A 72,089-nucleotide genomic window follows, 5' to 3' on the forward strand; every position below is an offset into this window, starting at 1 on the left:
TTCAAAGGGCTATTTTTGTAAGGGTAAAGTAAAAATGGACAATATGTAAAAATATCAAGTGGAATGCTCTGTGCATTGTCTTTCATGAATAATTGTGAGTCTAATTAATTGAGAAATAAGATGGAATCTGGACACATATTTGAAAACACCGCTAGGAGAGAGGGAAACTGGACATATTATCAGCTAGCATTTGAAGCTTGATTCGGCAGTCCTCTCTCATTCAATGATTTTGACTTGTCTTCTTTGGCCAAAATTATATCATTGGTCAGTGTTTATCATTATGAACCTGAAGACTAGAAAGCTTCCGTTTAAGCCAGGGTTAATTAATGACTATATATTCAGACTTGGGCAAGCCATTCAGTCTCTCTCAATCTCAATGGACTCATTTATAAAATGGTAATCATTGTACCTATTTGTCTTATCTCACAGGGTTATTTTGAAAAATAAATAGGATAATGTATGTGAAAGCCGTTTGCAAATGACCACATATGCTGCTAGAAAATTGTCATTGTGTGACTATTTATTGAGCCCTAGAGCAACCATCTGGGTGATTGGCTTTATTCACACCCACCCTTTCTGAGACTGCTACCTTTTGTTCCATTGAGAAAGGATTCACAGCATTTGATTGACCAGATCTATTACACTCCTAAGGGTCATACTGACACATCTCTTAACCTGAGGTTAGGCTGGAAACGGACATGAATGGAAAGACTGGTTACTGAATGAGATGCCCATGGCAGCTCCAAGTCTTCTCACCATCAAGAAGGCTGTCAGCTCCAAATGACAGCTGATGGTGCTACAGTCCCAGTGCTGCAGCTGTCCCTGAGCAGAGAGACTTTTGTTCCTATTATGCAGCTGTCAAGGTGGTGGCAGGCAGCATCATCTGACGACACAAACCAGTGTCAGAACTTCCCAAACAGATTTGTAAGTTTCTCAACCACCATTTCATCTCATTGCAAATGCCACAGGCCTCAGTGAGTCCTCTTTCAATGTGTCACACTCTTAAAGTCATTTTGTGATGATCTTCTCTGCCACGGCTTCTTCTGAAGGAAGCCTTGTAGTCTTTTGGAACAGGGATGAGTCCCTGTCCTATTCCAAGAACAAATTAATCAAATATGACTGGAAGGAAAGTCCTCTGCTTTGTTTGCTGGTGACATAAGACATAGTACACCCAGACAGTTCTATAAATCTAAAATAATGAAAAAAAAAAGGCAACAATTAATATCAAAGAGACGTTTGTAAAATATGATAGAATTTCAGTGGTAGAAAGGAATTTATTTATACTATTTATTAAATAATTTGATTTTTGACAAATATTTGTTGGTGACTATCAAGGCCGACATGCAGCTTTCTGTCTGTCTTGGTGCATAATGAACAGGCTGGAAATAATGCCGGCTCCCTTGATACTAGTGTCCTCCATGAGAAGGCACACATAAATTTAAAAAATACATGTTTAAAGATAAATAATGAGTATTCACTTTTTGAGGGTGCCGTGGTCCTCTCAAACCAAGTTTATAATAAAATGCATAAGAAATGTCTCTACGTAGAGTAAATTAAACATCTAATTTTGGCTAAATAGAGATTTATGTTCTAATTCTAGAAGCAGAATCTAGAGCTATGATTCTTTTAAGTTTCTTGCTCTCATAACCATGAAATCAATAGTTTTGTTTTGCTATAAGAGCATAAGAAGCAGCACACTGTATTCAAGAGTTCCAGAGTTTTTTCGATTATTGTGAATTCCAAAAAATGACCAAAAATAATCAAAGATTCTAAGATATTATTAGACCTCTAGAAAGAGCATGGGGCAGAGAGATCCAAGGGTGAGCACAGCTGGGATTTAGAGTGACTGGTATGTGTGTAGGGGGAAAGGGTAGCAGGGATTGGCAGTAATGGCATCAGGCCCTTACATATCCTCGCAGACTTGGCTTCAGGATCTGGCCAAATACATCTACCTCTTAACATGCCCAGCCTCCCCTTCACTCTTCAAATGACTGAAGTGTTTTCTGGATTCACAGGTGGAATCAAGATACAAGCTGTGGTGGGACAATCAATTTGGGCAACTCCTGTTGTAGTCTTCCTTCTGGAAAATAGGGCAGCAATTTAAGGCCAGATGATGCTTGGAAATATCCAGGAATAGAAAGCTGCATGTAGCAACTCAAGCAGAATCACCAGGACTCAATTTCTTTCTCTTGTCATCTCTTGGTTTGATTTCTTCTGGTGTGACTTTATGTTGAAGAAGATGCTTGGAATATACTTCAAAGATAAATCAGGTTAACAAATAAAATAAAGGAGGAGAAAGAGAGAGGGAGGAGCAGGGGAGACAGATAGAGAGCTAGAGAGAGAGAGAGAGAGAGAGAGAGTCAGAATACTAGGTAACCTGGATACAAGAAACAGAGTCAATACCATTAATACCACTGAAAAGATGTTATACGGCCAGAATAAAATCATACATACCAAACTCATTGGTACTGTTAGTGTCAGCATATCATAGACACTTAGTTAATATTGGTAGCTGAATCTAAATTTAATGAATGCCTGTTCGGCTATTAAAATACCTTTCTTCCTCATCCAGTATCATTTACATTGTAAATATAATAAGAAAAACTATATAAGAAAAAAATAACAAGAGACAACCACTGGACCTCCAGAATCAGCTAAGAAAGAAAGTCATGTGAAATATAGCCAAGGTAGCTTCTAGCTCCCTGTTCTCCTAACATAAATTAGAATTACTTATAGCTCATTTTTATCAGTATGTGTTCTACATATTTTATGCTGAAAGCTTTTAAGTGGAGTAGAATAACAATTATCAACTTTGTCATCATATATTCCTGATTTTAATCCTCGGTCACTACCTATTTATTGTCTGCACAAATGTTAACAAATTGCTAACTCCTCTGAACAGATAAAATGAGGCCAATATTGTGTACTTCATCAGGTCATTGAGAAGTCCAATTCTGAGAATATTAGTACAGTGACTAGCATGCAGTACTTTCTACGTAAATGGATGTCATATAAGTATAAATGACAAGAAGGTGTGAAGCCTGTCTCTCTACTTTTCTCACTTAATTATCAATGAATTTTCATGCAATTTAAGGATTTTTAATAGTCTATAACTTCTTTAACATTTGCCAATTTGTTAATAATGCTATTTTTTAAAAATCTGGATTCCATGAATTATAATACAATTCAGAAAGTTACAGCATAAGGTTGATAAAAATGTTTTCATTGGTGGGGCTTAAATGTTTATTTTAATGAAGAGACACATTAAGGTGAATTGATTCCTGATTCCTGTCTTTGTGCTTATTGTTATCTACTTATTCTCCAATTCCAATAACATTGATTCATCAAATATTGGGAGGCTTCTGAGGATAGTGGTCATGAGAAATGGTAAATTTCTGAAATTAGCCTTCCCCCATCATTGCTACTTAATTTCTCTGTAATCTTTGGCAATTTGAACATGCAACTCTAATAAGTAAACTTCCCCTGTCCTTCTCTCCACCCCACCACCCCCCCGCCGCCCAGCTTAAGTTAGACCCCATATCTCTGTACTCTTTATTTCCTCTTCTATAAATAACTTCACAGTAACATTGTGGTATTTTCTTTCCATCTTACTAGTAGACAGTAAATTCTTCAAGGGGATTAGTTACATATGGATTGGCATAGAGGAGGTACTTGGTGAATAATAATTGAATGAATGAGTGTGTCTTACACTAAAAATAGTAATGCCCACAGCAGTTCCTGTAGGTAGAGCAGTATTGTTATAGAGGTAACAATAATAAAAAAGTAACTGAAACAATTAATTAAAATTAATGCTAAACTCTTAAGATTTGCTAGGCACTATTCCAAGGGCTTCATAGTCATTCAATTATTTTCTCATTGCAAGAGACTATGAGGTATTTACTACATTTTCCCACTTGCATAGATAAGAAATCTGAGGCAAAGGAAACTTTATAACCCTCTTGGGATCACATAGTTAATGAATGTTGAAATGAGGATCAAAATATAAGTAACATCAGTTTTCCAAGGATCCTAAAATTTGAAAGGGTCTAGTTAGTGTTAGGTGTGTGTATTTAAATTTCATGGCTTAAATTTTCTCCTAAGGAGAGGTTGGACTCCATCATCTCCAAGATACTGTCCAATGGTCATTCTTGTGATTCTGTCCTTTCTTTCTTATTGGTGAGTCTGTTGTCCTTCTTGGCCACCTCAGCCTAACTCCTGTCTTCTCCTTAAATGGGATCACACTTGCTCTGGTGGTCTTTGATCCCAAGAGCTCAGATTCCCGTGATAGTGTGTCTGTGCTGCTGTTTAACCTTCTCCTATACATTGTTCATTCTCTCTCTAGTGGGGAAATCAACTGTAGTCAGGGGAGTAATTAGCTGGCTGATTACGGCCGATCTATTAATTGGAAAGTGCTGTAGGCCCTATTTAGAGTGATCTGACTAATAAAACTACAGTATCTTTAATCAAGGATTCAGTGATGTTTCTAGCTAGTGGAAATGGGATATATTTTACTAGTGAAAATATTCCTCCCCCTTCACCATGATGTTTAGTGAATGCAGCTCCACATTCAAACTGCTATGCCCTAAGCCTGTCATTGCTTGTATGTTCACCTGATTGTGTCTGTCACTAGACTATTAGTGTTATAAGAGCAGGTACTTGGTGGATTTTATCCGTGAGTCTCTAGAATCTGTCTCACTGCCTCACACAGGATAGGAGCTCAATAAATGTAGGTAGACTGTTCTAAGCTTCAGTGTTTGTCCTTTGTACAAAGAGGATATTAATAGATACTTTGTTGGGTTATCAGGCATTATCTCAAAGAATGCATATAATGATAGCGGTTGTTGTCAAGACATAAGAAGAAGATAGTAAAGATTAAGTGCCTTAGATATTCTGATTAAGCTGTGGGAATAAATTCTTATGGTTGTGAATGACTAACAATAAATTAATGAATAAGTGAATGAATGGATTGTTGAATAAATTACAGAATCATTTAACTCAGAGGTAACCTTTAAGTCCAATTTATTTGATTACTACACATATTAACTATAGCCCAGTATGTCTTCTTTCTTAATGAAACTCACCACTTACTGTCATTTGCAAATTGATGTCACCAGCAAATTACTATTCTGCTTTGAGAGAACATTGTAGCTTCCCCCCCCTCATGGTGATTACTAACATTTCTAGATAAAAAGAAATATCTTGGGGACACTATCATGTGTAGTCATTTGTTAAGTTGTTTTACATTTCTTTATGAATAGAGAAGAAACTAGTATGCTGGGTACTGTTAATTGGTTGCTTTACCTTCATTTCAACCTCCTTCTAGTTGGAGAAGCTAAAAGGTTAAAAATGGCATTTCACAAACTACCTTTAACCAGGGTTCTGGATATAAAATAAAGTTCTATGAACTGAATACGCTTGTATGGACCCAGATACCAGATATAAAAGAAAGACCATATTTCAACGTCATTTGATTTTTTCTGATGCCAAGAAAACCCACAGACATGAGAAGTTTCCTTCAGCCTCACTCCAGGGTTCATTCTCTTTTTACCCGGCTAATGGGGGACATTGTGGAGACCCCGGTGACAGGATTGTCTTTTTGACTCCTGAGTAGAAAGTATGGGCATGAGTCCAGTAATTGTGTCTAAAGTAGGGCTCACCGATGGGTGCCTTCTGCATTGACGTGGGAATCATTCCTAGACACTAAGCCTGTAAACTACTGCTTTAGGCCTGGTATCCTTTATTAAATCACTTCCTGCTTAAAAAGACCTGGAGTGATTTTTTAAATGTATTTCACGGAACCCTAACCAAAAGGTAAAGTGTAATATTGAACATGAGTGTAAAAAACACCTGCTAGGCTGGGCGTGGTGGTTCATGCCTGTAATTCCAGCACTTAGGGAAGCCCAGGTGGGCGGATCACTTGATGTCAGGAGTTCAAGGCCAGCCTGGCTAGCATGGTGAAACCCCATCTCTATTAAAAATACAAAAAAAAAAAAAATAGCTGGATATGGTAGCTCATGCCTGTAGTCCCAGCCACTTGGGAAGCTGAGGCATGAGATATGAGAATTGCTTGAACTTGGGAGGTAGAGGTTGCAGTGAGTTGAGATCGCGCCACTGCACTCCAGCCTGGTGACAGCGAGACCCTGTCTCAAAACAACAACAACAACCAACAAACCAAACAAAAAAAAATGCTGAACCTGGAGGTAGCAGGTCCAACTGCATTTTCACCCCTTCACTAGCATCCCATCAGTCCCCAGAACAGCCCTCTATATACAAGAACTGCTCACAGCTTGTTTTAAAACATTCCCAATGTGTAGAATATATGGATGATACATACTCTCGTAGACCTAGAACATTTATACCTGGATACAAGCATCTTTCCTATCAAGGCTTGTTAGGCCAAGGCATTCACATGCTTGCTCTAGAAGAGTCTTCACTCATTAAAGAGTTCACACATACAAGGACCATAAGATCCACAAGCAATATCTCTCTATGGGCATCAAAATAATTCAGATGGCTGCACATTCTTTCATCTAGTTGAAAAACCAGCACTTACTTAAACATACCCTTATTTTTTCATTCTGATATTTAATAATATAGTCAGAAAAACAATCAATGTTTTCAGTATATTATCATCTTCACTCTTAATTTTTTTCCTTTGTGATACATTTCTATAAAAGTTGCTCAGGTTAAAATATGACTTGTTAAAATTGAAATCACTTTTCTTACTCTCTGTTCTCTAACTTAACAATGACTCTGTGGTGAAGAGAGAAATACATTAATCTGTAAATTGCATGATTCTATTGCAAATCTTCTCCACAATCCTCTTCTCTTCTCTCCTCATTGTAGCCTTGTTCCCTGGCAACAAATCCCAGAGTAGGGGATGGTAGAAGAAAAAGCACCTTTTTTTCCCCCAAAAAATAACAGCCGAATTCAGTGAAGGTAAGATCTCTAGTTACCGGGAGAATGTCTTGTAAATTTTTAATTCATTATTTCATCATAAATTGTTATAGAAAATTAATGGCTATCTATTTTCCATTATTTCAATATAGTTACTGTTTTTTCTCTAAATTTCTATATGAAGATTGTCTATTTTTTGTCTTTCTTATAAAGTCAGATTTTAAAAAATCTTGATTTTTAAACTCTCTGCCTATAGAACTGCTGCTTAGACCAAATTGGTTGGTTAGGTCATGGAAGCAGTACATGGACCAGGGCTGTGGTGACAGTTACTGTTTTGAGACATCAAACATGAATATATACATAAGTTACAAAATTTGTCCAGTGTTATACAAATACATACTTAAAGAATCATGGATCCTCAGTCCTTGACTTTTCCCCATGACATTCTTTAGAGAAGGCAAATATAAACACACACATGCACACACCCACACACGCAACACAAGTTATTTATTTTAAAAAAATCAAGTTTCCCCAAGGCTATATCCAAATACAGTATTAGGTATTTAACATCAGTCCAGGAAGCCTGGAGACATAACATGGATTTGGGGCAGAAAGAAACGGGATTGGGGGGCATACTGGGTGTTTGGTTAAGCTTGTTTAAGAACTTATTTTCAAACTTCTTCTAATATATTTTTTAAGATAATCTTAAAAGCCAACATTAAAATATCAAAGAAGTACCCCTTCTGCAGAACGTGCTAGAGAGAACCACTTTTGTAGCAAACCTTCTCCTAACAAAATATAGTTTATGACTGAATATGTGGAATTCATATGTTCACAGACTGTTTTTCCTTTCCCAAAATAACACCAGAAGCAACTATTCTGAAGATCCTTTTAACAGGCAATGAATATGCTTCATGAAGGCACTTTGATCACCAGAGAGTCCTGTCTGAGTTGAATTTCTTGGAACACAAAGGCACTGATTCTGCCCTCAAGTCGGTCAGGATGCATGAAGAAAACACAGATGACATGGCACTCTGGTGACTGTGACAGACACAAAGTACCAAGAAACTGAGTGTGGAGACAGCACTCAGAGAGAGGACAAACTCTGTCCAGGAGGGGCAGAACCAGGTTCTCAGGAGCATTGACATCTGAGTTTGTACTTTGTGTGAAGAAGGAGAGAAGTTAGTTATCTGATTGGAGGGTGTGGAAAAAGGGTTTCCCTGGATAAGGGTGATGTATGTGGAAAGGTGAGCAGTGATGAGCTCTTGCAGATTCTTAGGGACAAGTGAAGAAAAGTCTAGTTCGAATAGGAACAGAGTAAGTACTGGTGAGGGGCTTTTTCATGTTTTTATTATATGTTGTTTTCTATACATCTTTATTTCCATTTATTTGAGATTTTAGCTACTTAAAAAGCCTATTCCTAATTTCAATAGATTTTCTAATCTTTCTGGTAATGCAGCTTTGGCATTTGATAGCTCAAACATAATCAGAAATTTATTTGGTTCTGAACACTGTTGATTTTAAACTCCAATTTGCATTTTTATTTAATTATATATGATGGCTATGCCTTCCTTTTTATATTGCTGCATTGCTATCCAAGCCAATATTCACCCCTTTCCTGAATACTTTGAAATCCAAGTGCAACCTCTAACAGAAATAAAAAGTTTGGACAAAGCAATTTCAATGCACCGCTCCAGGTAGGAGGATGGAGGGGAGGCAGAGAAAAATCTGGAAGAGAGACTTGAAATACTATTTTCTCAGACCTAGGAATTTCAGGGTTTGAAAGCAGAAGCATTTAAAGACTGCCTTTGTTAAAAAGAGAAGCTCTAGGGGAAATGATTCCATTCTGGGTATCTTATAATCTCATTTTAAGCGAGTGATAGTTGCAAGTTCTCTTTGGCACTAATTGCCTTTCTCTGAACAGCTCTCCCGTCTCTAACCCTGACAGTCTGTCTCCGGTCAAGTTAATATCTATATCTGTATTCTACAGCTCTGACAAAAAGCTTGTCTGTGATCAGTGGTTAAGTTTTCCTTTGAGAGGAGTGACTATCTCACCACAGCATCTGCATTTGGAATCATTATTTCTTCAGAAAGGTGAATCTCTGATTGCTGGATATTGGATTGCACTCATGGGAGATTCCGTGCCTTCCCTTTTGGTAGATTTAATAATATTTTGTGCAAGAAGAGAAGTAAATAAGAAACTGTTATGAAAATGATGAGAAGCAACGTATGGTATGAGCTGGCATCAAATGTGAATTTGTAAGCAATCTGATAAATACGAGTTTTCACTTCTGCCCCTAATCTGTCAGAAAGTCATAGGTTTGAATCTCAACTTGATTTTTAATTAGGCAAATTAGCCTTCTGGTTTTTATGCCCTGTTCTTCTTTCCCTCTTCCCATCTTTAATTTTAGATGATGTGACTGTTTTGCCTACTGGGCTGTGAGTATTTTGAGAAGATGGATAGTGCCCTAATGATTTTGTGTCCTGTCACCCAGCTCAATGCTTATCCAAGTGTGTCCATGTGATATATGTTTCATAAATGAACAAATCTATTCTATCATGTTCCTCCCATTCACTTTCTAATACATGAGAAAGATTGATCCAATTCCTCAATTTTACTGAGTGCTGTCTTCTCCCCCCATCTCCACTCCACCACTCTCAGGAAATACTGCTTTGTGCATGCATTCACAGATCTTCAAAAAGAGAACAGTTCTACATTACACCCAATATTGCTAATCAGCTCTATAGGTAGATAAATATGGCATCCTTATTTGAATTAGTAAAACAATTTGTAGGTAGGGAAGTTTGTTTATTCTTTTGAATTTGAAACAATAGCACAATTTGTAGTTAGTCCTTAATACAGGTATGGGGTGTCAATTATTACTAATGGGATTAATTTTCAACACTTTGGCGTTTGGTCCCCACAATGACATAACTTTCATTAGTATGGAAAGTAGATAATTTGCTTATACTTCATGGTGTTTATTGTCAATTTTAATTTTTATTTCCAGCATGGTTCTCAATACTTCATCTTAATTGCTGCTGATGAAGCAAATGACAGAGAGGCTAACTTGACTTTGTGTCACCAACAGGCTCTCTCAAAATTTTAAAACCCACTCACAGGGTTAGACAGATCATTGAGGCAGGAAATTAACAAAGATATTCAGGACCTAAATTCAACACTTGACTAAATGGACCTAACAGAAATCTACAGAATATTCCACCCATTAACAACAAATACATATATTATTCTCATCAGCACATGACACATACTCTAAGATCAACCACTTGCTTGGCCATAAGGAAATTCTCAACAAACTTCAAAAAATGAAATTATACCAGTCACACTCTTGGACCACAGTGCAATAAACTAGAAATGAATACCACGAAGATCTCTCAAAACCATACAATTACATGAATGTTAAACAACCTGCTCCCGAATGACTTTTGAGTAAAGAATGAAATAAAGGCAGATATCAAAAAAATCTTTGAAACTAATGAGAACAAAGAAAATTTACCAGAACCTCTGGGACACAGCTAAAAGAATGTTGAAAGGGAAGTTTATAGTGCTAAACACCTACACTGAGAAGATAGAAAGATCTACAATTAAAAATCTAACATCACACCTAGAGGAACTAGAACAAGAGCAAACCAACCCCAAAGCTATCAGAAGAAAGGAAATAAGCAAAATCAGACCTGAACTGAATGAAATTGACCAGCAAAAAAATACACGCAAAAGCTCTATAAAACCAAAAGTTGGTAAAAAAAAATAAATAAGATTGATAGACTGCTAGCTAAATTAAGAAGAGTAAGAAAAAAGAGAGACTATCCAAATAACCACAAACAGAGATGACAAAGGTGACATTATGATCAATCCCATAGAAATACAAAATATTAATAATACCTTCAGAGACTATAGTAAACACCTCCATGCACACAAACTAGAAAACAAAAGAAATGGATACATTCCTGGAAACATATAGCCATTCAAGATTAAAGCAGGAAAAAATTGAAAGCCTGAAAAAAATCAGTTTGAAAAGTGAATCAATAATAAAAAAAAACTCACCAACCAGAAAAAGCCTTGTATCACAGCTGAATTTCAGCAGTTGAATAAAGAAGAGCAGATTCCAATCCTACCAAAATTATACCCCAAAAAATTGTAGGAATAGGGACTCCTCCCTAACTCATTAACTCCAGCATCATTCTGATACCAAAACCTGTAAGAGACAAAATGAAAAAAAAAAAAAAGAAAATTTCAGGTAAATATCCCTGGTGAACATAGACACAAAAATTCTCAAAAAAAAATTAGCAAATTCAATTCAGCAGCACATCAAAAGGCCAATCCACCACAATCAGGTAGGATTTATTCCTGCAATGCAAGGTTGGTCCAACATATGCAGATCAATAAATGTGATTCATCACATAAACAAAGCTAAAAGACAAAAACCACATGATTATTTCATTAGATGCAGAAATGACTTTTGATAAAATTCAATATTCTTTTATGTAAAAGACCTTAAAAAACTAGGAATCAAAGGAACATACCTCAAAATTAGAAGAGTCATGTATGAAAAACCCACTGCCAACATTAGGTGGTTTAACTTAGAAGAGTCATCTATGAAAAACCCACTGCAATTCCAGTGAAAACAAAACAGATATAAGTGGGACCTAATAAAAATAGGGAGCTTCTGCACAGCAAAAGAGACTTTCAACAGGATAAACAGACAACCTATGGAATGGGAGAAAATATTTGCAAAGTATGCATCTGACAGAAGTCTAATATTCAGTATCTATAAGGAACTTAAACAAATCAACAAGCAAAAAAGTAAACAACCCCAAGGGCAAAGGACATGAACAGATACTTCAGAACTACATAAGAAACTACAAAGGACAATGAACATGAACATGTATTTTAAAAGACATACCTGAGTCTAATAAGCATATGAAAAAATATTCAAAATCACTAATCATTAGACAAATCTAAATCCAAACCACAGTGAGATACCATCTCAAAACAGTCAAAATGGGTGTAATTAAAAAGTCAAAAATAACAATTGTTGGCAAGGTTGAGGAGAAAAAGGAATGTTTATAAACTGCTGGTGGGAATGTAAATTAGTTCAGCCAATGTAGAAAGCAGTTTGGAGATTTTTCAAATAATTTAGAACAGAACTAGTATTTAACCTTACAATCCCATTACTCAGTATATACCCAAAGGAATGTAAATCATTCCATTGAAAAGATGTATGTACTCTCATGTTCATTGCAACACTATTCACAATAGAAAAGACACAGAATCAAATTAGATGTCCATTAGTGGTAGACTGGATTAAAAAAATACCTTACATATACACTATGGAATACTATGCAGCCACATAAAAGAACCATCATGCCATTTGCAGCAATGTGGATGGAGCTCAAGGCCTATGTGAATTAATGAACAAGAAACCAACTATACCACATATTCTCACTTGCAAGCAGGAACGAAATATTGAGTACACATGCACACAAAAATAGAAAGGGAAACCCAGGGCCTACTTGAGTACGGAGGGTAGCAGGAAGGTGAGGGTCAAAAAACTACTAATCAGGTACTATGCTCAGTACCTGGAAGTATTTGTACACCAAAGCTCAGCAACACACAATTTACTCATGTAACAAACCTGCACATGTATTCCCTGAATCTAAAATAACCAATTGTTTATAACAATAGTTATAATAAAATAAAAGTTGAAAAAGAAAAACATATATTTAATTAGAGGTCATGGAATGAATCCATTATTAGTAAAAATACTACAAACCACTGCTCAGTGAAATCAGAGATGGCACAAACAGAAGAAAATTTCATGCTCACGGATATGAAGAATTGACATCATTAAAATGGCTATGCTACCCAAAGCAATTTATCGATTCAATGCTATTTCCATTAAATTACCAATGTCATTCTTCACAGAACTAGATAAAACTATTTTAAAATTCATATGAAACAAAACAGAGCCCAAATAGCCAAGACAACTATAAGCAAAAAGAGCAAAGCTGGAAACATCATGTTACCCTACTTCAAACTATACTACAGGGTTATAGTAACTAAAACAGCATGGTACTGGCACAAAAACAGACACATAGACCAGTGAGACAGAATAGAGAACCCATAAATAAGACCACATATCTACAACTATCTGATCTTCAACAAACCTGACAAAAACAAGCAATGGGAAAATGATTCCCTATTCAGTAAATGGTGCTGGAATAACTAGATAGCCATATGCAGAAAATTGAAACTACATCCCTTCCTTTCACCATATACAAAAATTAACTCAAGATGGATTAAAGACTTACATGTAAAACCCCAAACTGTAAACACTCTGGAAGACAACCTAGACAGTACCATTTGGGACATAGTCACAGGCAAAGATTTCATGATGAAAATGCCGAAAGCAATTGCAACAAAAGTAAAAACTGACAAATAGGATCCAATTAAACTAAAGAGCTTCTGCACAGCAAAAGAAGATATCCAAAGAGTAAACCGACATCCTGTAGAAAATTTTTGCAAACTATGCATCTAATAAAGGTCTAATATTGAGCATCTATAAGGAACTTAAACAATTTTTCAAGAAAAAAAGCAAACAACCCCAGTAAAAAGTGGGCAAATGACATGAACAGACACTTTTCCAAAGAAGACATGCATGTGACCAAGAAACATATGAACGAAAGTTCAACATCACTGAACATTAGAGAATTGCAAATCAAAATCACAATGAGATACTGTCTCAAACCTGTCAGAACGACTATTACTAAAAGTCAAAAAAAAAAAAAAAACAGATGCTGGCAAGGTTGTGGAGAAAACGGAATGCTTATACACTCTTGGTGGGAGTGTAAATTAGTCCAACCATTGTGGAAGACAGTGTGGCGATTCCTCAAAGACCTAAAGACAGAAATACCATTAGACCCAGCAATTCCATTAATGGGTATATACCCAAAGAAATACAATTCATTCTATTATAAAGACACATGCATGCACGTGTTCAGTGCAGCACTATCCACAGAGCAAAGACATGGAATTAAACTAAATGCCCATCATTGTCAGATGGGATAAAGAAAATATAGTACATATACACCATGGAATGCTATGCATCAATAAAAAATAAGGAGACTGTGTGTTTTCCTGGGACATGGATGGAGCTGGAGGCCATGGTCTTTAGGAAACTAATGCAGAAACAGAAAATCAAATACCAAATACCGCATGTTCTCGCTTATAAGTGGGAGATAAATAATAACACATAGACACATAGAGGGGAACAACACACACTGGGGCTTATGAAGAGGGTAGAAGGTGGGAGAAGAGAGATCAGGGAAAATAATTAATTAGTACTAGGCTTAATAATTGAGTAATAAAATAATCTGTACAAGAAACTCCCATGACAAGTGTTTACCTATGTGACAAACTTGCACATGTACCCTGAACCTAAGATAATAGTAAAAAGAAATACACAATTCTTTCATTTAATTATCAAGAATAGTACCTATCAAATGTTAGAAGACCTGCTACAGCAAAGATTTCAAGATCAATAGAATACAGCTTTGGCTTTAGAGGAAATTACAGGCTAGTGAGGAAGACATATATTTAAAACAATCATTAGTGGCCAACTGTCTGATTCAGGGACTGCACAAAGAGGGTTCATGAATTATGCTCAGGGGGTAGGAAATTCAATAAGGCTTCGCAGAGAAAGACCTGCTGAGACTTTAGGATCAAGACATGGTTCTTGGGTGCACTAAACTCCCATAATTCACCACTATACAATTCAATCACATAAAAAAACCACTTGTACCACAAAAGCTATTGAAATTTAAAAATATTAAACATATAAAGTTAATGTAAGACAAAAAAGATACTGTTCTCAAGCTGAACAAGGAGTACAAGACATTACAGAATGAAAAAATACATTTCTGCAACTCTTAGCATTAAAAAAAAAGCATGCGTGTTCTTGGAAGTCTAAGTAAGTGAAGTGACTAGAGTGTAGGTATACACAGACAAGTGAGTTTAATTGTAGAGTTTCATAGAATAGAGATCACAGAGGAATTTGAATGACATGCAGCAGAGTTTCAATTACATAAGGATCCAGCACAGCTGTGCCTATTTCTCTGCTTTCATGTTGGAAAATGAATCCCATATCTTTCTAAGTATAGGTAATAGAAATATGAAAGTTTCTGAATATGGGTTTCTGGTCAATAAAGATTTTCATTCCAGGGTGTTTAATTAGTTTTACAACATCCCCACGCCTGACTTGACTTGCACTTAGCTGACTATCGGATAACCATAGCAAGGACATATGCAGCTAGAATCCATTGAACACTTTATTAATCACTGAGGCAACTGAGTCTGGTGTCATGAACATGGGCTTTAGGACCTACTCTGCTGCTAGTTAAAAGTAAAAAGATAAATAATTCACTCCATGTGGAGTTTGTAAAATTAAAAGAAAGAATCAGATTTGTATTGGCGGCATGGTTAAAAACGTCATTTCCCAATGCTTAAGTGGGAGATTTGTCACAACCAACCTGATATGAGGGTTTGCTTGGAAGAAGTTATGGCAAGATGGAAGCAGGCACTCACAAGGCAACCATGAGCAGGACCTGAGATGGAGCTGCTACCTTCGATGGAGCTTGAGGGCCCTCCTTTGCCAAAATCCCCTCTACTTCCTGTGAAACACTCATGCTCAGGACAAGTGCCAACCATCATTTATCATTGCCACTGCATTGTTGATTTTCTTCATTTAGAGTTATAAGAAAAGTGAAATACTTGCTGAACTTAACCTTCCATTAAGTGTTGGGGGTGAAAAAGGGTAGTTCTGGCTATGCTGTATATTTCAAGAAAATATAACTGTAGCATATATATGTATTTTTAACTGAGAAACATTTCTCTGATTTCAACATGCAAATAAAGTGCTCATGGGCCCATGGAATTAACATGAGATAAAATTCTGAGCCCACCTTGATTTATTCCTTTCCATACTAACTCAGTATAGGAAATTATTGCAATAGAAACTCTCTGGACATCAGCCTCTTCTTTGTGCCCCAGGTTCAAGGTAACTTACCTATCTCCTGTCTGGCCTCTGGAGCACTATGAACACTGCTGTCTCACAAAAAGAGGTCTCATCCTGTGTTCTGAGCAGAAAGGGTCAAGTAGCTACCAGGCCTGGCCTCCAGCAAGTTGCTTAAATTTTGTCTTTGGTGTTTTTGTCTTTAAAATACAAAGAAAATCCTACTTGTTCCATTCTATGAGATGACTTTTAAATACCTAGAAGGACAATACACAAACAGTAGATTCTATATTTTCCCATATTACATTATTTATACTGTAGCTAAAGCAATATACTTTAGTTCACTTGAGGGTCTTAATAATAAACTATTTGCTACTATATATGGGTGGCATTTTATTAGTAAGCTCAGAACTGCCAAGTAGTCTAAATAGATTTTTTTGTTTGTTTAACTCACCAAAAACAAACACATGATTGTTTAATCCCTACCCAAACACAGTTTTACAGATAAGGAAACTGAGACCCAGGAATCATAGTTAATTTGTAATTCCATATTCATTCTATTGCAAATCCTGTGTTTTTGTTTTGTCAAATGGGTTCCTGACAAACAACTGCTAAACAGTGTGTCAGGATTTGAACCAAATATGAATTCTAACCCCATGGTGTTAGCCATAAGGCTAGACTCCAGTTTTACAATTCTTTGTGCCTAGATTGGCTGTTGAATACCAGGATCTAATATGTGAGTAAAGAATGCTTTAATTAGTGTATGGATAAAATATATCCATAAAACATATAAAATATATACATACTATTTACAAACATATGTACAAACACATATTCATGAACACTCTATGATTTTCTTTGGCAAATATTCTAGAATTTAGCACAGCTAAAAAACATTTCAGATATATCATGTATTGTGTTGGCAATACCATCTTAATAGCTCTCCTTTGTTTGTGTAATTTTGAACACAAAGAAATATTTTCAACTCACTTCAGGCCTATAGCAAAAATAATCTCACATTAATAAACTGCCACAGCCATCATTTACTTTGACAACATAAAAATCATACACGTCATGAGATAATTTATATATATCGTCTCCATTAATAGTCAGTTTTCCTATGTGATTACCTCATGAAGCATGCCTGTTCATCTTTATTTTATAGAAAGGAAACTGAGGTTCAGGAAAGTTGGCTCATTTATCTAAGGTGTCACAGCTAATAACTTTCAGAACTATATCTTCATCCCAGGTATCTGACTCCGAAAAATATTCTGCCTCCAACTTCAGTACACACATTCCCTGCATCGATGTTGATCCATCTCTTTGGGATGGCAAATGTCCATCATATGACACAGATTTGTTGTTTGAAATGTCCAAGTGTGATTTGGAGACCAGTCTATAAATAAACAATCTTGGTCAAACTGTCCCAAAGCAAGATATGACTATAGAAATAGAGATTTTCCACTGTGGCTTCAAAATTGTTTTCTGTACGCTATCTACTCTCTCTACCCACTTTCCAGCTCACATGCTCTCAGAATATCAGACTAGATAAAGGTTGTAATAATAAATCCTGATATTTCTGTCTCATCTTGGCTAAAGCAATGAAGCAAACTGACATTAAATTTTCCTTCTGTCTGCCTTCTTTCTCCACTTGGCCCTTCACCTGAAAATTCCCAGCTCAATTTAACTGAAGGTTGTACTGAGAGACCAAAGACTAAGACATTTGTAGCTTAATGCATGACATAAATGATGGCAGAACTTTGATGAATTGGACAAATGGAACACTCCATTCTTTGAAGGAATACCTGTCTAAACTGTCAAGGCAAAGGTGGGGGTGGTAGCTCTAGCTTCTACACTGCTTGCTAAAATCTTCAGCACCTGTGTGTAGTGATGAACGCTGAGAGCGCCCTGAGATTAACCAAAGGAAGTACTTCCGAACCATAAGAGTCAAGTGGCACCTGGCCACACAGCTGTGCAGTCTTACTTACAATGTCCTTCAATCAATGCTTTCCTGAAACTCAGCTTCCCCCTCTGCTAAGTTAAGACTAAAATATCTATCTCTGAGCATCACTGGGATAAGGTTTTCTAGCTGTTTTGAAATGGTCAATTTAATAAATGGAACATAGGTGATCGTTAAATGTTAGAGAACATTATTGCTGTATTAAGTAATACATACATGCAATGTAAAATAGTATATAATCGTAGTAACTACAAAGTGCCAGTTCAGGTTGAATTAGGGAAGACAAGGTAACAGAGAAGTCTGATGTGGTGGGGAGCAGTATACCAATAAAATCAGTCCGCAAGGAAAGAACAAAAAGAAGAATTGTATAGTAGTTGAGAACTAGGATTCTTGTCAGCCAGATCCTCTTTCTGCCATGTAACACTTGAATGACCATGGTCGAGTTAGTTAACCTTTAAGGGTCAGTTTCCCTATCTTTGAACTAGGCACAATCCTGATTTTATCTAATAGACTTTCTGCAACTATATATATATATGTATACACACACACACACACGTATAAATTAATACAGATTTTAATATATTAATATGTTTATATAGTCTTTAAATATGTGTGCATATATTTAATAGACAATATGTATTATGAAGCACATATTTAAATCTTTGTATATTAAAACATTTATGTAAATCACTGACATATCTGACACACATTGAACCCTCAGCCAACATTACTTATTTCCCATTAATTATTCATTAAGGACTACATAATAACTGATACATGATCAAAATATTTAACCTAATTCTGTCCACTGGCTAAACCTCTAAATTCATTTGTGTTTTTCTCTAACCCAGGATAATTTACTTCATACGTCATGGCTAACTTCCCCTACAATGAGGATTCTAGGAGAACCTGGTAGAAAACGACAAAGCTTCTTATAACCTATCCTTAACAATCTCAGAACATCACATTTCTTAAATTCTATTGGCCTAGCAAGACACTAAGGCCAACCTGAGTTCAAGAGAGCAGAAACTGTATACTACCTCTCCATGGGAGTGGTAGCAAAGAATTTATAGCTATCTTTAACCTATTGCAAGGAGCAAACCCACAGTGAAAAGCAGCATTACCCTACTTGGGCTGCCGTAAGAAAATACCATAGGCTGGGTGGATAAAACAACAGGAATTTATTTTCTTGCAGTTCTGGAGGCTGGAAGTCGAGAGATCAGAGTGTCAGCAGGGTCCTGTTCTGGTGAAGGCACTCTTTCTGGCCTACAGGCTTCTGACTGTGTCCTCACGTGGCCTTCCTTTGTGAAAGCTCATTCTTTCTTCTTATTAGGCTACCAATCCTATCAGATTAGGACCACATCCTTATGATCTCATTTAACCATCTTAAAAGCCCTTTCTCCAAAGATGGTCACACTGGGGGTTTGGGCTTCAACATCTGAATTTTCAGTGGGCACAATGCAATCAACAGCAACATCAGAGAAATGAACAAGATAGACGTAACATTTCTTGAGCAATTGCATCCAGTCATGCCTGAAGCTATGTCTACCACCAGAATTCCTTAATGATGAGAACCAGCAAATTATATTTTGTTTTATGTAAGCCAATTTTGATGAGATCTTCTGTTATTTGTAACAGAAAGTGTCCTGGTTGATACAACAGGCAACTTTTTAGTGCCACCTTACAGGTCGCCAAGGGCAAGAATGGGATTTGTTAGAAGAATAAATTAGAGTCCTCAAACAGAAGCACACACAGGAAATAGTGACATCAATGATTAAGCGGGATCGAGGACATAAAGCTACAGTGACTTAATTCCAAAAGGTAATCTGTTTCTAGCTTGAAGCTACTTTTAAAACAAAGGATATGAACTTTTTAATTTACTGTAGAAAATCTTAAAGGCACATACCTGAGAATCAAAAGCAAAAAAAACACCAAAATTGAATCAAAACGACTTCTAGAATGTAACACAGATGCCACTTAGAGATTTTTGAGTTTGATTAGAAATGAGTTTATTCACAAGACTGATTATATTCAGTTTCTTCTCTTTATGGAAGAGAAAACCAATGGCCAAATATTCAAAGCAATGTTTGCATCCTGGAGTACAAAAACACGAGCTTTTACAGTAAAGATCTTGACTCATATTTAACTTAAGCGTAATATTTTCTGCTTTTCGGAAAGCAACAACTCTCCATTTATTATAACCCTGTCCTCACTCTGATTATTCACTTTGAAGGAAGGACAATCAGGGTGAGTCAGTAGCCCTGAAGGCAAAGAAGAGGGTTTTCAAGCACAGGTAGGGAAATAAGGGAGTATCTCCAAACAACAAAGGTGACCTGAGGTTTACTAAGGTAAGATGCCGAGAATAGATGCCTATTAATCCCTGTCGCACGGGTCACAGGCACCTCTGTCAACCAAATGTGTGGCTGTGTACCTAACGGTGTGTGTTCGGCCAGGATATTAAGGCAGAGAGAGCAATACGTCTCCCTGCCACCCTTCCTGCCCCTGCTGAATACATTAGGTCAGCATCCTACCGACTGCAGAGAAGAAAATGACATGTGCATAGAACAACATGGAAAGGAAATAAACATCCTTGAGCAGAGACAGATGAGAAAGATTATTTTATATGGTATGTTAAAGAAGGGAGAGAAAATTCAGCAGGTTTATGCTCTTGGGACCTTAATAAACTGACTAAAAATAGAATAATTATCCTAATAATTCTTATATGATAGTTTTCTCTTTGAAGGATACTCCTTAGCCACTTCTTTCATAAAAAGAAATCACTTCTTTTTATATAAGCACTAATCGTGTTATATATTTGTTAACCTCTGTTTCCCCCCTTCATTTCCTCTCTCCCTCTCTCTCTCTCTCTCTATATATATATGTGTGTGTGTATATATATATACTTCTCACATAAAACACATGTAAACTAAGTATGGATGAAATTAAGAAATAAACGTCTGATTACATATTGTTATAAGTGACTTCATCCTCCTTTATTTCTGCCTTGTATTGTTTCTCTCTGTTAAAGCCCCGATTCAAAATTTGCCAAAAATTCTGCAGTTTAAATGTCATGGGCTATGAATAAAAGGAATGGATGAGATAAAAATGTTTGGAAAGGTGGGGGAAAAGTTTGCACATTTTAATAAAAATTCAAATTTGTGCTCGCTTTGGCAGCGCATTTACTAAAATTGGAACGACACTGAGAAGATTAGCATGGCCCCTGCACAAGAATGACACACAAATTTGTGAAGCGTTACATATTTTTCCAATTTGTAATAAAGATACTTTTTAAAATTTAAAAAAAAACCCTCGAATTTGTTAGAATGTTTGGGGAATTGGGACTCTGGAGAATTGGATTTTCTGTCTATGAACTCCCTTATTTCAGTTCTCATCAGAATGATTGCAAATACCTAAGTCCCTAGTCTTCCTTCATCAACTAACATGATTGCATCTTTGCTTAATGAGTCTGAGTTCTCTGAGATCTTGGGCTCATCAGTGTTCACTATGTGGAATTCAATGTTGATATAAATGTTTTAGGAGGCAGAGTTTGTTTACTTCTGAGTTTAGAATGCAAATACCAATGAACTTTTATGGTTTGGGTAGAATCTCAATATACTTATATATAAAGTATCAGAAAATATTAGAGAAATTCAATAGTAACATGATGTCTGTGGTTATCTACTGCTTACTATATATCAGGCATTGTGGTAAGTTTTTCATGTGCATTATCTCATTTATCTCCGAAAACCACACTAGAAGATTGATGCTAGGAATCTCTTTTACAGAAGACGAACTGCTGGGCTAGAGCAGAGCTTCTCAAATATTAGTATTCTTTCAAACCACCTGGGGGATCTAATTAAAATGCCAATTCTGAATCAAATACCTTGTTTCAGACCTGAGATTCTGCATTTCCAACAGTTTCCTAGGCAATGTCAATGATAAACACTATGAGAAAGATGATTTTATATGGTATGTTAAAGAAGGGAGAGAAAATTCATCAGGTTTATGCTCTTGGGACCTTAATAAACTAGGAGAAATGGGGACTTTGAAACTATCCAGCCCCCTAGTTAGTTGAGAAACTAGACTTGCACTTGTGAGTTCAGATGACTACCCTTGACCACCGTCAGGTTTAGCAAACACACACGAGGCTGCTGGGATTCCTTCTCGGTCTATGGCAGACACTAACATTGTACTCCAGCATTCTCTCCTTCCCAGCCAGAAAAGTGAATTCACAATTCTTCTCAATAAAAAAAAAAAAAAATTCCAAAAATTCACTGGTAATAAACCAATCAGGATAGGACTGTGACATGAAGCTTCTTTTCATGATGCTACAGTTTCTACTTTGGCCAAAAGGCTTACATGTCAGTCTTCCTTGAAAAAAGAGTAAATCCATTGTTTCTAAAAGTATTATTTAAAATGAGTTCCCTGAGAAGCATAGATTCTTATAGTGATATATAAAAATAAAAGGAGAAAATAATATCTATAATCTCACTACTCAGAGACAAGGACTTTGCAGACATTTATTCAATCATTTTCTTGTCCATGAGGTATTTTTTGCATAGCTTTGATTGTACAGTATGTAGACTTTTGTGTTCTGATGAAATATATTATTTGTATTTTTAGAAATGAGTACGTACTACTCTATAAAGCAGATACACCATGAATTAAGTGAAAATTGTCTATGTGAGCTTCCACCCCTGACTTTGCTATTAATTTGCTAGTTTTACTCTTAATATAAAACTGGGAATCATATATTTCTGCCAGGCTTTTCTTCTGTACGTCAATTTTATGTTAATTTATTGATTAGAACATTCTAAAGTAATTCTGACTCTCTTTTTTTTTTTTTCAATTTTGTATGTGCTTCAAAAGAGTAGGATGGCCTCTTTTAGGTATGCATTTGGCGTATTTTACATTTTTTCACTGATTCAGTTGCATACATGATCTATACTTCCTGCTATCTGATACACATTTGGTAGGTTTTTGTTTTTTACCCAAATGCATATTGTATCTCAGAGACCGCGCTGTTACACAAAAAATTCAGTTTGAAGAGAGCCCTAGGTAAAAAAGAAAGTAAAATAATTGAAATAATTATCCTTTCAAACCTTTCATTTAAAAAAAAATTATCTCAACATGAATTCTTTTCTTGATTTGTACTTCACCATCTTTTCCCGCTGCCCACGACTTGATTAAAACACAAGAATGTAATTATCTGTTAATTTGGAGTCTGAACTGATTAAAATAGAAAGAACTTGCACAGGTCAGAGGTTATCATGGTGCATAATTAATTGTCCAACATCATCTTAATCAACATCTCTTCAGTTTGAGCATCCTGCATTTCTTGGACAGTAAGGGGGAGGAGAGATGTGTGATTTAATCAACTATGCCTGAGTTGTCAGAAATGGATTTGGGAGGCGTCATCCCCCAGTTATTAAAGAAAGAACTGAAGTGTTTCATCCTTCAGAGACAGGTCATGCATTACCAAGTTTGTAAGATACAAAGCGCATTATTGAATACAAGGCTTCCTGCACGTGGCTAGCTTCAACTCGATTAATACATTGAAGTATTAGATCTGAGAAGGAAAGGTGTGCACATCTGAATGTAATCTAACATTATATGGATTATTAGCCACAAAAAGCCATTGACTTTTATCAGTGTTTGATTTTTGTGCTATTACCAATGTGCGTCGAAATATAGAATCTGTCCTTTTTAAAAAATCACAATAATGTCACATTTTCATAAACATGCCATAGGTCAAATCAAATAACAATAGAGAATGTAAGTTTCAGGCAAAGTCTGGCCTTATACATTCAAATAAGAGAGAATCCTATTCATGCTCTAGAATGCTGCATGGACTATCCATAGATTTTCAGCATAGGCTCACAGAATTAACATGCCTTTTTCTCTTGTTTAATTAGCATAACAATACGTTAAGGTCGAGATTATTGTTCCCATCTTACATAGGTGGAAACTGAGATTTAGAGCAACTAACTCTCTTTGTTACTGACTTGCTGGTAGGAAGTGGCCCAAGTTGTAACCTGTGTCCTTTGGTTTCTGCCAATCCTGGATATGGCGTGAAGTCGGCTATAATAGACAAGCATTTGTATGTTGCTTGATCACACTTGTACATTGCTTTGGTTATTTTATCAGCTTCTTCTCTTTTTTTTTTCTTTCTTTTTCTCCCCCAATTTGCCATAGATGTCTGCATCATAGAGTCTTTGAACAGCAATGTCACTAGAAATTTGGGGTTATTTTTCCTGAGGCAGAATTATTGCTGGTTTTCCTTTTTTGCCAATCTGTCTTTCCAAGTGAGTGTGAGTATCTGTGGTGAAGTTTATGTATTTTCTTTAGGATTCTATAGAACTTAGGTAAACATCCAGCTCATAAAATGCATAAAGTGCGTGTGTAAAATGAATTAGTAAAATCAACAAATGTTTGAGTGGATTGATGAACAAACTATGCATAGATGGATGGAAATATGAATAGTTGGTTGAAAAGACGGATGGATGAGAGAAAACTCGGTAAGGTCCCAAAGGGAAATTGAGAAGTAGAACATGTTGGGTTAACCCTGTGATTCAGCGGTGGGTAAAAAAGAGCTGCAAGTTGCTATAAAATGTTGAAGACTTTCCAGAAGCCTCTCTACTCTGTTGTCAGTTGTTTTATCACCACTATTATAACAGAGGAAGCCTTATGGATGATCATTTTATTCCAACATTGTAATTATTAAAATAATAGTTTTTTAGTGTTTTGTCTTTTTATTGATGCATAATATTTGTACATATTTATGGTGTACATGTGATATTTTGTTACATGCGTAGAATGTCAAAAGCAAGTAAGCTGAATGCTGGATACTCCTAAAGTTCAGGCAAGGTCGGAAATACACAGAGAAAGTCAAGGGCATAAAAACAGATAGACCATGAAATGGGTTTGTGGGAGAGAACAAGACAGTGGCAAAGTCCAGAGAAACAACTGGGAGAAATTTCACTGACCTTTAGTATGGTTATTTAACTAGCAGAAAACTCCAGACAGATTTCATAGAGAGCTGGGGTCTCTGTCTCTCTTGTAGACCACCACATTAGCATTTCTGAGTTACATGGCTACCCCAAGTAACGTGCAAGTTTTTGTGAATTCATTACCTCGTAAGCAAGTGAATTATATTTAACAATTATCAAGTGCTTTTTACAAAGAGTAAGGCCTTCAACATCCTGCCCACCACTGTAGGTTTGTAGCCCTGCCCTGCATCCCTGCTCATGTCCATCTCCTTAGCTTTCAGTTAACCAGGATACTTTCTGATTCTCCAGAGTGGACTCCCCACCCACCATTATATATGCTTGTATTTTACCACTTCTTTAGAGCATTCCCTACATTTATTGATACTGATTTGCTCTGAAGTCTATAAACCACAACGAAGACAAGAATAGTTAATTCATCAAACATTTACTGAGTACCTCCAGTGTGGCACAGAAGATTCAGCAGTGAAGAAGAGAGAAGAGGTGTTTGAGCTCCTGGAGCCAGCATTTTACCAACTGTTGGGACTGAACATGTTCTAAAAAGCAAAACATGAACTTGATAAATTCAGAAAATGAGCAATTATAGAAAGAGAATACAATTATGGGAATGGTGATATATTAGAATTTACCAAATTTTGTTTATCCGTTTATCAGTTGATGGACATATGGGTTGTTTCAACCTTTTTATTATTATGAGTAATGCTGCTATCAATATTTGTATATGAGGCTTTGTAAAGACATATGTTTTCAATTTTCTTGGATAAATTCCTAGTAATGGAATTGCTGACTCATATGGTAACTCTAGATGTAACAGTTTGAAAAGCTGACAGACTGTTTACATGGAGGCTACAACATTTAACATTCTCACCAGGAGTATTTAAAGGTTTCCATTTTTCCTTATACTTATCAACACATGATAGTTTCTCTCTTTATAATTTTATCTATCTTAGTAGATGCAAAGTGGTATCTCCTTGTGATTTTGATTTTGATGTTACTTTTAATGGCAAAAACCGCTTGTAATTTTCCACTAACCTAGTAACATTGAGTGTCTGGTGCACCCCTTGACATTAGATGGTGAGGTGAGCCCTTTGAGGAGTAGCTGAGATGAAAATGATAGAGGAACTAAGGAAAGAACATTCCTTACAAAGAGAACATTTTCTTCCCATTCAAAAGCCTTAACAAGTCTAGCTTTGCAGGTCTGGGTAAGACATTCGGATTATGTTTTAAATATGATACAAAGTATGTCCCTTAAAGTTCATCTTGTCAACAGAGTGGAGAATGGGTTGTTGTGGCTGAAGGAGAAAAGTGGGGTTTGTAGTATCTTCTCATTAGTGTAACTCTAATGGTTAGGATAATGCATGGTCCAAAGCTCAGTAAATGTTTGTTAAATGAAATAAATGAATGAATTATTCTCAGAAAGCTTATTATCCACCATTTCAGGTCATTCACATTTATAAAATTGAAATATTTTTACTTCCTTCCTCAGTGTTTTTGACAAAGAAATAAATCAGATTATATCCAGAATCATAGACTGGTTTGGAGAAAATTTCTCTCACTTTTCTCATTCAGAATACCAGTCTTCTTAAAAATCTAAGAGCATCATTTTCTCCCTGCAATAAAATTTCTCTCACTCATTTTAAAAGTGTTTTCCAATATAACACTGCAAAATTAACTGTCACTGTGAGCACAATTTGGCTAAATCTAACAAGACTTGCAGTATTGTTTTTCTCCTATATTTCTATAATAAAATGCTCTGAATACAGATTAACATTATTTCCCCAGTATTTGTTATTGTTTTACCTGCTTCAAAACACAAACTGAAAGTTCTTTGATAAATGGTCATAAAACTCATTGCGTTTTACTGTATTCTCAGCAACTTCTGTTTTCTTAGGCAAAATGTGATTTTGTAATTTTCTGCAGAAATACAGCCCAGCACTACTCAGCTAATGCCTAGATGTCTAAGTTGCTTACTGAATGACTCTCTCTGATTCCCTGCCTTATGTTCCTATATAACTGCCATCACATAACAGAGCCATTTTTAGGTGTTACTTGCTTTCAGCCCTGGGCACACTGAAGATTTAGAGTGAGAAGATCCTGCTAGGTTTGGAAATCAGATGTCAATCCAGAATCTGGTACTTTTGGAGGTCTCCAAAGATGTAAGAAGCTCCAACTCATAGAGACTAGAGAGGAACTCAAGAGCTAAAAAGTGAGCAAGGGTACAAAGTCAGGCAACCTGAAATGAGGTTTGTTTACTTTTTAAATAAACAATCACATTTTTATTGACATATAATTGACATAACACACAATTTACACCTTAAAAGTGTATAATTCAGCAATTGTTAGTAAATTTACAGAGTTGTACAACCATCATCATTATGTAATTTTAGAAAATTTGTATCACTTCATAAAGGCATATACTTGTACTCCGTCCTCCTTGCCCCCTCATTGCTAATCTATTTTCTCCCTGTGTATTTGCTTATTCTGGAATCTTTATATAAATGGGGTCATATAATATGTGGCCTTTTGTGGTTGGCTTCTTTCTCTAAGCATAATGTTTTCAAGGTTCTTTCATTTTGTAGTATATATCGGTACTTCATTCCATTTTATTGCTAAATAATATTCTATTGCATGGATATACTAAATTTTGTTTATCTATTTATCAGTTGATGGACATATGGGTTGCTTTAATCTTTTTATTATTATGAGTAATTCTGCTATCAATATTTGTATACGAAGCTTTCTGAAGATACATGTTTTCAATTTTCTTGGGTAAATTCCTAGAAATGGAACTGCTGACTTACATGGTAACTCTGGATGTAACATTTTGAAAAGTTGACAAAGTGTTTACAGGGAGGCTGTAACATTTAACATTCTCACCAGGAGTGTTTAAGGGTTCCAATTTTTCCATACCTTCATCAACACATGATAATTTCTCTGTAATTTTATTTATCCTAGTAGATGCAAAGTGGTACCTCATTGTGATTTTGATTTCCGTGATGATGTTGAATACCTTTGCATATATTTATGAGCAATTTTTATATCTTCTTTGAAGAATTATCTATTCAAGTTATTTGGCCTTTGAAAATTAAATTTTCTATATGTTTGTTGAGTTATAAGTGTTCTTTCTATATTCTGGATACAAGTGCTTTATCAGATGTATGATTTGAAAATATCTTCCCCCATTCTGTGGCTGATTTTCACTTTCTTGATGATTTTCTTTGAAGTATAATTTTTTTTTCTAATTTTTGTGAAAATCCTATTTATGTTTTTCTTCATTGTTCTTGCTTTTTGTATCATATCCAGGAAACATTGCTCAACCCCAAATCATGGATATTTATTCCTATTTCTTTCTATGAGTTTTATAGATTTTGCTCTTTTTTTTTTAAATTATACTTTAAGTTCTAGGGTACATGTGGATAACGTGCAGGTTTCTTACATATGTATACCTGTGCCATGTTGGCGTGCTGCACCCATCAACTCATCAGCACCCATCAACTCGTCATTTACATCAGGTAGAACTCTAGGGGTATGATTCTTGCTTAGGGATTTTGCTCTTACATTTATGTCAATAATAAATAATATGTAATATGTCAATGATCCATTTTGGTCCATATCACAATTCCTGTTATATGTAGCATGGAGTACGAGTCCAGAATAATTATTTTGCCCATAGGTATCCTATTGTACCAGTATGATTTGCTGAAAAGATTATTCTTCTCCCATTGGCACACTTCCTGAAAATCAACTGACCACCAATGTAAGAGTATATTTCTTGACCCTCAATTCCATTCTTTCCATAAGTCTTAATGACAATACCACACTGTACCAATAAGAGTAGTTTTATAATAGCTTTTTGAAATCAAGAATTGTAAATGCTTCCATTTTTTTTAAGACTATTTTGGCCATGCTAAAATATATATGGATTTGGGACCAGATTGTGAGTTGTTTTTGGTTGTTTGATTTTTCCAAAAAATCTATCTAGTACTTGATAAGGGTTATTTTAGATCTGTAGCTCAATTTAGGGAGGGTTGCCATCTTAACTATGTTATATCTTCATATCTATGAACATAAGAATATAAAATGTATTTTCATGAATTTATGACTTCTTTAATTTCCTTCAACAGGAAGGAAATTGTTTTTTATTTATTTTTCACTCTAATCTTTATTATGTCTTTCCATTTGGGCTTTATGAGCTTAGTTAGGTCTTCTGTTCTAGTTTCTTAAGGCATAAACTTAAGTTATTGATTTGAGATATTTCTTCTTCATTAACATAGGTATTTATAGGCATTAAGCATTTTCTTAGATGCATGCCATACACTTTGTTATGCTATGTCTTTATTTTCATTCATTATAAAGATTATTGTTTGACCTATTGCTTATCACATTAATATTATTACCAATATTAATGTTAATAATTAATATAATAATATTGATTTTATTATATTAATTTTAATTGTTATTAAAGTAAAATTATTGCTTGTAATTTGATTGTAATATTTTTAATTAATCAAATAAGTGATTATTATAAATATATTAAATATTTGATATTTATAATATAATTTTATTATGTTATGGTATAAAATATATTAATATATTTTTAAAACATATAGATGTTATTTATAAATACATTATATATTTATAAATGTTAAAAATAAATTTAAAAATATATAAAGTTCTTCCAGTAAAAATACTGCCTTAAGACTTGTCAACCCAAAATAATCAAGAGGGTCTGAATCAAATTTAAAGAAAATTTATTCAAGTGTGAAGTTTGAGGACGGACCACCCAGAAAAATAAACTCCAAAGGAATGGAGTAAGTGTTTTGAAGTAAGACAGTGAAGGATGTATTTATATAGTGAGGGACAGAGAACTTTTTAGAATTTTTAGAATTTTTAGAAATTTTTAGGAAAACGTCATTTAGAAAATAACATTTTTTCATACAAAATTGGTGCATAATTACACAAATTTGATGAGCTATTTTTTGTTTTGCTTTTGGGGAAGGGTATATTTACTATTTTTAATAGGTGGTGTAATAGTCATGGCTTTTCTGTCATCTGGGGAAGTTAATTTTTAACAAGGTTCATTACTTAAGAAGGCAAGAGGTTTTTGTTCCTGACGTTTAATTCTCTGTAGTTGCTGTACAGAAAAAGAAAAACAAGAAAGTTTATCATCTGAGAAACAGAAATTGTAACCATATGTGACTCAGGATGCTGTTGTCTCTCTCTCAAGGCTTAAAGTACTTTTAGTGTTCTAACAGCTTTTAAGTTTTATTTATTTTCAAAAACTAGAAAATCTACAACCTTTTACAGATGCATACTTCTCTAATCCCACTTTGTACCCCTCATCTTTGTGGTCCCCAGTCCTTACTGGACCCTAACTTCAGCTGGATTGAGCGATTTTTCATCTGCTGAACACATCATCACGCACTCTACTGCCATTGAGTTCCCAGCTATTTTCTTATCTGGAATTTCTTTTTCTCTACATAGCTATACTTTTTCCAATCTGCCCTGCAGTCGTCTGTGTGAATCTTTTGTCTTTTGATTTCTCAAATCTCAAAATGTCTGCTATTACCAGGGATAAGTAGCCGTTAGAGAAATATTTGTGACCAAAAAAATGAATGTGTGAGAAATGAGTATTTGGATAAAGAAGTCTTTTTTCTGGATGTTTACAGAGACCTCAATTCATACATTGTTTAATTTAACTCATCTAAAATTTTCACAAGAAATGTAACTCCCATTTGTTGACATGAAATATTGAAGCAGTGCTGTTAATGAGAAGAGTGCTGGCTATAAAATCAACTTTCACACAATATTCACAGCTCAGAATAAAAGTCCCATCACTACCCATATTTCAGAAAATATACTAGTTTCTTAACTGAAGAGGTTTCACTTTTCCATCTAAAATGGGGATTATGACTATATATCAATGTTTTATTATTGTTTGTATTGTTATTACTGATATATTTCTGGTTATGTTTTGCTATCTGTTTACTTTTTAGGATTAAATGACACATGTAATACAATATCTAACCCTAAGCAGGTGGTAGATTCAGAATAGTTAGAAACATGAGTCTAAACTTGTGTAAAGTTCACTTTGAAAAATGAAATTGCCCCATATAAGTATATATGGTCTTCCTTCTCGGAGATAATTAACTCACGGGGGCTCTTACCCCCATGCCACTGTTGTTATAGGTCTGCTAAAAAACATAGAAACAACTTTGGAACTGGGTAACAGGAAGAGATTGGAACAGTTAGGAGGGCTCAGAAGAAGACAGAAGAAACCTGAAGGACAAACTTTTATGTGTATTGTGACACTTTGACTTCAGAAAATCTGATAGTTGGATCTAATGGATCTACGTCTTTGAATAAAGAAAAACGTTTCCATCAATTGACATGGAGACATTGCTTGTTTCCTGATAATACATCAGAAGCATATTGGGAAGTTTTAAATGCCTCAAGAAAGCAAAAGTATTTTTAAAATCCTGTGTTAGATAGGAATCTAGAGAAGCTGGGCAATGCACAAGCGTTTACCATGACTCAACTAAGTGTGAAGACTGAATTATGAATGAGGAGAGATCAAACATGTTATACACACAAGCCCACGTTTTATTTCATTATCTTGGTCTGATAATGCCCTCTTCTCGTCGTATGGTTAACGGTTACAACACTTTTTTTTTTTTTTTTTTTTTGTAGCAATTTCAACTGCTTCTTCCATGAAACCTTTCATAATTAAAGATGTGAAGCTTCATCCATGTAAAAGAATGGCTACTGTATTAGGACTCCTTCAAATCAACATTTGAATTTTGTTTTATAGTTATCGTGTTAATCTGTGGAAGAGGAATCTGAAAAACAGGTTGCTTTCTGGATTTCCATCAGCATTTGAGTAGTTTATGTAAATTATTTTAGGCCTCAGTTGCTAACTTCAACAAAAATGGAGATGATTATTTCTTCACAAATTTCTACCACCAGAATCATTTGGTAAACAGAAGAACAGTATACTCTGAATGTCATTAAAATCATATGCCCTGTCAGTGAGAAATTCTCTGGATGAATAAGTGATCTGCTATGCTGTGTTTATATAATTCCATTTCAAGAACAAAATTATTACATTTTTGAGTTACCTGTTCAGAACACATTTGGTAAATTATATAGCATAAAAGTTAAATTATAGACACCAACATCCAATATCTTGCTTTTAATTCCTACTCTGTAGTTTTGTGAACTTTGGCATGTCCTTGTCATTCTGAACCTCAGTTTACTCAGCCATATGTTCAGTGTTTGAACAGTTCCTACCTCATCAGTTTGGTGTTAAGATTTGATATGGTTTGGCTGTTTCCTCAGCAAGATCTCATTTTGAATCATAGATCCCATAATCCCCATGTGTCTTTGGAGGGGCTCAGTGGGAGGTAATTAACTCACGGGGGCTCTTACCCCCATGCCGCTGTTGTTATAGGTCTGCTAAAAAACATAGAAACAACTTTGGAATTGGGTAACAGGAAGAGATTGGAACAGTTAGGAGGGCTCAGAAGAAGACAGGAAAATGTCTTCCTGTTGTTGTGATAGTGAGTGAGTTCTCATGAGATCTGATGGTTTTTTTTTTTTTTTTTTTTTGAGACGGAGTCTCGCTCTGTCTCCCAGGCTGGAGTGCAATGGCGTGATCTCCGCTCACTGCAAGCTCTGCCTCCCGGGTTCATGCCATTCTCCTGCCTCAGCCTCCCGAGTAGCTGGAACTACAGGCACCCACCACCTCGCCCGGCTAGTTTTTTGTATTTTTTAGTAGAGACGGGGTTTCACCGTGTTAGCCAGGATGGTCTCGATCTCCTGACCTCGTGATTCACCCATCTTGGCCTCCCAAAGTGCTGGGATTATAGGCTTGAGCCACCACGCCCAGTCCCTGATGGTTTTATAAGGGATTTTTTCGTCTTTGTTCTGCACTTCTCCTTCCTGCTGCCATGTGAAGAAGGACATGCTTGCTTCCCATTCTACCATAATTGTAAGTTTCCTGAGGCCTCCCCAGCCATGCTGAACTGTAAGTCAATTAATCTTCTTTCCTTTACACATTAGCCAGTCTTGGGTATGTCTTTATTAGCAGTGTGAGAATGCACTAAGACAATATTAAATGAGAAAAAGAAGGAAAGAGCACATAATAGTGCCAGGCAAAATGAAAACATTTATTTTCACTGTTGTCATCAGTATTTTAGCCATTGTTTTAAAAACTATCTTAAATAATACAAAATATGCTTTTTAATATTTATGATCCCTGAAAATCTGGGAACCCAAACTAGGTGCCGTTAAACCAACTTGATTCTAAAATGTCACGTAGCTCTCTGATTCTGTGACTATACGTGACTTAAAGTGAAAAAAAATTACTCATGTCTTCTCCACAGTCACACAACCCTTCATATTTTGATTAAGCATAACTGTCTATATGACAACCATGGTTCAGTAAGAAGATAATACCAAAATGATAGTCCCAGGATAAGCCAAATAAATACATAAACTCTAGTGATTGTATTTATTTCTTTTCATCACCCCAGGGTGTAGCTCTGTCCAGCATATCGTTGGCATCTATAAATATTGATTGATTGAAGGAAGTAGCATGGGCCTCCAGACATCTAGGAGGAATGACATAAGTTGGTTAAGGCTTCTCCAAATGAGCTAGTATTTACATAGCTCCTGCAGTTGTTCTATTGCCTACAACAGGAAGATTGAGATGGGCAGCTGTGAGCCATGATAGACGAGGACTGAGAATAAACCATAGAGATTGCAATGGAAGCAGAGACATCTTAATACCTTCAACACCAGATGAAGACCAGTGTGTCTCGTAAGAACATCATTAGATTTCAAATTTGCCTGATTTGGGAAATCCCACTCTGAATTCAGAAACTTAATCTACCCAGATTTGTTATGAGAATTAAATTTGACAATATATATAAAGCCCTTATTGAAAACAGAGACGGCAAGCCCTTAGGGGCTTGGATAAGAGTTACATGCTTTTTCAATTTTTGTTTTTGTGCTTGTTTCCCTTCTATTTATTTTCAGTGCTTAATCAAGCAAGCTCAAAACTTGATAAATGAATGAATCAGTGCATAAATAAATAGAAGTTGGACTGATAAGTACATAAATAAAAAAGTGTCTGAAATAATGAGGGCGATTCAAAGATTTAAAAAAAAAAAAAAATCATGTCACAGTGCAGGGAGAAGCTTTGATTAGAATAAGATTCCAGAAGCCTTTTGACTTTGCAAAATACCCAAGAATGAACATGTGTCCTTCTCTCTGTGAATTTTTCCTGGCTTTATTCATTTTGATGCAGGCCTTGTATCAGCTTGGCCAGAGAGTTCAGGCTACACCTGTCTCCTTTTGCACCCAGCGGGAAACTGCCCTCTCATGATTTCCCTGCCATTGAAAAGCTCCTGCTGTAGCTTACAAATCTAGTGTAATCCAGATCAACATACTCAGGCATGTGGAATGGTTCCAGTGATCTCAAAGCCAAGACAAGAATAACAAATAACCCCTGTGTAGGTGAAAAGCACAATTTCCTTGGAAGCCAAAGTGACCTGGCTGTTATCAGACCTTCTCTGCTTGCTGATCTTCTACCTATAATTGAATGTTGATCTCTTCCCATGAAACCTTTTGAGGATTTCTTAAAAGTAATGTGTTAACCTTTTATGTATGTATGAATGTCATACTTTCAATACATATTTACTAGCATATGTTGTTTACTGGGCCAATGTCAACATCTAAATTTTAAAAATTATAATTGTAATTCTCCCTGTTCTCTGGGAAATAATAAAACCCATACTTAATAATAGAAATAGAAATATAACAATCATTAATACAACAGAAGTGTAAGCAAAAACTGATTTATTATTATGACGATGTTTATTTCTTATACTAAAAATAATTGCTATTTGCATATTACATTTTTCAGTTTTGTAAAACACTTTCATTTGTTTGCATGTAGGATTCTTACAACAGTATAAAAGTTCTTGTACTCTATTTTTTTTTCATATGAGGAGTTAGTATCAAAGAGGCTCTATGAATTATATTTAAAATGACTACTAGCGAATGAAAACTAGGTTCAAAACAAGGACATTTAGTGCAGCACTGGCTTCAGGGTTCCTTACTTCTCCATACTTTTCACCATTTTGAAGGCTGGGACAGCTCTGCCAAAGCATTGCTGCCTGCACACCAACACCTGACACTGTGTCTCTCAAGTATGCAATATACAGAATACTTTGGGCTTTTGGAGTCTGTGAGGCCTATTTGGAATCCTGGTAGGTACAATGTACTCTCCAGGCAGGCAGACTTGTTCTTAAACGACCTGAGGCTCTGGTCCCTTATCTGTAAGATACAGGTAAGAAAGTAAACACACACAAACACACACACGTATATACACATACATATATATGTACATATCTATTGTAGATATATATGTACATACATATATAAATTAAGTATCATAGACATTTATATGTATGTACGTATGTATATATGGTAGATATGTATATATAATGTATATATACATACATATTATGTATCATAGATATGTATATGTGTATACATATGTATATATATTTTATTATATTTTGAAGATCAAATGCAAAAGTATATAAACACTTTGATATAACTCCTGTGCCAATGGGGAGGGTATTCTACAAACATTTGTAACCTTTATTATCTACGTGTCTTTCTTGTACAAAGTGAGGGCAGTAAGTCCTAAACATTGTCACTATTTTTAAGCTCTATAATGTTAGTTTTCTTCTATGTTGTTTCCACATGAAAGAGTAGGAATTTGCATCAACTGACAAGTCCAAGGTCAGAGAGTTGGTTTGTGGTGAAGTTGAAGTCAGGCCTCCTAATAACCACTTCTGTTTCCCAGCCCACTGTCCTTTGACCAAGGCTATAGGAGAGACAGCTATCCATTCTGAATCAAACCTGTATCCTTCACAAGCTTACTTCAAGCCTCATTGCAAAGCCGGCGGTCCAGACGTGATTAAATGACTGATGGCAGCAGTTCTTAACTCACAGCTTTTATATTTCTTTCTATTTCCTTGCAGCTGACTTGTCTGTGCAGCCCAATCCCAAGATTGCAAAGGCAGTGACAATTTTTCTCAAAAGCCATTTCCTGAGAACTTTAAAGCTTTCTGTGCTGAATGACATGGCCATCTTCCGGAAACTTGATAGCAAGTTTTCTCCATGCACTCATGTGTATTCATTTGTCCCTTTCATATGTAAGATACTTTGAGATGAGTGAAGGAGATTGTGTGTGTGTGTGTGTGTGTGTGTGTGTGTGTGTGTGTGTGTTGGAGAGATTATTGTTTGCTAGAAAGTAGCACAGTATGGAGACATTGTGAAAAGTTCAGTGTCTGATATATAAATGTTGCATTTAGTATGCACTGCTCACAGTCTGTTATCTATCTATTTCAACAAACATGGTCATCAATAAGTGTATACTAAAGAGTCCTCTCGACTCTTGCCATCCACACTGACACGTGCAATCGATGCTGACTCAACCACTTGATATGCTCTTGGAGTGGTTAATAATAGGTGTGGCATATCATCATTGTAGTTCATGGAATAAGATGGTTTAAGCTCTGCACCCATTCAGCACATCTACTCCCACTTACTTACAATGGGTCTGGCATCAGCAACCTTCTGCATCCGTGAATAAGCTTCACAACTGCCTTCAATGTGTTGTTTTATACTTTTACACCCCATCCACCCACCAGTGGTACTGCCCAATAGTGCCTAACCACCACTGATTCTTGCTTTGTCAATTTCACAAAAACACAAAAGACTAAATAAGTGGAAAAGTCTTTTGAGTGAGGTTTCCTTCCCTTTTGTTTTCTGCACTCTCACTTCTTTCTTCTTTTATCTCTACCTTCCCTACCTATTCTCCATTTTCTTTGATTTATTATTATTATTATTATTAGCAGCATTATTTTTAGTAGTAGTGGTAGTAGTGGTAACATTGAACTTTGCTCTCCAGTGTTCTTAATTCTAATCTCAATCTCTTATGGTTTGGTTATGTAAACTACTACTTTACCTGAACCAGTATATTTTGATCTTCAAAATAGGAATGATGCTTCTCTTGAAAAAACTGTTTTGAAGGATAAATAGAAACATAAATTCTTATTAGGACAGTTTTTGACACACAGTAATATTTCAATAAAAGGAAGCGTTGTTATTACTAGTGTCATCATTTTTATCTACAACTCAAGTATTCTCAGGAGAAACATTCTTGCAATTCTGAATTCAAGGCAGTTTGAAGCATCACTGAAATATCTTTGCTGACACTGTATTAGGAAACCTGTTGACAACAGATTTGGAGGCTCAAGATTGAAACATTAAAGAATTAAATTCAAAATAGAAAAAAAAACTGGCATGATTATGGTGACATGTGAATTTTTCCTAAACACAAGAAAATATGTCCTAGAAATAAAGATCCACCAAAATATTTAGAGACTTCACAAGAGAATTAAGTTGAAAGCCTTTGTACTACTTCATATTCCATATTTTTTCTATGCTAATTTTCTGCAATTTTCATGTATTTTCACTAAATAATGCCATATTATAATTTAAATTAAATTTGATAATGAATGTTAGAAAACCAAATAATAAAATAAGATTCCTACTATCAGGCTATTTTATTTTTATTTTTATTTTCAATTAGTCTAAAAGCTATAAATTATTACTTAAGATCACTTGTGCATCTCTCTTTTGTCTGTCCCCAGCAAGAAACCTAAAGACCAAAAAATTTAATTTTAAATCTCATTTTAGAGCTTGTCCTCTGTCTGACCTTGGGCATGTCACTGCCATCATTTATAATGCTGGAGGTGTCCTTCAGGTGACATCTTGTCAACAAATGAACCAACCAAATAGACAAAAACAAAAAGTATTTCTTAGAATCGTGTCATTAGAGTTAACACATTTCTTGCAGCTGTCTATGTCTATGAGTAATCAAATGGAAGCAAAAACTGAGACTTTTTTTGATTAATGCAATATAGTAGAAGAAAACCTTGCTGCACACTCATGAATTTCTAAACTATAACACCCTCTGACATATAGAGACACCTCATTTTTTTATTTTAAATTCTGGGGTACATGTGCAGAATGTGCAGGTTTGTTATATAGGTAAACATGTACTATGGTGGTTTGTTGTGCCTATTAACCAAACACCTAGCTATCAAGCCCAGCAGCCTTTCACTACCTTTTCTGATGCTCTCTCTCCCTCCACACCACCCCCTTGACAGGCCCCAGTGTGTGTTGTTCGCCTCCCTGTGTCCATGAGTACCCATTTTTCAGCTCCCACTTATAAGTGAAAACATGCGGTGTTTGGTTTTCTGTGTCTGTGTTTGTTTGCCAAGGATAATGGCTTCCAGCTCCATCCATGTCCCTGAAAATCACATGATCTCATTCCTTTTTATGGCTGCATAGTATTCCATTGTGTGTATGTACCACATTTTCTTTATCCAGTCTATCACTGATGGGCATTTGGGGTGATTCCATGTCTTTGCTATTGTGAATAGTGCTGCAGTGAACACAGTTGTGCATGTATCTTTATAATAGATGATTTCTATTACTTTGGGCGTGTACCCAATAATGGGATTGCTGCATCAAATGGAATTTCTGGTTCTAGGTCTTTGAGGAGTTGCCACACTGTCTTCCACAATAATTGAACTAATTTGCATTCCCACCAAAAGTGTAAAAGCATTCCTGTTTCTCCACAACATCACCAGCATCTTTTGTTCCTTGGCCTTTTAATAATCACCATTCTGACTGGCATGAAATGGTATCTCATTTTGGTTTTGATTTGCATTTCTCTAATGATCAGTGATGTTGAGCTTTATTTCATATGTTTGTGGGCTGCATAAATGTCTTCTTTTGAGAAATGTCTGTTCGTGTTCTTTGCCCACTTTGTAATGGGGTTGTTTGTTTTTGTTATGAATTTAATGTTTTTTTTATTCTGGCTATTAAACCTTTGTCAGATAAATAGATCACAAAAATTTTCTCCCATTCTGTAGGTTGTCTGTTCGCTCAGATGATAGTTTATTTTTCTGTGCAGAGGCTTGATAGTTTAATTAGATTCCATTTGTCATTTTTTGCTTTTGTTGCAATTGCTTTTGATGTTTTTGTCATGAAATCTTTACCCATGTCTACTTCCTGAATCATATTGCCTAGATTTTCTTCTAGGGTTTTTATAGTTTTGGGTTTTACATTTAAGTCCTTAATTCATCTTGAGTCAATTTTTGTATAACGTGTATGGAAGGGGTACAGTTTTGACTTTCTGCATATGGCTAGCCAGTTATCCCAGTGCCATTTATTAAATAGAGAATATTTTCCCCGTTGCTTGTTTTTGTCCAGTTTGTTGAAGATCAGATGGTTGTAGATGTGTGATCTTATTTCTGAGTCCTCTATTCTGTTCTGTTGGTCTATGTGTCTGTTTCTGTACCAGTACCATGCTGTTTTGGATACTGTAGCCTTGTAGTATAATTTGAAGTTGGGTAGGATGATGCTTCCAGCTTTGTTCTTTTTGCTTAGATTTGTCTTTGCTATATGGGCTTTTTTTTTTTGATCCCAATGAATTTTAAAATAGTTTTATTGTTTGTTTTTTTTTTCTAATTCTGTGAAGAGTGTCAATGGTGGTTCAATGGGAATAACATTTAATCTACAAATTACCTTGGGCAGTATGACCATTTTCATGATATTAATTCTTCCTATCCATGAGCATGGATTTTTTTTTTATTTGTGTCCTCTCTGATTTCCTTGAGCTAGACAAGAAATAATCAACATTAGAGCAGAGTTGAAGGAGATGGAGACAAGAAAATATGGAGACAAGAATATACCTTCAAAAAATTGAGAAATCTAGCATCTGTGTGGTTTTTTTTTTTTTTTTTTTGGAAAAAAAATGACATAGACAACTAGCTAGACTAATAAAAAAGAAAGAGAGAAGAATCAAATAGACACAATGAAAAATGATAAAGGGGATATTACCACTGACCCCACAGAAATACAAACAACCATCAGAGAATACTACAAATAACTCCTATGCAAATAAACTAGGAAATCTGGAAGAAACTGATAAATTCCTGAAGACACACAGCCTCCCAATACTGAACTGAGAAGAAGTTGAATCCCTGAATAGACCAATAATCAGTTCTGAAATTGAGGCAGTAATAAATAGCCTACCAAAGAAGAAAAGTCCAGAACTAGACAGACAGATTTACGGCTGAATTCTACCAGGGGTGTAAAGAGGAGCTTGTACCATTTCTTCTGAAGCTATTCTAAGCAATTGAAAAGGAGGGGCTTCTCCCTAACTTATCTTACGAGGCCAGCATTATCCTGATACCAAAACCTGGGTAGAGAAACAACCAAAAAAAAAAAAAAAAAAAAAAAAAACAACTACAGGCCAGTATCTCTGATGAACATCAGTGCAAAAATCCTCAATGAAATACTGGCAAACAGAATCCAGCAGCACATGAAAAATCTTATCCATAATGATCAAGTTGGCTTCATCTCCAGCATGCAAGGCTGGTTCAACATATGCAAATTAAACTTAATTCATCACATAAAGGGAACTAAAGACAAAAAACACATGATTATCTCAATAGACGCAGAAAAGACCTTTGACAAAATTCAACATTCCTTCATGGGAAAAACTCTCAATAAACTAAGTATTGAAGGAACATACCTCCAAATAATAAGAGCCATTTATGACAAACCCACAGCCAATATCATACTGAATGGGCAAAAGCTGGAACCATTCCCCTTGAAAACCAGCACAAGGCAACAATGCCCTCTCTCACCACTCCTAATCAACATAATATTGGAAGTTCTGGCCAGGGCAATCAAGCAAGGAAAAGAAATAAAAGATATTAAAATAGGAAGAGGAGAAGTCTAATTGTCTTTGTAGAAGAATGATTCTATATCAAGAGAAAACCCCATTGTCTAAGCCCAAAACTTCTTAAGTTGATAAGTAACTTCAGCAAAGTCTCAGGATACAAAATCAATGTGCAAAAATTACAAACATTCCTATACACCAACAACAGACAAGCAGAGAACCAAATCATGAGTAAACTCCCAATCACAATTTCTACAAAGAGCATACATAGGAATGCAGCCAACAAGGAAAGTGAAGAACCTCTTCAAGGAGAAGTACAAACAACATGCTTAGCTCTCTGCTCTACAGACCTCCCCTTCAGATTCAGTTGTCTGTCTGCCCCTCTGATATGATTTTGCTGTGTCCCCATCCAAATCTCTTCTTGAATTTAACTCCCACGATTCCCACATGTTGTGAGAGGGACCCAGTGGGAAGTGATTGAATCATGGGGGCGGGTCTTTCTCATGCTTTTCTTGTGACAGTGAATGAGTCTCACTAGATCTGATGGTTGTAAAAAGAGGAGTTCCCCTGCACAAACTCTCTCTCTCTATGCCTGTCACTGTCCATGTAAAATGTGACTTGCTCCTCCTCACCTTCTACCATGATTGTGAGACGTCCCCAGCCACATGGAACTGTGAGTCCAATAAACCCTTTTGTGCAAATTGCCCACTGTCAGGTGTATCCTTATCAACAGTGTGAAATTGGACTAATACACCCTCATTATTTTTTAAGTTTGTTTTGTATTGTGTCTGTATCATCAATTTTTAGATTATGATTGAAACACAAAAGGTAACCATTTAGATATTTTCATAATTGAGTTTTCAGAGTAGAAAGCCATTCATCCACCAATGCATCTATCTTTCTTTCCATTCTTTTAAAAATATTTATGGGTTACCAATTGCGTGCCAGACTCTCTTCTAGGTGTGGAGTATATGTCAATGAAAAAAAAAAGTCAGCAATTTTTGCACTTCTGGATTTTATATACGAGTGGGAAAAAACAGATACTAAACATAACTTACAAATGATATATATGTTATACATTAGAGCTAAGGTGAAAACGAATGCAAGCAAGAGAAGGGGAGATTTTAAATGGAAAGGCTAGGGAATGTCTCACTGTGGAGGCAACCCATGAGTAAAGATGAGAAACGGGTGAGGAAGTAAGCAACCAGGAGCTCAGGGGAAGAACATGCCAGCCACCTTTGTGATTGGCAGGGGAAAAGATGCTGAGACAACAAAAATGGTGTTCTGCTGGAGCAAAGTAAACCAGGGAAGGAGAAATGGGTGTCAAGTTGAGAGGCATCAGAAAGCCTGATGATGTATGGCCTTGGATGCTTTGAAACCATTTTGACACTTTTTAAAAACAAAGGAAATGAAAAATCACTCCAGGATTTTAGCGAAGGGATGGCATGATCTTCCTCTTATTTTAAAGGCTAACTCTGGCTTCTTGTGAAATCATGAAGTTTATCGTCACTATGACTCAACAAATATAAAACCATGAACAAAATTATATAAGGATAAGAACAATTACAAAGTTGATTTCAAAGCAAAATAAAGTAGATTAGATTCACTCAAATGGTAACATGTATGGCTTTATGATTTTTGTTGCATTTGACCATATATTTAATCATATATTTAATACACATAATACAATTGGAAAATAGTTTATAAGCTACATCTAAATATCTTCTTATTTTAATGAAATGATATAAGTCATTCACATTTATTGTTACAACGCATATTTGATCATTTAGATCTGTACCTTTTGTGTTTTAACACTTACTTCAATGGATACTTGTTTTATATCTTTAACACATGAAAAATGCTTAATTGACTTCTTTTATGTTCAATTTGTTTAAAGAGCACACTTTATATGAACCATTTCATATTCTTCCAAAGTAGGATGTAGAATGAAAACTATAATCTTTTCTGTTTTCTTAATTGCTTATTTTTGGCTTAACATGTAAATAGATATTTTAATATAATAGGAACATCTTAAACATGTACAAATATGTTTATACAAATAATGTATTTATAAATAATTTTATATTTACAACCACAGGGTTTGGAATCACATATAACACAGTGTGAATTCTTGATTTCCTATTTATTAGCTCTCTGTCTTAGATATTTTTCTTAATGTCTCTAAGCTTTGGTATTAATTAAGTGTATAATGAATAAATTATATTCTTATTTTAGGATTGTTTTATTTAACATATTTGGTGAACTTCCTGTAGTATTCCTTAAAAGTGCAGGTAGTAAAATTATCATCTAATCAGATTTATTTTAAAAAAATATATTTAGGCCTAGCTCTACATTTTTAACAAAACTTTTAGTATAGTTTCAGGTTTGCAGCTTGAACTGTACTGGAGAGCTATAATACAACATCGTGCCTATGATTTACTTTTTCTTATTTCTTTATGTTGTTTTATTTTGAACTGGAAAAATGAATTTTGTTTTTGTTTTTTCCCTCTTCACAAAATCAGTACACTAAAAGTAAAAATGCTGCACTTTTGCATATTTGAGAATATATTTTAGTTATCTTATACCTGAGTGACAATATGAAATCATAAAGTATTTTATTAACTCAGAAACATTCCCTTACAAATGCAAAATTCTGAATGCTTTCAGAATTTAGTTTTATTGGGCTGAGTGTGGTGGCTCATGCCTGTATTCCCAGCACTTTGGGAGATTGAGGCGGGCAGATAACCTGAGGTCAGGAGTTTGAGACCAGTCTGGCCAACATGGCAAAACCCCGTCTCTACTAAAAATAACAAAAATTAGCTGGGCATGGTGGTGGGCACCTGTAATCCCAGCTACTCAGGAGGGAGGCTGAGGCAGGAGAATCGCTTTAACCCTGGCGGTGGAGGTTGCAGTGAGCTGAGATAACACCACTGCATGCCAGTCTGGGTAACAGAGCAAGACTCCACCTCAATAAATAAATAAATATAAAAATAAATGAGCAAATGTTTTCATTGAATAGACTGAAGTCAGATTTCTATTCGCTAACAAAATTTATTTTTATTTATATGTGTACTAATTAAACTCCCAGTTTTATTTGTGTCTATATTCCCTATAATAAATGTCACCAGCCTATATTGCGTGTTTTCATCAATAGACTGAGACATTTTGTCTGTTAGTTTTCTTGGGAATTATATCCTATATCCCTCTGCTCTGAAAATTTCCAATGCTTCTTTAGGGTTATCTTTGTGTTTTAAAGCAGTAAATCTCACTCCTCAATTAAGCTCACCATTACTACTTGAATAATGTATCAGTTATTAACATAATCATTAAGAAGAATTAGCAAGTCAGAAAACAAGATAAACTTTTTTATTAAAAGAACTAGAGGTAAAATCAAAAAATAAATTTAAATGAGTACATTTAAAATTTTTCAAGAAATAAGCCAACTTCGACCATAAAGTATGGAGCAGTTAAGTCTTAAGAAAAACATAATTTAGAGAACTAAATATATATGCTAAAATTAAAATATGATCCTTGACAAAGAACACAAGCACAGTTAGAACAATGTAAGTGACACAGCTGAAGAGCGATTTACTAAATTAGAAATGAGATCTAAAAAAAAATGCAAAAATTAGCCAGAATGAGGCCAAAGTAAAATAAAGAGTTGGAACATATGTATACACACCCACACATATATATACATATACATATATACACATATATATATCTCTCTCAAAAATAAAGATACTTAGGAGATAGAAAGTCCAGCAGATGTCTAATAAGAATTCCAGAAAAAAAATTGGGGTAAAGGCAAATCCTGAAGATGAAATAATGAATATTTAAAACCTGAAAAATAAAAACAGGAGTCTATAGGTAATAAGACCACTGAAGATTAACATAAACAAGGAGAAAATTGAACACAGGCAAAGAAAATGGGATCTCAAAGCAATGCTGAGCCAATCAATTTCCATATGCATTCAGATATCCAAATAAATATTGCCTATAGTGATATGGGTCTGGCGGTGGTGGTAGTAGATACTTTTTGTTTTCTTTTATTCCGTTAGTTCTAGAGAAATTAACATTTATTGAGTGTTTACTCTTTGGCATTGCGGTAACATGTATGAACTATTTTCATTCTTATAACCACACAATGGTTATAAGATTACTATCATTATCTTTATATCATATGCATATTTTTAAAAAGAAAACCAAGCTTAAGCCATTACCTAAAGAAAGCATGTAAGCAAGTAGAAGGGTACAAAATTCAATCCTAAAATTCTGGCTTTGAGCCCACGTCTTAGCTGCTGGGATATAGTATTATAATTAAACACTAGTTAACATAGACAGGGATTACTACATTCTCATGTTTGTACTTGCCTGCGTGTTAAACAGTTAAAGTTAGTTAAGTGAAAGAAGTGATGAATGAATCAAATATCATTTGATTCCATTTATATGAAATGTGCAGAACATAGAGATGAAAAGATTAGTGGTTATCCAAGGCTGGGGGTGTGGGGTAGAGTCGTATAAGGGTGTGATGGTTAAGGAATATGGGGTTGCTTTGGAATAATGAAAATGTAAACACAACTCTGTAAATATACTAAGAGCCATTGAATTACACACTCTGAAAGGGTAATGTGTATGGTATGTGAATTAGAGTCAAATAAAGCTGTTCAGCTAACATTTGTGCACAGCATTTAAAGCAAATATATATATACATCTTACAGAATTTTAGAGAGAAAAATTTCCAGTAATCTTATAGAAAGCTTGAAACTAACAAATTATAAGTAAAATGATCATTAAAATTAAATAATAAGGCAAAAAGTCTAGTATATATTTAATTTCAGTAACTCTAGAAACATTAAATTCCCTTGTTAAAACTAGAAATTTTCAGAAAAGCTTTAAAAAATCTAGCTATATTTTATTTGACATAGATATTAACAAAAACCTCACAAGATGATTGAATAGATGAAGAAATATTCTAGATAAATATTAAGCTAAATAAATTAACTATAAAAATTGTATTATTATACGAATATAAATGAATACAGAAAGTATTAAGACAAGTCTGTTATTTAATGATAAGTGGAAAAATCCATCCAGCGTATGTAATAGCTGTAAACTTTCATGCACTTCATTTTATCTTGGGAAAGACAAACGATAAATCAAAGTAATAAAATCAGAATAATAATTCTGATCAGATGCTTATCACAGTTATAATGAGATCCTCACCCCTACACATTCCAGGAGAAAACAGTGGATTTGGTGAGCATGAGGGACTTTATATAGTGTGCACTTGGGAGGCCTCTGATGAACTGCAATTAAGCTGAGATCCTAAATAAATGTTGGGAGGTAACATAGAGATATCTAGCTCAAAAACATTGGGAACAAGTGCCCTGAGGAAGAAAAGAGCTGATATTTTAAAGAGTGAATGATAAGGTCGGTGTGGCTAGAGAAGAAGACGTAATAAGGGGATTGATGAGACACGTGGTCAGAGCCAAGAGCAGGTCCTGAAAGGCATTGCAGGCAAATACTGTAAGAAATTTGGATATCATGCTATTTGCTATGGTAAGTCATGAGAGCGTCTTAAGTAGGATTTTAAGTATGCCACGATTAACTTGGAATTCCGAAAGATCATAGTGGTTTACAAAGATCGTGGATGGCAGGAGTAGGTTTAGCACAAGCATTTGGAGACAAATGCAAGAGATGACAGTGGCTACCCTTCAGAATGGTTGGTAGGAGGCGGGATTCAGCACATACTGTGAAGATAGTGTCTATGGAATTTATTGATGTTTTGGTCATGACAAAGGGAGAAGTTCAGAGGAGATTCTTCAGCCAATGTACTATGTTCGGTCTCTGTCATGGGTATTAGGTACTGATGAGAATTCCTCACTTGGCTCTGAAGAAGAGCACACCGAGCCTCGTCTTTTGCTTGAACTCCATGCATATCAAACTTGTGTCCAGGGTTGCACTGCTTAACATGACATGCACTTCCAACTTCACTCTCTCATTTCTTTTCAATATTAGTCAATGGGAATATACCTAGATGTACAGTTATTCTTGCCTGGTCTTCATCTGCTATGTTTTTCCTTTGGGGATCCTCCTCCCTAGAGAAGCAATGCAGCATCACCAATCTATATAGTCCTATTCCTACGCTTCGGGTCTTTATTGTAAAGTCCTCATTTAATGAGAGAGAAATTCTGTAGATTAATGAAGAGCATGGGGTATCTGTTAGTGGCAGAACCTGAGAAACAAGAAACTCCTCTGTTTACTGTGATATGAATCCTATGACTTTAGGTTATGGTAAGAGACTGAAGAAAGTGTTTACCTATCTTCCTCTAGTGTTACAGATTATTTCTATGCAGATATAAAATATAGTTACATACATACATTTAATTATCCTTGCTTCTGGCAATCAGTATTCTGTGCATTTCCTTTCTTTTCTTTTTAAATGTAATATGCTTTTATTTTTAATCTCATGCATTATTTTGAGAAAATGAGAAATATTGAGTCAAAATCAGCACTGAGGTTTCTGTGGGAAAAAAAATCACACAGAAAAAGTTGATATTCAAAAAGTGGTATTCAACAATGAGCCTTTTGTAGCATCTAAAATAAAGGCTGGCCTGATACAAAACAAACACAAAAAATAATTATTTGTTTTAATAAGTTGTTTAGAGTCTGCTAAAATTATCTGAATTAATTAAGAATCAACATACTAGCCAAATTTGGAAAAGACAACAAAGTTTAAAGTACATTGCATTTCTTGATTTTTAATTAAAAATAATTATTCATTCAGTGCAGAGACAGACAAATACAAAACCTATTTTTAATTAAAACCAACTCAAATGCATTTTTGTAAAAGTGGACTGACTTTGGAGAAAGGACTGAATTTTAAATAGACAAACTAAATGAAACAGGCTATTACTCTTCTGGTGATAAAATATAAAACTTACTATAAGGAAACACGTTTTTAAAAATATCTTGTTTAGAATTCCATGGTTACTTTGATTTGTAAATACTCTTTCCATAAGGAATGTCTGATATTTTATATCCTGCTAGATTTTATGTTTTGGTTGATGCAATCTTCTCTGTGTCTTACCAGATTCTTACAACAATCTCGTGAATTACATTAGAAAGTCTCTTTGTCTTCTTTTATGTAAAACTGATTTGTCCAAGGTTAACACAGCATGTGAGTGGCAGAGCCAGGATATTAATATTGTAACCCTGTGGGTTCTTCCCCCTCTAATTTCTTTACACTTGGCATGGTACAACAGCATAGGATGTACCCTGGGTTTTTCAGGACATTTATATAGAGGGTGCCACTCTTCCCACTTGAATTATTCAGTCATATGCATACTTGAAGTCACATTTTGGGTTGGAAGCTATGGTAATTATAATAAACTACAAACTCCATTTTTTTTTTTTTTTTTTTTTTTGAGACAGAGTCTCGCTGTGTCTCTCAGACTGGAGTGCAGTGGCGCGATCTCAGCTCACTGCAAGCTCTGCCTCCTGGGTTCACTCCATTCTCCAGCCTCAGCCTCCCAAGTAGCTGGGACTACAGGCGCCCGCCACCATGCCCGGCTAATTTTTGGTATTTTTAGTAGAGACAGGGTTTCACCATGTTAGCCAGGATGGTCTTGATCTCCTGACCTCGTGATCCACCCGCCTCAGCCTCCCAAAGTGCTGGAATTACAAGCGTGAGCCACCACTCCCGGTCAACTCCATTGTTTTTTCAAAATCATAAACAACTACGAAGTTTCCTTCAGTATTGAGCAATCAAAGATAGAGGGAATTCTGTTCTAAAACATGAAAAATAGGGGAACTTATAAACAAATGTCATCCATTTTAGTTGATCATTGGCTTCTCGTGTTATACTTGGAGAAATATTCTCTCTACATAATTCCTCAGAAAAGACTAAAATTTAATCTATCAGCAACTTGATGAGATAAACTGTAACCTTTAATCACCCTGTCACCCAGCTCCTCGATTCTACAATGCTGGAAATACTAACAAAAATTTAATTTACACCTCAAAATTCTTGTTTGAAATAGTTTAATATTTCATTCTATCAATTTGAAAATATTAATATTTATAATAATCTGCTTTATCTTGAAATCCAATGCATTGTGTTCCAAGGACATTATAATTTGGTTGTATTTTAACATGCTCTGTGAAGGACACAGATTAAATTCCTGATGTGTTGCATTAAACATTATAAAAGTGGCCTATATTTCTGTGAAAGAAGAATCCTCAGTTATGATTTTATCAAAAGAATACAAATTTACACATGCAAATCTAATATCTGGAGAGACATGGAGTAAATGCATAGGATGTGGCTCCAACTGAGCATTAGGTATAAAAACAGGCCACCTTTTGAACCTGCGTTTGAAAGGCAAGGACTCTTACTGCTCATCCATTCTGTGGAGGAGAAGAGGAGGCCTAGTAATTGAGAGTGTGAGACCTCATGAGGCTTTGCAAAGTGGGGAGCCATTGGGAACAATGACTTGACATCAGTCTCTTGCTCTTTGTGACAATAACTCTCTGAATATCTCCACCAGGTCATCCTAGAATACTTTACACTTCAGTATCTGGTTTCCTCCACTTACTTCTCTTGGAGGTTCTCAATATGGACAAAAAGTATTTGTCCATTTTTTAGGACCTCAAAAGATACTTTTTGAATGTATGGCATCTGAGTGAGCAGATCAAACGTGCTAAGATCTTTTTAAGAGTAAAACTACTTTAAATATCCATTTCATCTCTATCACTGAATAGTAATCGACAACACTATGAATTTGACCTTTCTGCACCTCAGTTTTCTCACCTGCCAAGATTAAGGTAATAATTCCACACTCAGGGACTTATTCTAATTTTGAAAACATTGTCATTTACAAAAGGCTCTAGATCAGTGCTTGGCATATATAAGATACACAATTTGTATGAATTTCTCTTTTACTTTCAAAGGACTACTGGAGCTAGTCCAGGCTCTGAGGGTCTGAGGGTGACAGAGAGAGTGGACCCAAAAAGCAAGGAGGAGATGGTGAAGCAAGCTCTCAGGGCGACTTGACTGCCTGCAGTTAAACCTGCAGTGTCTCTAGGCAGGACCTGATTGTGCCATGGCGAATCAGTGAAGAAGCTGTTTTGAGTAAGAAACATCTTGGGTTATAAAACTCAAACTTGAAAATCAGAGAATGCCAATTACCCCTGGACTTCTGGTGATCATGGTCTATGGCAAACAATGTTCTTAAACAAGACTGGAATAACATATTGATTTCACGTTTTGAGGGGCCTTGGATGAATGATACAATCGTTTAATTGTATATGGTCAATAATAGGGAACTGATGATAGTTCTAGAAAGCACTGTGAAACAATTTGACAATGCAAAGGTTGATTTCATTTCAGTGTGGAAGTGATAAATTAGGGGTTGGAAAGATTAGAGTCAGGGAGGCCAATGATAACAATTGTTTAAAAAGATCAATCTCCCTACAAAATAACTGCTTCCTGAAATCACATCCCTGTCTAATACATGCAACACAAATCTCTTTTCTCTTGAACAAATTTTGATTTGTAATTTAGATTAACTTGGAAAAAAACATTGTGAACTCAACTAGTGATTGTATATTGCATGTCACTTCCTTGAGGATTTTCTTTATCTTTAAAAAAAAATTTCCTAGAATAGCTACCATATCTTGCAGTTATTCAAGTTATTTTTTTCCTGATTATTTTATCTTCCTTTGCCTGTTGAGCTCATTTTATTTAATAAGTTATTGTTTGAAGTGTTATTTATTGAGCACTTCCCAAGAGGTAAGTACACTACTAAACATTTTGCATACATTACCACATTTAATCCTTACAACAAATCTCTGGGTACTGCTTCCATGTTAGAGACAAGGATGCTAATACTGAAATGTTTACTTAACTGAACCAAGGTTAAAGAGACTCTATAAGTCATTGGCTAGAGGGTAAAACTTATATTCTGTGAAGAACAAAAATCTATAGTATCTTACTTCTTGAAGTCTGGCCTAACTCAGGAAAATAAAGAAAATTACCTTTGACATCAGAAAGATTCAAGTTTGAATATGCTCTCTCTCTCTCTCTCTCTCTCTCACACACACACACACACACACACACACACACAGTTTCTATCTGTAAGATCATTTACCTAAACTATTGTCACCCTTATTAGTAAAATGAAATGAATAGTATCTACCTAATAAAGCTCAGGTTGAACTTGACCTAAAATAGCGGTTATAGAACAACCAGCTGCATTGTTCAAAAATGGCGAGTTCCTTTCTCAGTTCTATACCTCCTTTTGTACAAATTCCATCATATTTCAGTGATTAGTAAACAGGTTTGTTTTCTCTGGTCTGGTCAACTGTTCATTATGAGATAGCAAGAAAATTTTCCGATTAATCCTTGTGCTCCCAGTCCTAATTCAATGCCTGGAATTTAGGAGCTTGGCAGTCATTTAATGAACATTTAAGTAAGTATGCAAAGGCATAAATAGTTCTGCTTCAATCACTTCTTCTAAAGTCTGTTGGAAATAATAAGGCATCTAGTGTAGAAGTTTAGAGAAGAGCCCTACTCAGTGTGAGTGTGTGTGTGTGTGTGTGTGTGTGTGTGTGTGTGTGTACACATACGGGTGTGGCAAAGAGAGGATGGGGAAACTATCTCCAGCCATGCTCTAATATGATACATAAACCAAATTAAAGAAAATATAAATAGAAATTAGATCTGTGGAAAACAAAGAATAGAATATGATAACCAAGAGGACTAGTGAAGCACCAAATTAGTCTCTACACTTCCTGTTACCATGGCAAAGAGTAAAAGACAGAAAGCTACATAATTCTGATTATCAGGAAGAAACACGCCTACTTAAATTTTTCCTGGCATCTAATTATAAAAACATGTGATAAAAGGGGCTGTCAGATGCTGAACTCAGAGGAACATACCTGTAGAGAAGTAAAGGCTCAGAGCGTCACAGTACATCTGTGAGAACCACTGTATACCAAGTGTAGCCCTCTCTAATCCCCACATTAAACTTGTTTTTGGCACTTGAAACATTTACCACATCCACCACTTACTCACATGCACTTTCTCTGGTATGAGATCCACTTAGATTTTTTTTTTTTCCTTTCCTGTATTAACCTGGCAAGGGATTCGACCATGCCTGACCAGCGCTTCCACTCAAGTACCTAGCATTCCTGCCCTGCTCAGATTGTCTTAGTCCTTCTCTCAGCTGACTCAAGCACCTGGCTTCCTTCTTCTACCAAGAAAGACTTCTCACATTTCCTGTTTGTAGACTGAAAATAATTGCTGGATTTATGTGTTCCTATAGCTGCATCCTCTGCAAGACTGAAGATAGTGAGACAAAACTCTCATTCTCATATTCAACTCTATGTACCCAAAACGCAACAGAATGCCTGTCACAGAGCAGGTGCTCAGGAAATGTAGAGAATGTGAAATTGAGGAGTGTCATCTTGTTAAATGGCTGAAATAGTGCAGGACCTCATAAAGGAGACATAGTACTATCCAATGGACAATATACTTCAGAATGAGTCATGATTTTGACATCAAAGGATGAATGTAAACTTAGACTTCAATGAGCACATTAGTCCAGATTGAAAAGAGGAAATTGCTCTGCTTCATTCTGCTGAAGAATAAATTTCAGATACTTATCCCTGCAGTTAAATTCCTGCATGAGAATATTAACTTAAAGCCATAATCTCAATGGTATACATATTTTAAGAATCACACTCCCATACCCGTAAAAGAAGAGTTGGGCATGGATCACTAATATATGTATAACTATTTAATAATTATATACCAGAATCACTTTATTAATATAGTTCCTGTACCTTAATACGTTTTGTATCCAAAACCTCTGTTTAGTCTCCTTTCACATCGTGTCTGTTCCAGCATCCACAACTCTAGACGTAACAGATTGATTGCTAAGAAATTTTTACTCCTTTTTGTTTTTATACCATCTGTTCACACAGCTTTGAGAGATCTTTCGTATTTTTATTGTCCGATATCTTGAAGACATTTAAAATGTCACCTCCTATGTGAAGACTTCCTTTGTCTTTTGTGTTAATTAGTAAGTCCTCTGGGCTTTCACAAGCATTTTGCTTAGGTTACATTCTTATTTCAATATGCTCGTTTTGTTTGTCCTACTAGATTTAAAACTCCTAAACTGTTAAAGACAAAGGTTTTAAAAGAAAAAAGCTTCCTGGCTTCTTTGTGAGCTCAAATACACACACACACACACACACACACACACACTGTACACACACACACAAAATACATACATATATATGGTGAAATATATATACACATAATATGTATACACACACATATATATTATAAAAACACAGTAAAGGGGATTATATATTATATATAATATAATGTATTATACATTATATACATAATACATACACATACACACATATTTACACATAAAAATAGACATACACATAGCTGGGCATATACAGATATATGTGCATACACATGTACATATATATGCATGTGCACATATGTATTCATGTGCATATACACATGTATGCACACATATATACTCATGAACACATATATACATATATTTAGTAACATTAAAGATAGTTTTGCAAATCTACTAACATTTACCTAATACTCTATAGTTTACAAGTGTTGTCTGATATATTATCTCATTTACTCAGACAATTTGGATTAATGTAATATATATTATAATATATATATTAGACCCTTCACCCATGTGTTTGCATAACATAAAAATATATAATATATAATATAAAGTATATATTATGTATTATTATATATAATATATAATATAAAGTATATATTATATATTATAATATGTAAATATAATATAGTATACATTATAACATATATTTATATATATATTATTATACATATTAAATATTACATATATTATATATTATACTAGATATTTTCTATATAATATATATTATAATATATATAGTATCCTTCACCCACATGTATCTTTGAGTTTCCAATGTTATGCTATCGTAATTTCCAACCTAAATTCAATAGTAAATAATGTTCTTTTCTTCTGCAGTCTCTTGCATTGATGTAATTTTTGGTAAATATATGCATTGAAACTATTTTTATAAAACTATTGGAGCTGAAAGCTATGGTGTGTTTTCACCTCATCTTGTTGTTTGCCATTTACAACAATCTTTTAAAGAAGTTAGAAAAGGTGAGAAACTTCATTTGATTGACAAGAAAACAGAATCTTTAAGAAGTGGACTTGCTGATAGTCACAGGGCTAGCGAAAGGTGAGCCTGGTACAAACAACATTTAGCGGCATAAAATGCAGTTGTCCTGTGTGTGAAAGTTCCATAGGGAAGTAGCTGGAGGAAAGTGGGATATTTATTTCAATAAAAACAATGCAGCCTCCCACTGGAGATATATTCATCCACTGTTAAATTTTGGTCTTGAATAAACCCTAAGCTGTGTTTAAATGACTGATGAAGATATTTTCTATGACTAATTTTATGAGACTTAAGTAAGTTAATGATCCTGAACTCTAAGAAAAATTACAAAGATGTTCTCTTTTCCTCACATTAATTATGAGAAGCAGTTGACTTAAAATTAGAATAAATAATTGGACTGTAGTCTGAGATACTCTACTCACCTATTGTGTTATGTAAGGTAGATTACCTGACATTTCTGGAATTGAGTTCCCTTGCTTGTTAAAAATGGGAATTTTGGAGAGGTGCTCCCCTGACAGCCTGTTCAACTTTGAAAGCTCATATAATTCCATTGTTACGTTCAGCTAATGAAGTATGGGTGTTAGCTGAGAAGTGACTTCTTTTTCTTCAAAATGACTCATGTTTCCCAATAAATGATTGATCCAATCTAGTTCCCAGGAAGAATATTTATTTTGGTCTGATGATGTACAGTGTGCATTTTACCAGTAATACAGGTTTCAATAGTTAATGAGCCTTGACTATTTCTAAGCGTGATATATCTTCGTCTTTCCTCAGCTTCAATGGAAGAGCACCTTGCTGTAATTGACTTAAAAAGGAGGCTGTCCACCACTTGTCATTTCAAGGAAAGTTTCTTAAACCTCAAATTCTAATAGGATTTGGCTCAAAATTAGAAATTGTGTATGTCACTTTTGACTCATGTAGCTGATTCCAGTGTGAAACTGAGATTACAAAACTGATTCCAATGTGAAACTGAGATTACAAAACCCTATTGCTACTTATGATAAATGATGAGAAACACTGTATGCTTCAAACTTTGGGCCTTTAACTCACATCCATGCACACACAAATTTTGTAGCTGGCCACCCATAAAATAGGACACTATGTGGCTCAAAAGGGCCCCAGCTTAGGACAAGACATGACATAAATAATCTTTCTCTAGCCTGTTTTATTGTTTTTAACTGTTTCCTTCTCCATCTCTCTTATGATCACTCTCTCTTTTTGGATCACGCTTTCCTTCTTTGCACCCAGTGACATATTTGACTTTTCCGGCACGATTATATGTTCTTTGTCCTAGAACAGATTTGTTTCCCTGTTCACTCCTTATAACCTGTAACTGAAGTTGCCCTTGGCACTGGTCAGGTTGGCCAGCTTCACGCTAGATTTATTCCATATCCCTATGAAAGAGGATTGGGTAACTGCAACACCGAGGGAGCTTAATCCAAATTGTCTGAGTAAATGAGATAATGTATCTGACAGCACCTGTAAACTATAGAAAATTAGGTAAATGTCACTAGATTTGCAAAACCATCTTTGATGTTACTACATATATGTATATATGTGCTCATAAGTATATATGTGTGCATACATGTGTGTATATGCACATGAATACATATGTGTACATGCACATGCATATATAGGTGCATGTGTATGCCCAGCTATGTGTATATCTATTTTTATGTGTAAATATGTGTATATGTGTGTGTATTAGGTGTGTATTTTTATGTGTATGCTCTATGTATGTATTGTATATGCATATTTGTGTCTGTATATGCTATATGTGTATGGATTATGTGTGCATGTGTTTGTGTGTGATTATTTTAGGTGTATGTCATAAATTTAAGTCAGTTTATTGGTGCTCTCCTTGCTGAACAGTATCTACTGCCCTATTTAACCTTATTCTTGACTAACATTAGCACAGCTCTATTCAGTTTTTGATTTCCTGTCTCAGCTTATTTCTTTCTCTAGAGGTGCAACTACCTGATTCCTTCATTGAGACATGACCCTTTCCTGCTTTCTAAGATAAGCCTTGATAGAGGGCATGAGGGATTTTTAAAGCACACTGGTCTCATGCTCTGGGAGAGACCATTTGATGCCACTCATAACACTTGATTGGCTCCATGCCCCATTTAGATTACCTGACTTTTGCCTTGTTACTGCATATGTCCAAATCTTTAACTCAGTTCTCCCTAACATCAGAATATTCCTCTTGCCATTACAACCCCTGCCTTTGGCTAGAGTCTAGCCCCTGTACAAGAACCATGCTTCTAGCAGCTGCCTGTATTGCCCTGGGCATTATCAACTCAGGGTTTCCCAGTTGATCTCCGCCTGCCTGTTGGAACACTCCACTGTCTAATGTTCAACTTTTTTGATACTGACTGTCATTTGTGATTTAACCCTTCAGATAGCAGTGACAAAAAAAAGTGACTATTAGGTTGGTGCAAAAGTTGTTATGTGTTTTGTCATTACTTTCTATGACAAAAACTGCAATTACTTTTACACCAAAGTGCATATTTGTTTGCCCCCAGTGGATATATTTTAAGACTTTTTGCAAACAGCAAACAATAGCAAGAAAGGTGAAAATGTTGTTTGATATGATTTTCTTCTAACCCACAACCACACATAGGTGAGAAGATATCACTTTGAGATCATTGTCATTCTTGGGTTAATCAAAAGAGCAAAAGACTTTGAAAATTGGGTAGGGCGCAAAGACAGAAATTGCTTCAGGTATGGGTTAAAGATGTAAATTGTGTATTTACTTGAATATTTAAATAAGGGTGAAAATGTAATAATTTTGTATTTCTGTTTTTCTAGAAATGTCTAAATTATATCTTGGATATTTCTTTAGTCACCTTATTCTACTACTTAACGAACTTCCATTTAGCCTTACCTGCTAAAGCCTGCTAACTGCAAGGGGTTGCTCTACCTTAGAAAATCAGAGCAGATCCTCAAATATGATTGTTTACTTTTACTTTCGTTTTTTTTTTTTTTTTTTTAGGCGGAGTCCCGCTCTGTCACCCAGGCTGGAGTGCAGTGGCCGGATCTCAGGTCACTGCAAGCTCCGCCTCCCGGGTTCACGCCATTCTCCTGCCTCAGCCTCCCGAGTAGCTGGGACTCTAGGCGCCCGCCACCTCGCCCGGCTAGTTTTTTGTATTTTTTAGTAGAGACGGGGTTTCACCATGTTAGCCAGGATGGTCTCGATCTCCTGACCTCGTGATCCGCCCGTCTCGGCCTCCCAAAGTGCTGGGATTACAGGCGTGAGCCACCGCGCCCGGCCACTTTTACTTTCAACAGTCTAGATGTGTTAAGCACAAGTGGTAACCAAGCTATGTTTCCCCAACCTGAAATTCCTCTGTGCTTTTCAGCAAAAGCAGAAAAATAATGAACTCTTAATAACAAAAATGAGATACGAAACACAAAGATTCTACATTGAAATGAAAGTCTGAAAATCTTACAAAATAATTTAAAATGTTTTGAAAAACAAGCATGCAATCCCAGCACTATAATATTGTGAAAAATATATTAACACCAGAATTTAAAAAGGTGCTTCTCCGTTGCATCTGAATTATTTGGCTAACCAAAGGCAATCCATAGAACCCCTCCAAACTTCAGTTGCCTCAACCAGACATTTGGAATTATCACAGATACCTTTTCTCAAGATAGGGGCTGTCTCAGCCAATCTTGTATACTTTCATATCTGATTATGCAATTTCATCTAATCCTTGTAGTAAGAGGAAAAGCTGAAATAGAAAGGTTAGAATAGTTGTTTTCTATAGAAATACAAGTCAAACTCTGATATGCTCAATTAGGATGCACATATGCACATCTTTCTCATTGCCACAATCTGGGCACACTTAGTCATAAGGCATACTGGAATCCAACCAAGCACATTAGAAATAGAGAAGTAAATACAGGAAGTACAGAACCTTGGTTTTTTCTCTATTTCACATTCTGATTCCTCTTTAATATCTCATGTACTCACTTAGCCAATCTTCTCTTGTCCCCAACTCATCAACCCCAAACCCACTACATCCACATGTCATTGTTTATTCTTAAGAAATAAAAATAAAATCCTAAGCCTCCCAAACAGAAGAAGAGACCCTCCTCTTGGCCAAGGGGGACCCACACAGACGGTCTGACATGCCTTGCTATACCAACTTCTTCACTAGCCACAATTAGACATTTTTTCCTAAGGGTTAAACACAAAGCAGTTTTTTTTTTAAGTCTTTCCATTCCCTCTTCCTTTTTTGTGGTTTCGACAAACACCTGTCAGCATTACTTTCTGATAAAAGACCACAAGCTGTGAACTAGTTCTGGCTGGTTTAAATGGGCTGTACACAGGATGCCTCTGTATCCTCTGCTTCACCTTTTGACATATAAAGCATAATTTTAATGCATTTAAATGTTAAGTCTCCAACCCAGAGTGAATATGGGACATATGTCACATCACTGTTTGTTTACTATGTGCATGTGCCCCGGCTTTGTGAATATCATAGCTCCTCCTGTAACCTGGGGAATATGTACACTTAGCCAACTCATTCTATGTAAATTCCTGTCTCATCTTTTCTTTTCAAAGTGCTTTCAGTTTCTACCAGAGGCTATGCCTCCCAGCCTTCAGGTTGGCCAGCCTATAGGACACAACTTCTTGTAAGAAATAAAACTCTCCACTCCAAATTCATAAACCACCTGATTCTTCAGTTGACATTGTTAATTCCCTGAACACAAAGTTTCTTTGCCTGGCTAAATTTTACACATTTTGGGGGTAAGTTCCTTCCTCTATATGGTCTCATAATAATATATATCTACCTCTACAATGTCCCTCAATCTATTTTATTATATTCAACTGGCATTTTGTTTTATCTCTGTTAGTAAAATGTAAGCCGCTTATGGCATAGCTTATGTCCTGTTCACTGTTTTAAGTGCCTTATACAGTGATATATCACTATGGTTTCATTGTTCCTGCCTAAACTTATGTTGAAGTTTGATCCCCAATTTGGTGGTGTCGAGAGATGGGGCCTAATGGGAGGTGTTGGAGTTATGGGGGCAGATTTCTCATAAATAGATTAATGCTCTCCTGAGGGTTGTTAAAAAGAATCTGGCTTCCTTGGTTTCTCTCTTTTCCTTGCTCTCTCACCATATGATTTCTTTGCACATGCCAACTCCCCTTCCACTTTCCACCACGAGTTCTTCCACTTTCTGCCATGACTCAATAATCGTGAGGACCTCGCTAGATGAAGATGTCCAATTTTGAACTTTCCAGCTACCAGAATTGTAAGCCAATAATCTTTTTGATTACACTACCCAGTGGTGTGTATTTTGTTATAACCATACTTAATGGACGAAGACATACACACAGTAGATATTAAATAGCTAACTTTTGACTGAATTAATGAACACACATACATACAGACAGACACACAGACTCACACACATAGTTCACATGCCATATGCAAAGAAATTATGGAAGTTATAACCAGCTTTGCCTGGAATTCCTTCACTGGTTGGAAAATCATGACATCATGTAATCATCTTAATTTATGAACAGCTATGAATACAACTTTTATTTTTATGCTGGAAGCAAATATGCCTCCCAGTAGCATTGACAAAATAATTACAATTCTAATATCTGGAGTCACACATGCAATGACTAGATCTTAGTCTTCGGGGTAACAATGAACAAGTGCAACTACATAACCCTTTGTTATGTAGAAAATGTTTTTTACACATTGTTATTTAATCATCCCAACAACTTTTTGTGATAGACTTTATTCATATCAATATTATCAGTCAGGATCTAAAGGAGTGATAGAAATCATGCCAGTTATTTTAAAAGAGAAATATATATACTGATTGTTAACCAGGTTTTGAGTATTTGGAAAGAAAAAAAAAACAGGAACAAAAATAAAAAGTCAAAATTATTAAAACTTAGAAACTCAGAGGAGGAGAGTCATAGATGGGAATGAGACAGTTGCTAAGGTATGCCGGCCAGCTAGTGCTGGTATCTCTAGGGGTAGGTAATGTGGCTTGTTTCGTGAGTGTTAGAAACACTGTAAATTTAAATAAACTGCTCACCTCTTCATGAAGGACCATTGCACCAGTGACACTCACAAGCACAGGAAGCACAAACAGGCATATAGAGCAAACAGGAAGGGATATACCTCCATTTTCTCCCCTTTCTTCTGGTCTTCCTCCAGAAGTCTCTATTGGCAGATGACAAAAAGAAGCCAATTTTCAAAACAGAAGTTTAGTTGGCCAAGTCATAGCTCCAGCATCACAAAGCACAGTATAAAATGATGAGTCTGCTGTCCAGATACAACATGATAATCACTGGCACACAAATGTGGTGTTTCAGAGCATTGGAGATCAGAGTTTCATCCCAAATTTTGCAATAAACTTGCAATCAGTAATGTACAACATAGAGTTCCACATTTTTTCTACACACAGAGTGCAAAATGATTAGAACGTTCCTTATTCACCCTCATATCAAGGAAAGTGTGGTGTGTGCGTGTGTGTGTGTTAGCAAACTATGGTTTGTATTTGCTGACAGTATCTAACATTGAATAACAAAGAGAAGTCTAGCAAGTTCCATTACCTTTCTAAGCCTCAATTTCTGCATCTGCAGATGCACATAATGGGTTTCCTATTGAACAAGATTGTTTAGTGAATAAATATTGAGTATCTACAATATGTAGGACACTGTGCTATGTGCCATGAATAAAATGATAACAAGAACAACCAAGGTCACCCTCTCCAGAGGTTAGAATCTAGTAGGTGCAACAGGCATTAATTAAACAACCACTCAAGGTATATGAAATAAATAGAGTATGTGATTGCAACTGAGATAATTGCTGTGGTGGAAATCCTAGGCCAAAAGAATCCCGCAGAGCAAAGGAATCTGATTTGTTGGGAGGTCAAAGAAAACTTCCTGGGGAAGGAAAGTTGGAAGTAAAATCTGTAGAGTAAGGATAAGGTGCCTAGATGAAAGGGTTGGGGAAAATGCAGGGGGTGGGAGTAGGAGACTTCCATGTGGAAGGAGCAGCAAAATTCCTGTGGTAGAGATAAAATGGCTCATTCAAGGACCTGAAAGAGGAACCATGGGGCCGAGTGATGCGTAGAGAGCAAGTGAGTAATAAAGAGAGGAGAATGGTACAGGATGAGCCTGGAGAGAGAAGCAGCAGTCAGAACCTTGAGTTAATAACGGTGAGAGCTTTGTAAACTGCCAAGTGCTAAAAAAAATGTCTATATGATTATGGCTCCTGGAATAAAAAATACTGGAATTTTTACTCTTTGCCATTTGGAAAGTGGGTTACTGGAAACAGAAGGAAAGATTTAAACTGATATCTGAATTATGAAAATTTTCAAAATCCATGTGTATCTCCCCCAAATCAAAGTTGCTTCCCCACCCTATGCATTAAGGGAGCCAAGGCTGTGCAGAGGGAAAAGAACACCAACACCTTACCGTATATGTACTTTCATCAGTATTTAAAATGTAATAATAATGTGAGCTTAAAAGGTTTGATTGCTTGATCACAGCAGCTTGTTAATTAAAGGTGCAAAGAGGAGAATGATTAGAGAGGGGAAGTTTGCACCTGAGGGAGAAATAGGATTAGTTTGCCTGAGAAATCAGATTAGCGTTCCTGGCAGCAGGCCAGTTGCAAAGAACGCGTACAGACGCTGCAGAGAAATGAAATCTGTATCTTTCCAAGCTCTCTGTGGGAGGACAGGCCTCCCCTCTACATGTCCAAAAGCAGGAAAAAACAAAGTCTTGCAGACAGCTCACCCCTGACATTGACTTGCTTCCCCAATATTAAATGTGTGTCTTGCTAATTGCTCTTGGTGGAGATAACTGTGTTTGGAATTTAGTTGGCTCTGAAGTAGGTGAGGTTGTGGAATCGCTGACACCACATGATTAATGAGGAAGGTTGGTTTCCACCTCCTCTGTTGCAGAGATTGGAGCCTCATCTCATCCTTAGGGCCCCCTGGGTCTGCCTCACATCACAGTGGCCTGTGTTTCATTAAACTGAGCAGCTTGGTTTCCAGAGGGGTGATTAGGAGAGAGATGATAAGGTGGGACAGCCTGGGAAGTCCAGAGTACAATGATAAAATATAACGTGTGTACAATAGCCAAGAGGCAGTGTGGTGAAATGAAAAAGTAGGTCTTGGAAGCCAAACATGCCCGAGTTAGAACCTTGCCTTCTGCAGGTAGAAGTCCTGTGACCTTGGGCAAATTGGCTTAACCTCTTTTAGCTTCAGATTACCTATTGTAAAATGAGAATCATGGAGAATCATGAAACCTACCTTGAGGCATCTCTAGAGAATTTTTAGATAGTGAGGGCAAGCCATTCCTGGCATGGTGCTCTTGTTCAATAAGAAAAAGCTGTTGTTATCATAACAAAGTGTTTTCACACATACTCTTTAACCCTGCCTTAGATTGGCCGAGAAATCCCAGTCACCAAAGAATTTACAATCCTCACTGAAATACTCTAACCACACAGTGGGCATTCTGCCACCAATGTGTTCAGTAGGGCCACCCCCCAGAAAGACAGGAGACAGTCTCGGTTTCAGCTTTGATGACTTCATTCAATATTCCATTATCTCAGCTGTCAGTTGACACCCTCTGGACACTGTCATTCACCCCCTAAGTCAATCCCCACTCCCAACACCAGTACCCAACTTAACCTCTCAGGCATGGTGTATATTACTTGGCCCAGTATGGCTCTTTAGCAAATGCAGTGGGCACACACACATTTTTTATACCGTTTGCCCATGACCTTGTTCTTTTTTCTCCCTACACAGAATATTGGATCAAGGGCATACCTTGCCTTCCTTTCCCAGTTACTTCACTGTTAATGTTCTTATAACTCCCAGCAAGTCACACAGAGATTCTATGAAGAAGGTACAATTGTCTTTATTTTGGCTGCTCTCAATTCATTGTCAGAAAAGCTGAAGCTCAGCCATGGCAATTCACTTTTCTACAGCCAATGAGCTTATAAATAGTGATTGAGAGTTAAGTTTCAATACCTGAAACTACTTTAATGTGATGATTCCAGGATGCCTATACCATGGACTCCAAAAAGACTAATGCCACTGCTCACATCTTCATTGATCTGCTATCATTCATTCATTCAGTAATTCAGGCCAATAGTTAATTTGATTTCTTCCTTTCTCTTGTTCCCTATATCTGAACCATAAACCAACTTTGTCATTTCTGACTTCCCAGTTGTGTATATCCCAAAGTCAAACCCTTTTTATCACTTCCATCTCTACCTGGTCGCCATCACCCGCCACCTGGCTATAACATTAACCAGTTAAGGGCCTATCACCTCCCACTCCCACATGGCCCCTTATTGTCTATTCTGCAGAGTACACAAGGACATTTGATGATGCCAAATGTCTTAGTCCATTCTCCCACTGCCATAAAGAAATACCTGAGATGAGGTAAGTTATGGAAAAAAGAGGTTTAATTGGCTCACAGTTCCACAGGCTGAACAGAAAGCATGGCTAGGGAGTCCTCAGGAAACTTACAATCATGGTAGAAGGCAAAGGGTCGACAGGCACCTCTTACAAGCCTGGAGCAGGAGAAAGAGAGAGGGAGAAAGAAATGCTACACACTTAAACAACCAGGTCTTATGAGAACCCTATCACTAGAACAGCAAAGGGAAGTCCACCCCCATGATCCAATCACTTCTCACCATACCCCACTTCCAACACTGGGGGTTACACCTTGACATGAGATTTGGGTGAAGACACAGATCCAAACTATATTACTAAAAATTTGCCCAGAAGACTCAGTGGTTTCTTATGGTACTTGGAATAAACCCCAAAGTCCATATCACAGTCTATAAATGCTTCTATGATCTGGCCCCTGCCTCCCTTTCTCTCCACCTTCACATGGCCTCTCTTGCTGGCTCTGCCCAAGCTTTATATTGGCCTCCTTGCTGTTCTATAAGCATTTTGTCTCTTTTAGTCATCACTGTATCTGTACTACTTAGAGCACTGGCTGACAAGAAGTGCTCAATAAATCTTGTATTAGCACATTTGTAAAATAATATTAAAATAAATAAAGATTTCAGCCTATCAATTTTCAAGGAATTTACAGTCAGGTGGGGCAAGTAGGATCCAACAAATTAAAATACAACAACATACACCATGATACTATCTGTAGAGGTTGCCAGATGATGGACATAGAGCCCATGGTGGTCGAAAGAAAACCCTGGAGTGTGACACATGTGTCACAACTACAATATTTACTACATATTCAAGCTTTGGCAAGATAGTAAACCTCTGAGTAACTATATTTTGTAATCTGAGAATAAAATAGTACTTTTATTATTGCATGGTTTAGAGGATTCAATTACTTAATGAAGCACTAAGAACAGTGACTGTCACATGGCGGATACCTAATAGAATTAACTAGAAGTACTAGTTGCAGTAGAAGTAGTAAAATTATTATTATCCTCAAAGCATATGTCAGGGAACAGGCAGGGTCTGGAATTTCATAAGAATAAGTTTAAAGGTTTTGATCATCACTAACATCAAGTGTTATCGTAGCCTATGTCTGCCTTCCCTGCCAGAGTATATGATAAAGAAAGCTGCTGAAAGAGCCACACACTCATAGCCCATTGGACATCTCTTTCCCACATGCAGTGCTTCCCATTCTGTAGGCTTCAGGCTGGTTGCTAGAGTTAGGGTAGCCTGGGGGATCCCAGGAAATGCAATCCTATAAGGGCAAAGCATGATAGCTTAAGAGTGAAAAAAGCCTCCATTACCCTTTCTGACACACCTTTCTCTCTAGCCACCCACACTTTTCCTGCACACAAGAATCCAAACAGAAAGTGAAGAAACAGGGTCAGTTTCTTTACATTAACTGGTGAAAATGACCCTGCTAACCTTGCAGAGTGATTATGAGAATCCCACTAAAGCTTGATAACTCTAATGTTTTAAAAAGGAAGCTGTTGTGGAGGAGGATGAGCCTCTGTTTCAGTTGTGCAGTATGCATGAAAAGTAGTGTTGTGTAATAAATACTTTGACTTTTTCCCCTGTTTTCTCAAAGGGAGACTAAATCCTTGGAATTTCCCGAGTAATAAGAGTTGTTTTGTTATTCATGAGTACTGTGAGCCACACCTGAATTTATGATAAGAGAATGAATCAGGATAAGAGCCTACCATTAAAAACACCAACCGTGCCATTAGAGAATGAGGGATTTGACCCAGTCTGACCACCATAAAGGGTAGGACAACTGGAGAATTAGTTCAATTGTATGACAAGTTATACAACCAAGTATGCCTATTTAATGAAACCCTAATAAAACTCTGGATACTAAGACTCAGTGGAGCTTCTTGGCTGTTGAACACACTGATGTGCTAGCAGGGTGATGCAAACTAATTCCATGGGGAGAGGGCACAGAAGCTCTGTATTGAGGACCCTCTCAGACCTCACTCTATATACCTCTTCATTTGGCTCATCCTGATTTGTATCCTTTACAGTAATCTAATCATAAGTATAGCACTTTTCATTGTAGTGAGTTATTGTACCAGTGTGAACACCCTGGATTTATGTCTCGTCCTGGTGATCCCACTTGTGGTTCACATCTAAAGTAGGGGCAGTCTCGTTGGGGGCTGTGCTTTTATACCTGTAAATATGAGACTAATTCAGGGTAGCTAGCATCCAAATTCAATTCCAATACATACGTTAGTATCAGAGTAAGTCGGAAGAGCACCACTTTGGAGACAGTCTACACTGGCCAAAACCTGTATACTTCTTTGTTGTGTGGACTTGCACTAATTATTTACCCTATCTGGGCCTCAGTTCCACCACCATTCAGCCTGGAATAATGATGCCTACTTGCTGAGCTACGGGCCATAGGAAAGAATACAAGAAAACCAACATAAAGTACTATGCACAGTGCACTGAGTATAATAAGTGCTTAATAAATGTTACTTTTGGTTATGACCATTGAATCTATCACACGCTATTACTCCAAGTTTCCATCACTGTGTTTACATGTTTGTGGCTACATAAGAGTTGAGGGCCGAAGACATTAAGCAGTTTGCCAGTGGGACACAGAGCCCACAGCTGTTGTTGTTAGAGGTGGTCTTTAATATGAAAGGGTCAGTGGGAAGATACACAGAGTTAGACAGAAACAGTGGCAGACACAGTTTGACTTTGGCCTTGGTGTTTTCTGTGAGGCAGGGTCAGCAGCATCCTCTTGTCTCTTCTACAGTAGCTTGGTCTGGCATTAGAAAACAAACAAAACAAAAGCAGACAAAATGTTCTTTTTATTTATTTTTTGTATACTCAATAGTTTTAACAAAGTTAAACTCCTTTTATCTTCATGTCTTCATGTGATGGGTTGATACAAAGACTTGATGCAATGATGTATTGCAGAAGGGCTTAGATTAAATGTGAAACCAGGTCAGTTTCAATAATAATGCCAGTTATTCTTATTGTAGGCTGATGTGGTGACCTGAACTTTTATTCTATAATCAGATACTAAACGTCCAGATTAGTGGACAATGAGGTACTAAGACGTAGTTGGTGGGAAGACACCATTCCCCATTTTACTGCCCTTAGCACGGTTTCTGGCACATTGCAGGCACTAAATACAAATTATGAATTGTTAATATATTTTAATCTTGCAAATGCACAGCTCAAATAGATTGCATAAATACCTACAATGATACCGTGAAAATAATACAATGTATTCTGTTTCTACGGGCGTTGAGAGGTTTTATGTTAGTACTGACAATTTTAATATAAATCATATTCATCTGTCACATTATGAGCTATTAACAACATTTCTTGGAAGAAAATGAAAACTTCAGAAAATATGAATAAACCTGCGTTCCATTTTTTCAGATTGACAGCAGGAATTTTATGCCTGGTTCTGTTCATTCATCTGGGGCTTATTGCATTTATTTCCTAAGGGAAAAAGACCTAAAAAATATCAGGTTTCCTCAATACTATACTTTCCTATATTTCTTATAAGATGAGTCCAGTGAGAAACTAACTAGGGAAAGATCTCTTATTGGAAACAAGGTAATATGTACCTTTAATATTGCTTCATGTGAAAAAAAATATACAAACATTATTCATTCAGTCTCCTTCCAAGTGACATGGGCTGAGAAATAAGACTAAATATAGATTTATATGATGATAATAAGAGTAACAATTATTTTCTTTGTCATTGTTGTTGTTATACTAACAGAATAGGTGGAATCGTCCATCTTGTGTTAAAAGAAAACACAAAATGGAAAAGCAGAAAGAAAGAAGGACTTGGAGAATAAAAACTTGGCTTAAGGTCCTGATATTTTAACTCTTTGAATCAATATTGTATAATCTATACAATAGGTAACTATGATAGACAAATAAGTTTAAATGCAACCATTATGGAAAACAATATGGGGGTTCCTCAGAAAACTAAAAATAGAACTACTCTCTAATCCAGCAATCCTACTGGGTATGTATCCAAAGGAAGTAAAACCAACATGTAGAAGAGAGTTCTGGACTCCCCTGTTCATTATTCCATATTCACAATAGCTAAGATATGGTAGCAACCTCAATGTTCACCATCAGATGAATAAATAAGCATAATGTGATGTATTGACACAATGGAATACTATTCAGCTTTAAAACGACAGGGGGGATCCTGTTGTTTGTGACATCATAGATCAACCTGGAGGACATAGTGCTAAGTGAAATAAGTCAGTCACAGAAAGACAAATACTACATGATCTCACTTTTCTATGGAATTTTAAAGAGTTGAGCTCATAGAAGTACAGAGTAAAACAGTGGTTACTAGAGTCTGCATGAGACAGGTGGAAGGGGAAAAGGGAGATGTTGATCAAAGGGTACAAAGGTTTAGTTAAACAGGAGAAATAAGCTTTGTCCATCTATTTCACGGAATAGTGACTATGATAAATAATGCATTGTATATGTGTAATTGCCAAAAGAGTCAATTTTAAATGCTGTACCACAAAAGAATGTATGAGGTGATCAATTTATTAATCACACTGATTTAACCATTCCACATTGTAAGTATATATTAAAGTATTGCATTGTATCTTGTAAATATATATAATTGTTATTTGTCAATTACAATTTAAATTTTAAAAATAAAAATAAATACATAAATTTATATATGCAAAAATACATTTTTGAACCAAAGTAACCTGTATTGCTAATAATGCACAGGTGGGTGGGAATGATTTCCCCAATATCTCATAGGTTCATAAGATTGCTATTTCTTATTGACTCCTTTATCACTACGTAATGTCTCTCTCTCTCTTTTTTTCTTTCCTTCTTCAAAAACATGGTTTGTTTGAAATTAATATAGCTAGTATAGCTTTATTTTGATTAATGTTAGCCTGATATATCTATATTCTTCTCTTTACTTTTAATCTATCTGTGTGTTTATAGTTAAAGTGGGATTCTTGTAGACAACATATTGGTGTCATTTGTTTCATCTACTCTGACAATGCCTGTTTTTAATCAATATCATTTCCAAATAAAATGAGTATGGATATAATTGCATTAATATCGTCTATATTTGTAATGTTTTCCATTTATTCAGTGTGTATTTTGGCCCTCCCCTTTTTCTGATTTCTCTGATTTTGATTGAGCATTTCTTACCATTTAGTTTGTTTTGTCATTCTTTTTATTATACTTTAAGTTCTAGGGTACATGTGCACAATGTGCAGGTTTGTTATATATGTATACTTGTGCCATGTTGGTGGGCTGCACCCATTAACTCATCATTTACATTAGGTATATCTCCTAATGCTATCCCTCCCCCCTTCCCCCACCCCACGACAGACCCCAGTGTGTGATGTTCCCCTTCCTGTGTCCAAGTGTTCTCATTGTTCAATTCCCACCTAACAGTGAGAACATGCATTGTTTGTTTGTTTTTTTGTCCTTGCGATAGTTTGCTGAGAATGATGGTTTCCAGCTTCATCCATGTCCCTACAAAGGACATGAACTCATCCTTTTTATGGCTGCATAGTATTCCATGGTGTATATGTACCACATTTTCTTAATCCAGTCTATCATTGATGGACATTTGGGTTGGTTCCAAGTCTTTGCAATTGTGAATAGTGCTGCAATAAACATACGTGTGCATGTGTCTTTATAGCAGTACGATTTATAATCCTTTGGGTATATACCCAGTAATGGGATGGCTGGGTCAAATGGTATTTCTAGTTCTAGATCCTTGAGGAATCGCCACACTATCTTCCACAATGGTTGAACTAGTTTACAATGCCACCAACAGTGTAAAAGTGTTCCTACTTCTCCACATCCTCTCCAACACCTGTTGTTTCCTGACTTTTAAATGATCACCATTCTAACTGGTGTGAGAGAGTATCTCATTGTGGTTTTGATTTGCATTTCTCTGATGGCCAGTGATGATGAGCATTTTTTCTTGTGTCTGTTGGCTGCATAAATGTCTTCTTTTGAGAAGTGTCTGTTCATATCCTTTGCCCACTTTTTGATGGGGTTATTTGTTTTATTCTTGTAAGTTTGTTTGAGTTCTTTGTAGCTTCTGGATATTAGCCCTTTGTCAGATAAGTAGATTGCAAAAATGTTCTCCCATTCTGTAGGTTGCCTTTTCATTCTGATGGTAGTTTCTTTTGCTGTGCAGAAGCTCTTTCGTTTAATTGGATCCCATTTGTCAATTTTGGCTTTTGTTGCAATTGCTTTTGGTGTTTTAGACATGAAGTCCTTGCCCATGCCTATGTCCTGAATGGTATTGCCTAGGTTTTCTTCTAAGGTTTTTATGGTTTTAGGTCTAACATTTAAGTCTTTAATCCATCTAAAAATAATTTTTATATAAGGTGTAAGGCCATTCAGTTTTATCTTAGCATAGACAAATCATACTACTTAAAAAATATTTAGGTGTTACTCTGAAGTTTTCAATATACATATTTTACTAATTTAATTTTACCATCAAATAACACTGTACCACTTCACATTAGTGAAGTGTGATGAAAGAGAACAATTTCAGTGCCTCCCTCCCACATTTTAGGATGCTGCTACCATGTATTTTATTTACCTGTATGATGAAATCACCCAATGCAGTCATGTTATCATCACGTTTTAAAAAAGTATCTTTTAGTTATATTTATTAGATAAATTAAATATTTTGTGCTTTCATTTTTAAATTTTAAGTCAATGTATACTTATTTTTTAATTTTCGTGGGTACATAGTAGATGTATATATTAATGGAATACATGAGAATTTTGATATAGGCATAAAATGCATAATTACCACATCAGGGTAAATGGCATACCCATCACCTGAAGCATTTATCCTTTCTTTATGTTACACAAAAATTCCAATTACACTGTTTAAGTTATTTAAAATGTATAATAAACTATTGTTTACTCCGATCACCCTGTTGCACTGTCAAATACTAGATCTTACTCATTCTAGTCTTTTGTACCCATTTATCAATCCAGCCTCTGGTAACCATTCTTCTACTCTCTATCTCCATAAGTATAATTGTTTTAATTTTTAGCTTCCATACATAAGTGAGAACATGCAATGATTGCTTTTCTGTGCCTGGCTTATGTTGCTTAACATAGTGAACCTCCAGTTCCATCTGTGTTGTTGCAAATGACAGGATCTTATTATCTTTTATGGCTGAATAGTATTCCATTGTGTATATGTACCACATTTTGTTTATCCATTCTGTATCTGATGATGAACCTTTAGGTTGCTTCCAAATCTTGGCTACTATGAATAGTGTTGCAATAAATATAAGAATGCATGTACCTCTTTTTTGTGGGGAGGGGAGGCAGGTATATACCTAGAAGTGGGATTGCTGGATCATAAGGTAGCACTATTTTTAGTTTTTTGAGGAACCTCCATATTGTTCTTCATAGTGGCTGTACTTATTTACATTTCCACCAACAGCGTATGAGGGTTCTCTTTCTCTATATCCTCACTAGCATTTGTTATTGCCTGTCTTTTGGATAAAAGTCATTTTAACTAGGATGAGGTAATAGCTCATAACAGTTTTGATTTTCATTTCTCTGATGATCAAAGATGTTAAGCACTTTCTCAAATACCTGATTGCCATTTGTATGTCTTCTTTTGAGAATGTCTACCCAGATCTTGGGCCCATTTTTAAATTAGATTATTAGATTCTTTTTCTACAGAGCTATTTGAACTTCTTATATAGTCTGGTTATTAACTCTTTGTAAGGCTACTTTTCAGATATTTTCTTTCATTCTGTTGGTTGTTTCTACACTTTGTTGATTGTTTTCTTTGCTTTGTTTAAGCTTTTTACCCTGATGTACTCCATTTGTCCATTTTTGCTTTGGTTCCCAATGCTTGTGAGGTACTACTTAAAAAAATGTTTGCCAAGTCCAATGTCCTAGTGAGTTCTCCTGATTGTTTTCATTTAGTAGTTTTATAGTCTGAAGTCTTATATTTATGTCTTTAATTCATTTTCATAAAATTAGATGTAAGGGTCTAGTTTTATTCCTCTGCATATCCAGTTTTCCCAGCACCATTTATTGAAGAGCCTATTCTTTCTCTAATGCATGTGCTCAGCAGCTTTGTTGAAAATAAGTTCACTGTAAATGTATGGATTTGTTTCTGGATTCTCCATTCTGTTCCATTGGTTTTTGTGTCTGCTTTTATTCTAGTACCATACTATTTTGGTTACTATAGTTGCATAGTATAATTTGAAGTCAGCTAATGTAATGTCTCCAGTTTTGTCCGTTTTGCTCAGGATATCTTTGGCTATTGTGGGTTTTTTGTAGTTTCTTATGAATTTTAGGATTGTTTTTCCTATTTCTGTGAAGAATATCATTGATATTTTGATCGATAGGGATTCAATTGAATCTATGGATTGCTTTAGGTAGTATTGACATTTTAACAATCTTGATGCTTCCAATCAAGATGAACATGAGCATGGAGTATCTTTTTATTTTTTTGTGTGTGTCCTCGATATTGTTTTGTTGTGTCCCCACCAAGTCTCATCTTGAATTGTAGTTCCCATAATCCCCATGTGTCATGGAAGGGACGTAGTATGAGGTAATTTAATCATGGGAGTGATTATCTCCATGCTGTTCTCATAATAGTGAGTTCTCACAAAATCTGATGGTTTTATAAGTGGCTTTTCACC

At 35.8% G+C, this 72,089-nt stretch overlaps 1 non-coding gene across 1 annotated transcript; it reads left to right on the forward strand.

Moving 5' to 3' along the window:
- Positions 1-21,047: 21,047 nt before the first annotated feature.
- Positions 21,048-21,154, forward strand: LOC116268807. The gene has a single exon (XR_004175957.1). It is a non-coding gene; the product is annotated as a U6 spliceosomal RNA (small nuclear RNA).
- Positions 21,155-72,089: the final 50,935 nt, after the last annotated feature.

The sequence above is a fragment of the Papio anubis genome, chromosome 8 (genome assembly GCF_008728515.1).
Source record: "Papio anubis isolate 15944 chromosome 8, Panubis1.0, whole genome shotgun sequence".
NCBI lineage: Eukaryota > Metazoa > Chordata > Mammalia > Primates > Cercopithecidae > Papio > Papio anubis.